The sequence below is a fragment of the Patella vulgata genome, chromosome 2 (assembly GCF_932274485.2).
Source record: "Patella vulgata chromosome 2, xgPatVulg1.2, whole genome shotgun sequence".
In the NCBI taxonomy this organism is placed as follows: domain Eukaryota; kingdom Metazoa; phylum Mollusca; class Gastropoda; family Patellidae; genus Patella; species Patella vulgata.
This window is the reverse complement of record NC_065880.2, coordinates 67,464,910-67,525,857: the sequence shown is the minus strand read 5'-3', so window position 1 is coordinate 67,525,857 and position 60,948 is coordinate 67,464,910. Positions and strand designations below refer to the sequence as shown.

The following is a 60,948-nucleotide window of genomic DNA, read 5'->3' as shown; positions in this document are numbered from 1 at the left end:
ACAAAAATGTGTATGGAAATGGATTCAGTTACCCCGAAAACGTATATTTTGATACCAAACTCGATCATATTGTGATAATTGGGTGGAAATTGGAATTTACAAGCCAAAAGTGGTGGCCATTTTGGATTTTGGCCAATTTGACCAGGGATTTCGGACTGGGACTTTTTTTTGGTCATAATATACGTCTAAACCAACCATAAACCGTGATCGGCATTTCTATTGCAGCAACTGCCCGCACTTTTGCTATCTTGCCTGGGCTACTACTCACTGCTGTAAACAAAGCAAATTCTTGTTCTAAATTATGACTGGTCAATAGTCCGATTAACAGCCAATAGCTTAATGTGTAACACTACCAAACAGAGCTCCAAATTGGACCAAATATGTTTACATAACGTTACGTCATGACTCACGATTTAATTATTCCCAATTAACCAGTGCATGGCAGAATATTGCAGAAAAACTAATTGTGTGACAAAAAAAGGCTATCAATTGTCAACACGACTTTTACTCTGTGGATATAATGTAAACAATATTGTTTTGAGACGAACAACACTTTCACCATTTTTAATACCTTAAATCAGTGTCAAGAGTTTTAGGGATGACCCCTGATTAAACGAAGGGCTGTCAGGTTGCTTTGCTTTTGGATAGATTTGATTGAACGGGAAGAATAGACACACTCCCTCAAAAGCTCAAGTATCAGAAGCTAATCCAGCATAGGGATTTCTCGGTCCATTGCTTCAGGAATATGGTGTAACACACACACAACTAAAATCCGGGAGTAGCAACATTGATCAAAGTAGTGATCTCGGGATATCAAGGGGAATAACTCCAGTATGAGTCAGCTCTTGAGGAATCAAAATGTTTCCTTTCAATTAAAATATGCCCAGTAGTGCCTTTATCAATACCCTGGTGTACAAAGTTAATTCCCATTACATTCTTCTTGATATTACAGATAAATCTTGTAATAACACTTTCAGATCCTTGAACCAATGACTAAAAAGAGGGATAAACAAGTCAACAGTGAGGCTGATGTCCCCCGCCGAAATCCCAAAATAAAAAGATGACACATTAATTAATCGCCCATTTATTTTTTTCAAAAGTATCGAGCAATCAAACCATACACTAAGTTTCACCAATCTCTATCAGATAGAATCAAGATTATCTTGTCCCAAACCATCGACAAATGAAATCAATTAGCTCTGCTTAGGGTCAGCTCGAAATGTTAATCATTGAACTCAGTCAAGACATTTACCTAATAAAGCCATACACCAAGTGTCCTCACTCTCACTTAATTAGAACTACAGTTATTGTGTCCCAAAGCATCAACCAATCAAACTGCTTATCTCTGCTTACCCTAAGCAGAAAATTCTCATCTTCGAACTCCATCAAGGCATTTACCTAATAGACACCTACGCCAAGTGTGAACATAACTCAATTAGAATGAGAGTTATTGTGTTCCAAAGTCTAGACTAATCAAATTGCTTATCACTCTGCTTACCCTAAGCAGAAAATGTTCATCTTCGAACTCCATCAAGGCAGTGACTTAATAAACACCTACACCAAGTTTGAACATTCTAGCTCCATAAGAAGAAGAATTATTGTGTTCCAAAGTCTCGGGCCAATCAAACTGCTTATCCTCTGCTTACCCCCGAGCAGAAAATGCTCATTATCGAACTTGGCCAAGGTACTGAGGTAATGAAACTATACACCAAGTTTCATCACTCTCAATTAGAACTAAAGTTATCGTGTCCCAAAGCATCAAGCAATCAAATTGCTTATCTCTGCTTACCCTAAACAGAAAATGCTCATCTTCTAACTCCATCAAGGCATTGACCTAATAAACACCTACACCAAGTTTGAATATTCTAGCTCAATTAGAAAGAGAGTTATTGTGTCCCAAAAAGTGTGACGGACAAACCCATTTTAATAGTCCCCTGCTTTCTTCAAAAGGCGGGGGACAAAAATCCTTTCTAAAACAAGAAAGGCAATGGTATTTTGTATTTTACTCCCAGGTTTGACTAGGTATACAAATAATTTCAAAACAATAAATAAGTTATTTTTTTTTATATTTTTTTTTTAAATAAGTTATCAAATTCATCAACATGAAACAAAACTGAATACAAACCAAAATATTAAATTATTCTTGAGGACATTTTTCAGTATATTTAGTTGATGATAACTGTTATTACAATAAATAATAGTATTTCTTTAAACATCAAATACATGGGACTAGAGTTATAGAAAGTCCTGATAATCAATTATATAAATGTACAGTAATTTCGTTTTGAATTTGGAAAAGTAATATTATTTAAGTTATATTTTAATTTGAAGTTTTTATAGTATTTATGATGAAAAACATTTAAATGTAGAAACAAACTAGTTGAAAATAACAATATTTTAAGTGCATTAAGCTATTTTGAAAAGTTAACAAATATAATTAACAAAAATAAAATATCCTTTATTTAACCAAAATGATATCTACTCAGAAGTGTATACAATAAGTTGTATAAAATGTTTTTAAGTATATGGAAGCTTTTTTCAAGACAAAAAGAAATTTGGAGTATTCAAGTTTATTCAAACAGTTTATCTTGTAGTCTTAAACATTTGTGTATTAACATTTCCTTCCAAATTCAAGGTTACAACCACAGCGTTAACTTCAAACTTTTTCCAGCCACTTTTGACGTTGCAAGATTTTTTTCGTTCAAAAATAAGAATTTTAGCATTTAAATGTATATTTATGTGCTTATATTTGTAGATACAAAAACTATAACTAAAATATTTTCATGCCAGTTCAGGTGTTTTTTGGCTTATATACAGCAAATCCAAACAAAATGAAGCAAGCACTGTCCTGAGTCAATAAGAGACCTCTGTTGATGGGCTGTCTAATGAGAGTACTACATAGTATTATGCTAACGTCACAGGCCAACAAAGCAATTTCATTTAACCTGTCCTTACATACTAATGAGAAACCAGTTGAAACAATACTATGGTTCTAAAACTATAGATTTGGCTTTAAAATGGTGTCCAGTTAATTTATTGACTATAGACTTAGTTCACCATTATATTGGCCTAAAGTGTGATAACTCTAGCTGGAGATAACATACATTACTGTTGAAGTGTAGTTTCCAATGCAAAAACTTGAATTGGTAGGTCATAGTTAACACAACACGAAGGTATACAATACTACTCAGCAGACACATAAGCAATACTACTCAGCAGACTACACATAAGCACAGTTTATAACTTTCAAGCTTGTCCTACTTTTTGAATACTTTCCACCATTTCTCACAAGAAGTAATGAACTGTTCAAACACGAACCGTGTGTAACAGGAGTTCAGATTGAAATTTGGTTTAAAACCAGAATAACATTACAAGATGGTTACCAAAATGTCATCCTGATGTCTTAACTACTAGTCAAGCCCTGGTATCAATGAACACTTAAAATAGTCTATACGGATACTTCCAAATAATCATGTGAAAAATAAATCCTTTTTGAAAAAAAGGCTTGGCTTAGAAGTTTGTGTGCTACTTGCCAATTTTGGCATATAGAATCTGATCCTATTAGCCAGCTGGTTTACAAATTTGACTGATTATAAATTACAAACTTATACATTCAACCCTTAGACAGAGAGCCAGAAAACTTACTTAATTATCCTACAAATATTTCATTTGTTTCAGATCCAATCAAAGTCTTAAAAATGCTTTCGGAATGTATTGTATCGGATTCTGAGTGAGTATAATTCGACTCTGAAAATTTTTCATGAACTATACAATATACATAAGATTTCACAAGTGAGCACATTAACATATACTTATCTAACCAATCTGTAACTGAAATAAATCTGAATATCAAAAGATGTGCTTATGACCTAATCATCAAACCAGGATATTTTGTAAAGAATACCATCAAGAAGTTTGAACTGAATAAATCGGACGAAAGATACAAGTTACACGACTATCTGTCCTCAATTTCACACAAAAATAGCACATGTAGAAAAAGTTACCCATAAGAAAAATAAGCACTAACATTTGAAATAAACAAAAAACGCGACAGGTAACTGTTTATAGATGCACAATTTGAAAACTTATCAGCTGCTAAAAGATTTTATCAAGATCTGGATTCTAGATTTAAGAGTTAGTACAATCAAATTGAAATTTATGAACCAGCTGGCAGATACAACAATCACATAAACATCACTCCCATTCATCCTATTCTATTAATTAGTGGGCAATTAATTTAAATTAATTTGACAATACTGAAAACTAAGCCATAAATTGTAAGTATAATTTAGCACTATTTTTAATTAGTAGAATACAGATAAATGCTAGAAAGTTTGATAATAAAACAAATCCTTTTTTTTTTTATAAATATTATTCAAGACAAGAAAATAAATCATAAAAAAAGAACATAATAAATTGAAACTATAAATTTTGAAATCGCATCTATGATATACAGTGTCATGAATATTAATACAACATTTTAAGCTTTGGCTAATACAGAACATTATAGCCGACAAAATTACTAGAGATTTTGAGATATGTATATGGTCCATCTAAATCCAGTGAGTTTTCTATGAATATTTGATCTACTGCAAGTAAACAACTCAAATGATTTCTTTGACACATATCTAAATGTCATTATCAAAATATATTAACTCAGTGAATGCATGTCATAAAATAATACCATTATGTAGGTGATTATTTGAAGAATACATTTATATTGTGTTATTGTAGATGTTGTAAGTCTCAAATCATTATTCAAACAAAAGGTGCATTCTGTGATTGAGACTTTAGATTAGTATTACTGGATAGTCCAGTCAATACCATCATATATTCTACATTTGAATACAAATATGGCTGTCAAAGTGAATATCCAGACACACACACACCATATTATCAACTTGTCTTCCATCACAAAGTTCAGAAGTTGAAGCCTTCTGTACCATCTCCAGTTCTTTTTTTCCTTCTTTCTATAACTTCTTTTGGAATCTTTCTCCTCTCTGTCACTTGACCAAAGTAGGCCCAAAAATCTATAAAGAATGTAGTAAGATTATAGTACCAACCATATTCGCTTGTTGAATAGTCATAAGGGAAGACATGATGATAATTGTGGAATCCCTCTCCAATAGCTCCAAGTGTCACACCAACATTCTGGGCAGGACTAATACGGCGATCATAAGGGTGGTTTCCAAAGATATGTGCAGCACTATTTACCAACCAGGTTACATTCAGTCCAATACATAATCTTAATATACTGGCAAGATAGAAGGCATTCCATAAGCTCTCTCCCCAACAGTAATATGGAATAACAGCAGGAAGTACAAAAGACAACAATATCACAGCAGGTCTGTATATTCTGTAAAAATACAAATCACATTTATTAAACAGATAAAAAAAAGACATATTGTCAATAGATAAAGATGGAAGCAACATTTTAACTCCCTATGAGAAGATGAAAATGAAATGGGGCTTAAAGTCCTACTTTTCAGCACTACATGTAACTAGCCTAATGGCGAACATGAACAAGTTTAGAAAGGAAATCTCTGGCAATCTAAAATTTTGCTGTAACCCCCAATAATTGTTACAATCCGAAACATTTCAGACAGTTTAACTCGAGACAAACACAAATAGCAAAGTCTCAATCCAATGGCTGAAGTTATGTAATTCTATGATTGCAATTTGTGATATCATTTTAGACATCCATGATGTTTTACCACACAAGTAGGGTGCCCCACCACAAATAAACATTTCCAAATATCTTGACAATTACACAATATTTATATATATATATACCAAGCCTTAAATCAGTTTCAGACATTTATAGTCACTAAATAAACGATCATGTTGTACTTAATAAGCTATGACCATTTAACCATCCTTAAATAGACTGAAAAATGGTTATGAGTGTCGGCCATAACATCCAGGCACTTGAGTAAAAAAATAAGTTACATGCCCTTGTTTTGAACTTAGTCTCGCTTAACCAGTCTACCGACCATTCTACGTCTGACAGACCGGGATAATCAAGACTACTTTTTTACGAAACATAACAGAAAGCTAGAACAAGAAATTGAATTTATAAACACGCACGTTAGGCAAGTCAACTATGGTTTTAAGAATCTTGAAAAGTAAACTGAAACTACTACTAGTACCATGTTCTTGCCTAACCCAAGTTTTTCAGAGATATTTGTACTAAACCAAAAGATGCCGCTCCTAACGATATAGTTAATGATAAAGCAATTTAAAAAATAAAACAAATGTTATTTCTAACGCTGCTGTAATAACCCACTAACACTATTTATGGAATAACAATTACTGGTTTATTAACATGCAACGTTTCGACGATGATACCCTCTACTTTATCAAAGCAAATGATAAAGAAGTGCTGTAATAACCAACAAGTGGTTGCCATGCAAGATATGCCCACATTTTGCAAGAGATGGACAGAACGAGCTAAAAAAAAAATAATGCGATTTTTTGTACAATCAGGGGCCATATTCCAGAAAGATATGGTCCGATATGCAAAAATATCGAAAGGAACTGAGATCTTTGGGTTATGAAATGAACATACATTTCAAGTTTCATCAAAATCGGATCAAAATTGTGACCTCCAGAGGGTCCACAACCTTGGTATTACATACTTTTACACTATTTGCGTACAAAGAGCAACCATTTTGTTGGCAGTTTCATTTCAATTTTCCCGGAATTTGAATTCAGCCTTCATTATGGTGGAATGGTGATACATTTAAACGTTTTTTAAAAACGTAAAAAAAATTGTGACCTCTAGAGAATCCGCAAGCTAAAAATGTGATTTTTCGAACAATCAGGGGCCATAATCCAGAAGTTACGTTCGGATATCAAAATGAATCAAGAACTTAGTGTGTAACAGTGATATATTTACACTTTTTTTTTTTTAAATCGGATAAAAATTGTGACCTCTAAATTTTATACAATCAAGGGCCACAATTCAGGAAGTTACAATCCGATATGCGCGAATATCGAAATGAACCAAGATCTTTGGGTTACAAACATTTATTTCCAGCTTCATTAAAATCGGATTAAAATTGTGACCTCTAGAGGGTCCACAACCTTGATATACCATGACCAATATTGCACTATTAGAGTGCCAGGGGCGGCCATTTTGTTTGGCAGTTTTGGTCCGATTTTCACGAAATTTGAACTCAAACATCACAGTGATATATTCACACATTTTTTTTTAAATCGGATAATAATTGTGATCTCAAGCTAAAAACGTGATTTTTCTTACAATCAGGGACCATAATTCAGGAAGTTACGATCCGATATGCGCAAATATCCAAAGGAAACAAGATCTTTGGGTTATAAACATGCATTTCAAGTTTCATCAAAATCAGATGAAAATTATGACCTCTAGAGTGTCCACAAGCCAAAACGTGATTTTTCGTACAATCAGGTGCCATAATCCATGAAGTTTTGATCCAACACATCTTTTGGAGATAAACCTATATTTCAAGTTTCGTCAAAATTGGATAAGAATTCTGACCATTATAGTGTCCACAAACAAATTGTGGACGGACTCACGGACGTCTGGATGGACAGGGACGACGACAATATACATCCACATAAAAATGTGGGCGCATAAAAAGCTAAATATTACTGCTATTCATAATCGTCAACAATAGTTTTTTTACGCCTGTAATAGTTGATAGATGTGTAGCTAATTTCACGTGCAATGGCTATTTATAGTATCTGTTATCGAACTGCATGATTAGCCAGAAATCACTTCGAGACAAGCCACTGAAGCATGCACATTCGGCGTGTCAAGTTCAACTGTCTGTAGGGAAATTTTCACTGCACAGGGCACCCTAACATAAGCAAAAACCCCAAAGTGGGGTTTCTAAGAAACCCCCATATGTGGTATTTCCATGGATTATATTTATCTGTGAAACTAATTAAGATGAACACAGAACTTCCATCATTTCAGAAGATAAATAATGCTTCTAAAGAAAACATGGATTAAATGGGATTAAACTTTAATTGTATTTTGATATTGACAAGCGAATTTACTCACTTTCTCTGAACGACACACACTGGATCAGCATACAAATCTGACAAATCAACAGTCTTCCCTTTATTTTTAACTTCTGGATGTTTACGCACCAAAAGCCAACCAATATGGGCGAAGAAAAACCCTCTCTTGGCATTATGGGGATCTGCATCAGTCTCGGAGGTTTTATGATGTAATCTATGATCTCGTGCCCATTCAATTATATCATTCTTTAAATATAAAAATAAAATATCCAAATTAAAACCGGCAACATAATAGGAATGAACAAAGAAAGGTTGCCAGGAATCAAAACCTACCCCCACATCAGCTAAGATGTACTAGCAGCTCAAGATTGTCACATTTTTATACTTTTGTGTGGGTAACAACTCACGAAGTCATCATCAAAATTTGATTAAAACTTCTAGTTCATCCTAGCGGTAACATGTACACAGACAATATTTAAATGCTGTGACCTACAAGCATGTTACATCAGTACCAGATTTTTCGGGGTATAAGTCGATATTCTTTTCTGCTGAAGTTCGTTCTTTATCTTGTACTCCGCTTCAAATTATATACGGATGAAGGTAAAAAATGCCATCTCTAAAAAAATTTTTTTCCCTATATAGTGTCGCCCCATGATGCCGCCCGCACAATCTCTAAAACTAAGGATGTAACGGTTCAAAAATTATTGAACTGGTTAACTGGTCTTTAAAAATCCAACCGCAACCGGTTAACAGATAAAAAATTTCTATTAAAATATTTGTTGTACCACAGGAAGACTTGATAATATATTTTTAAATTATTAGTATTACAGTTTTTCTGTAACAGTGTACAAATTCCATTCATTCATTCATTCATTTATCCATCTTTCACGTTATTTTGACGGGTCAGGTATAGACAGCATGGGGAGCTGATTGATAATATAAACAATTCTACTATTATATCCAGTCTATTTTAATATTTCCTCAGATCAAACTTGTTTCGTTTTGAGACTTTGTGATGAGGTTAATAAATACTGTAAAACAATTAATTTGTCAATCAGCAGAGTCTATTTAATGCTTGGCAGCGAGTTCCAATAACGTATAAAAACCTTTGAGTGGGAATTTAAAGACGTTAACTTCTGGTGATGTATTACAAATGACATGTGTTATTTGGAGTATTTATGTGGTCTCGAGTCATAGTGGAAGAAACAATATTGTGGCTACCATTCCTGGGTTTGTAGGTTGGTTAGTAATTTTTTGAACCGGTTCAACAGTGCAACCGAACCATGACTGGTTAACCGAGTGACCGTTTACATCCTTATCTAAAACAAAACTACTTAGAACACTATTTCAAACAAAATATTTGTAGAAATTCCTTAGCTTGTTTAATTCTTTATTTAAAAACATAACCCACCCACCCCCACCTCAAAATATTATCATCAACCCGAAAATATGCCATCTCGACAGGATTTTTTTCACAGACATTCGTCAAAATTGGCACGTTTCCTTTTCTCGTAATTTCACACATCTCGCGAGATTTCTACTTTTAGTTTTCAGCTAAATTAATCAATCATATTATACTGCGTTGTTTTCTTTTTTCTATTTTTAGTAACGTACATTATAACCAAGTTTGATTAGAAACAGAGCCTGCTTTGTCTTATATTTATTGTATACATTGGTTCAAATAAACCAAGAACACAACTTGGAATATTAATCAAGTTAGTCCTACATTTATGAACGGATTATTTTACATTAATTAATATTATGGGCCAATTTTTCTCGCCATACACCGGTGCAGTATTAGAGTTAGGTTAACAGTCCTGAAACTCAATAATAGATTGCTATCGTGGAGTTGAAAAACATTCGTCTTATATACCACTTCGACTTACATATGGAGGTCGGAAAAACGATAAAATATGCCAATTTGACCTATACTCTACATCGACCTATACCCCGTAAAATACAGTAATTGGGACAGTTTGTGCTTTAGTTACATGTAACTACTTGGTCAGTGAAAACATCAATTATAAGATACTGTAAGAATTAATTTTGTATATTCAGAATCCATGGAGTTATTGCAGTGAATAAATTTTAAAACTATCACTCATAAACATTTAGTATTACAGTTTTATTACATGAACACTGGGTACATCTATGACAAAATCAATTTGATTTGTCAAAGTGCCAATATTATAATATGACACCAAGTCTATCTTCTAATGGCCCTACTGATAATCGGCCAGTGAGGATCTCCTGATTATATAGAGTGAAATTGACTATCAGCACTCTAGGACGGATGTATATTGATCATTGGCTAGTTCACCTTTAAGGAAGCTAAATCGCTATTCTTTGGTACCTAGAAATGGACACAAATGGGTTGCAATGCATATAATAATGTAATATTACTGTATATAAACTGATTTACATTCAATTATTTGTTTTTACTCTAATTTTTAATCAGTTATGTTGGGCGAAATATGAGAAGGTCCGAATTGAATGGCAGTCTTTAGGGTCTGGTTATTTCAGTTTACACCAGTAGTATTCTCCTACATGGGTGTATGTTTAGCCTTGTTCATTGAGACACTTCATTACAAATGGCGCTCAAAAGGATTCTGGCTCACAATTCGTGTGCCAACTTTAAAATTTCCATTTAGTCTTAAATATTGGATATCAAAAGACCAACTTATCACGGTAAGATAACAAAAATGTTGATTTAAATTGACCAATAAGTCGTGTTTGCTATGTCGAAGACTGGATGATATTGACTTGCCTCCTTTAAAGTGAGACTATATAACAAATTACCTGTACAGCTATAGTTTGAAATATACCAAGAATAATTCTCAATAGAAGTTTAGCTTTATATGAACGATGAGACCATAGTCTGTGAGCACCAGCTGTAATACCTAATCCTCCCATCAGGTAGAATAAAAACACTAAAAACAGAAACAATAAAACATGTTTATTATTAAGGCAAACAACAAGACTGTCATCAACATCAAAAGCCTTTCAACAGGTTGTCAGAAGATACAGGGGCAGATGATTGTGTAATTGGTAATCAATATCCAGCTACTATTTACAAGTTAGCAAATAACATCCCAAGACCTAAATTGAGTTCAGTTACAAACTACCACGAGATGATGAAGGCGCTGGCTCACCAATCACAAGGCCCAGAGTCAGAGTTCAATATTGATGTTGGTCGAGAAAGTTGCCCTGGATTTTCCAGCAAAGTTTCCCTTTGTCAGTGGCGCAGGACAAAGAGTCGGGCAAGGAACAGTGTCTAATCATTTGGATGATATGAAAAACCGTTGCCTATTGGGTTTGTTTTTCACATTTTTCATTAGCAGTTAACACACTAAGCTACCATAATAACATTATGTAAAAGACTAGATCCATAGATTTGCAATAATTTTGCCAATATTTTTGCACTTTTAAAGGGAGCAATTATCATCTGATTTTTGTGAAATTTTCCCTGGAAACAAGATCTTGGGAGTCTGAAAGTAAATGGACCATTAACTCTTGAGATATGCATATATGGATCCATGATGAACTTGTGAGGTAAACCATGTTACTATATGTAGCTTAATTAATAATAAGGCAAGAAAACAAGCGTTGCCATGCAAGATACGCCCACATTTTGCAAGAGATAGACAGAACAATCTTAAACACGATTTTTCGTACAATCAGGTTACATTATGCAGGATATAACAGTCCAATATGCATTAATATCGAAAGGCACCAAGATCTTTGGGTTGTAAATGTGACCTCTGGATAACCCACAACCTTGGTATTGCATACTTTTACACTATTTATGTACAAGGAGTGTCCATTTCGTCAGGCAGTTTCGGACCAATTTTCACAAAATTCGAAGTCAACCATCATTATGGTGATATATTTAAACAATTTATAAAATCGAATAAAAATTGTGACTGCTAGAAGGTCCGCAAGCTAAAATCGCAATTTTTTCCTACAGTCAAGGGCCATAATCCAGTAAGTTACAGACTGATATGCGCAAATACCAAAAAGAACTGAGATGTTTGGGATAGGCCTATAAACATCTATTTTATGTTTCATCAAAATCAGATTAAAATTTTGACCTCTAGAGTGTCCACAACCTGATGCATTGGGAATTTTTTGCCGCAATTTTGTTTATCAAAAATTACAGAAATAGCATTAGTATTTTGGATAGAAACATAAATTTCCCTAACATTATCATAAGGCCTATTATAGAAATGTTGATTTATTTGAATAAATTTATTTCCACAATATTCTTCTGTTATTTATTAAGACATTAATATCGTCCGATTTACTTCAATTGACACCCATTAGCCATTGTTCAAATTTGTTGTGAAGGCGTGAGGGCTGTGTGTGTGAGGTAGTTACAAGAGACAATTTGCATTATTCATAGTTATACGGATCGTATCAAAGCCTGTCTATAGGGATTTATGAAGTACATTTTCTATTGCCCGTGACAGAAAATAAGACTGAATCGTTTTAAAACTAGCTTTAAAGATAGGTTGCCAGGCAACGAAACATACGCCCACAGCAGCTATATCGTCCGGGCAGTCAAGAGTTTTTACTTTTTTCAGTAATGAAACATTTATAATACATTAAAATCTGATTAAGAGTAACAACTCATTAAGTAATTATCAGAAAATTCATTAGAATTTGTTTGGTTTTTATAAAGTTCTACCCCATGCTAACGTTAAGTAAACAAAACATTTGATATGAATTTAGCTGTTCAAGTTATCAACATTCATTGAGAATCAATATACTTGTTCATCTCAAGACCTTAAACTCTGTGTGTATCAATCTGAAGTCGATCAGATGATAACTTTAGCCTCTAGAGCGTCACAAGTTTTTTCAAAGTGATCAAGGGCCATAACTCTGGCAGTAATTATTGGAAATCGCTGAAAATCAACAGGCTTCTTCTTCTCATGACCTTAAACACTGTGTATAAATTTAAAATCAATCAAATATTAACTTTAGCCTCTAGAGCGTCCACAAGATTTTTCAAAGTGATCAAGGGCCATAACTCTGGCAGTAATTATCGGAAATCGCTGAAAATCAATAGGCTTTTTTGTCTCGTGACCTTAAACACTATGTATAAATTTAAAGTCAATCGGATATTAACTTTAGCCTCTAGAGCGTCCAAGATTTTTCAAAGTGATCAAGGGCCATAACTCTGGCAGTAATTATCGGAAATCGCTGAAAATCAATAGGCTTCTTCGTCTTATGACCTTAAACACTGAGTATAAACTTAAAGTCAACCGGATATTAACTTTAGCCTATAGAGCGTCCACAAGCAATTGTGGACGCCGGCCGGCCGGACAGGGGCGACAACAATATATGACCACATTTCAATGTGGGCGTATAAAAGCCGGCCGGGAAATATTATCCTCCTGACAGTTTGTTTGGCCATTTAAATGAACCGTGAAATTGACCTTGGGGTTAAAGGACACGATAGCCAGGGGACGTAACCAGCAAACGCAATCTTTGTAGTCACTGGAAAATGGAGACCATCATAACGGAAGCGTAGGGGGTGTGTGAGTTAGTTGTATTTTACGTCCGCTTCCACCGGGTAAACAGGTCAAGCCTAATACACCGTGTGGGATTCATTGAATTGTTCCGTTACATATATATTGTTTTATTTTGAATTATAAAAAACACAGAAAAATGTATTGAAAGGGTGTTATTTATTCTAGTGGACGAATTTGTGAACTCCTCGGACACAAAGCTAATTAATAGTATTTTTTGCCGATGCATCGATAATACAAAAAAAAGAACAGAATCGAATCGGCGATGCATCGATACTTGATATCAGCACTAATCGAAAGGATCCAAGATCTTTAGGTTATAAACAAACATTTCAAGTTTCATCAAAATCTGATAAAAATTTTGACATTTAGAATGTCCACAAGCTAAAAACATGATTTTTCGACAATCGGGGGCCATAATCAAAGAGGATACAGTCCGATATGTGCGAATATCGTAAGGAATGGAGATCTATGGGTTATAAACATGCATTTGAAGTTCCATCAAAGTTGGATAAAAATTGTGACCTCTTAGAATGTCCACAAGCTAAAAACCTGATTTTTCGTACAATCAGTGGCCACCATCCATGAAGTCCAATTATCATGGCCACCATCCATGAAGTCCAATTATCGAAAGGAACCAAGATCTTTTGGAGATCAACCTTATTTCAAGTTTCGTCAAAATCGGAAAAAATTTTTGACCTGTAGAGTGTCCACAAACAAATTGTGGACGGACAAGACGGACAGGTGCAGTTATGGGATTTCAAAATTTTTCTTGTCAGACATTTTTACCGAAAATAAAGGGACATAACTCTTATCGTTATTTAAAATGGCAGTTTTTAGACCACACACAAAAATCACGTGTAAAACAAAATATTCAAATTCGTCCGTAATATAAAAATAGGTGCACCTCGTTATTTTTCATATTTAATTCCTGTACGGTATTCAAATTTATGTCAGTAATATTCCTACAAAATTTGTAATACAATAGAATGAAAGCGTGCCGACAGCTGCCACTCTGTATTGTTTCAAATTCCTTCAAAATTACTGTATTTTCGGGTCATAAGTCGCTACATTTTTCAGCAGAAGTCCGGCATTCGTCTTAATTCCGTTACGACTTATGTACAGAGGGTAAGAATATGATATCCCGAAGAATGACACCATCCGCTAAATAATCGCTAGCACGCGCTATCGTCTAAAACAATTAAGTACTTACACTATTTCAATTGACATATTCGTCAACATTGCCTAGATTACTTATTTCTTTATTTAAAAACATAAACCCCTTTCAAAATATGATCGTAAATCCGAGAATATGCCATCAAAATAGAATCTTTTCTTCGACATTAGAAGCGTGAATTTAGTCACGTATTCATTTCATAATTTCACGCGTCTCGCGAGATTTCTAATACCGGTATAGCACTCGGCAAACCTCGGCAGATTCCATTACTCTACAAACAGCCCCGCTGTATGACGGTAAGTGATATGTACCTAATCAGATTTTCTTCAAACAAGGACAACTTTGCTCTGAAAATTCTAACACGCTTCGAACGATGCAATTTTGATAACTTCTTTCTAAAACCGACAAGTTCGTAGGTACATATCACTTACCGTCATGCAGCCGAAGCTAGATGTAGAGTAACGGAATCTGCCGAGGTTTCCCGAGTGCTGTAACCGCGTGCTAGAAATGTCTAATATTTTTCGGATATATATGTGTGTGAAATAGCTTTATTTAACGCTCCCTTCCACCGAAGTGATATAGCAGACGAATTATAATGACTGTCTATTGATCTGGGCGTTATATACTCTTACAATATGTGACTTCTATGACTAGTTTATACATATTGTCGGCTCACATCAATGTGATTAAAATGTCCGTCAATGCAGAAACCACAAGGTTAACAAACGAAGATTAAAATTATAATGGATTGAGGAATAGTCCGACAAAATGGAAACAATGGCTTCCGTTTAAGATTAGATTGATGAATTGTCCGACAAAGGATTAAGTCAGTCAATCAAGGCAGATTAAGTAGTTAATCAAGGTACGTTAACACGATAAATACGTTGATCACTTAATTACCTAATCAATCCATGCGTATTATCGACGATAATCTGGTTGAGTGGTAATTATACACTCAGTAAACTATATTAATTTCGGAATTTTGAATATTATTCACCATGTCTTGATGTCCGATTGGGCATATTCCCGGTCGGACAATTTTGGCCGTTTGGAAAAAAGATTCGGACAAGTCCGGAATATACGGGCAAAATCCCATCACTGGACAGGAAAGATGACAATATAGGTCCACATAAAAATGTGGGTATATAAAAATAATCAAATAACTTACCCCAAATCAAGGTATAATAATGCGCCTTTGGAATCAGAAAAAGGGAATAGAAAGAAGCCAGGTGAAGCAAACTAAAGATAACAACATTTTTCCACACAACTTTCATTGGAGGACGTTTGGCACTATGGGTTTCTTCTGTAATAACTGGCTCAACTTCAGCCTCTGCTGATAGAACATCTCCATCTGGATCAGTCAACTCGGCTACAATATTACGGGGTGGCATTGTAGATAATTCTGAAAAGAAAAACAAAGCAGATAAAATGTGTTTATAAGGATTCACTGTATTAAACTGGCAATCACTATGCAATTATCCAGGAAGGTATTTCCAAGTTTTTATCAACGCAAAGTTCCCAGCACCTGGATTCGAGTAGAAGTTTGTGGATTGAATGAGCAAAGGATAGGTCCACTCTTCAAATACCACCAAGACCAGCTTTGGTGGCAAAATACTAATATCAGATAGTCATGGAATTAATAAACTGCAAGACAGCAAAATGTTTAATTAAGAACTTCCTATGTTGCATTTTTGAGACATACATGTACATGTACCATTAAAATCTAAAGACTGTTTGAGTTAAGAGGATTTCAAATGAAATGAAATTTAACATCCTACTGATCTGCTCCGACTGGGCTATTGGATACGGGCATACACCATCATGCAGTGTTTTATTAGAGAAATTTTGCCCAGACAGCAGCGCTTTGGCAAGCGAACCTGCGACCTCAGGACTAGCGAGCCAGCACCTTACTCAATTAGCCTCTGTGGCACCCGATTTCAAAGGGTAACTCTCTGGTATACAGGGCTGTGACAACCAGTATCACAGCTTAATTTGTGATATATATTTTGTCAGTCGCTAATCAAAAATTAAAATGTTTTTGATTCGCAGTAACTGCGAAACATTAATACGCCTGTCACTTTGGATATTGACACGAAGATTTTATCCACATTTTGAAGACTAGAAGGCTTTCTTAACACTTTCAACGTGTATAAAATATGTCAAATAAAATTTCTCGAACTACCCAGACACAATTCATTATACTATATAATACAGGGATATAACTATGATAGTGACTATTAAATCGGAAATGGGGAATCAAGAAGTACCACTCATGCTGCGACATATGTCAATTTTGAGTAATTATACCAGTATTCAATTTGAAAAAAAAAAAAAAAAAAATCGAGTGTATCCATAAAAAAGTAAACGTATATTGTAAAATGAGAAATCAAACTAAGAATTCCCGTAAAATATTATTGTTTATATCACGTCAGTCTAGTTAATCGAGTTATTTTGTTAATCCCGCATGTGTCTGATTGAACAAAAATAGTAGCACACGATAAAAAGCAATCGGTAATGAAACATTTATATACACTAAAATCTGATTAAGAGTAACAACTCATTAAGTAATTATCAGAAAACCATTAGAATTTGTTTGGTTTTTATAAAGTTCTGCCCCATGCTAACATTTAGTATACAAAACTTTTAATATCATTGATTTAGATGTTCAAGTCTTAAACTCTGTGTATCATACTATCAATCTGAAGTCAATCGGATGATAACTTTAGCCTCTAGAGCCTCACAAGATTTTTCAAAGTGATCAAGGGCTATAACTTTGGCAGTAATTATCGGAAATCTTTGAAAATCAATATGCTTCTTTGTCTCATGACCTTAAACACTGTGTATAAATTTAAAGTCAATCGGATATTGACTTTGGCCTCTAGAGTGTCCACAAGATTTTTTAAAATGATCAAGGGCCATAACTATCGGAAATCTTTGAAAATCAATAGGCTTCTTCATCTCATGACCTTAAACACTCTGTATAAATTTAAAGTCAATCGGATATTAACTTTAGTCTCTAGAGCATCCACAAGATTCAAGGGCCATAACTTTGGCAGTAATTATCGGAAATCATTGAAAATCAATAAGATTCTTCGTCCAATGACCTCAAACACTGTGTATAAGTTTAAAGTCAATCGGATATTAACTTTAGCCTCTAGAGCGTCAACAAGATTTTTTGAAGTGATCAAGGAACATAACTCTGGCAGTAATTATCGAAAAATCACTGAAAATCAATAGGCTTCTTCGTCTCATGACTTAAACACTGTGTATAAATTTAAAGTCAATCGGATATTAACTTTAGCCTCTAGAGCGTCAACAAGATTTTTTGAAGTGATCAAGGAACATAACTCTGGCAGTAATTATCGAAAAATCACTGAAAATCAATAGGCTTCTTTGTCACATGACCTTAAACACTGTGTATAAATTTAAAGTCAATTGGATATTAACTTTACCCTCTAGAGCGTCCACAAGATTTTTTGAAGTGATCAAGGGCCATAACTCTGGCAGTAATTACCGGAAATTGCTGAAAATCAATAGGCTTCTTTGTCACATGACCTTAAACACTGTGTATAAATTTAAAGTCAATCGGATATTAACTTTAGCCTTAGAGCGTCCACAAGAATTTTTGAAGTGATCAAGGGCCATAACTCTGGCAGTAATTATCGGAAATCGCTGAAAATCAATAGGCTTCTTCGTCTCATGGCCGAGACGATTGTGGATGCCGGACGGACGGACGGGGGCGACGACAATATACAACCACATTTCAATGTGGGCGTATAAAAATGATATTAAATTCCATTTGAGAATTGTTTTTGTTATTTTTCTTAAACCAGCGGCTACCAGGCAGGATACGCCCACATAATTTTCAAGAGATGGAAAGAGAACAAGCTAAACAACAATATACGACCATGAGATGTACAATGTAACGGTGATATATTCAAACGATTTTTTCAATTGGATAAAAATTGTGACCTCTAGAGGGTCCACAAGCTAAAAACGCATTTTTTCGTACAATCAGGGGCCATAATCCATGAAGTTACGGTCCGATACATGCCAATATTGAAAGGAACCGAGGTCATAGGAAGATAAACCTATATTTCAAGTTTCGTTGAAATATGATAAAAATTGTGACCTGTAGAGTGTCCACAAACAATTGTGGACGGATGTCCAGACGGACAGGGGTGATGACAATATACGTCCACATGAAAATGTGGGCGTGTAAAAAGACAGATTAAATCGAAGAAATTTGTCTCTAGATTTTTAGTGCATAAAATCATAAGTGAAAAACAATTTTACAGTGAAGCCGATGTCCCCCACGGCAATCCCAAAATAAATGACACATCAATTAATTACAAATTTATAATCTTTTTTTTAGAGCACCAATCTATACTGTGCAGAAAATACTCATAATATAACTTAGTCACAGACTTTACTCTTTTCTAAATGGGTGACTTAAAGCTAGAAACCATTATTTTTTTTTTTAACTACCAGTGGATAATGACATGAGTGTTATATGGTGTGTGTTATCAATGATATATGAATCTTTGACGAGTGTTAATAACATTGATTTATGAGCTAAGTAACTACCCTACTTTATATAAGATAGGTTGCCAGGCAATGAAACATACGCCCACAGCAGCTAAATCGTCCGGGCAGTCAACAAGAGTTGTCGCATATTTTTACTTTTTTCGGTAATGAAACATTTATAATACACTAAAATCTGATTAAGAGCAACAACTCAGAAAACCATTAGAATTTGTTTGGTTTTTATAAAGTTCTGCCCCATGCTAACGTTTTGTATACAAAACTTTTAATACTGTATCATGGATTTAGCTGTTCCAAGTCATAAAAATTCATTGAAAATCAATATACTTGTTCGCCTCAAGATCTTAAACTCTGTATCAATCTGAAGTCAATCGGATATTAACTTTAGACTCTAGAGCGGCCACAAGATTTTTCAAAGTGATCAAGGGCCATAACTCTGGCAGTAATTATCGTAAATTGCTGAAAATCAATAGTCTTCTTCGTCTCATGGCCTTAAACTAAACACTGTATATAAAGTCAATCTGATATTAACTTTAGCCTCTAGAGCGTCCACAAGCAATTGTGGACGCCGGACCGCCGGACGGGGGCGACAACAATATACGACCACATTTCAATGTGGGCATATAAAAACCCAACACAGTGACAACTCTACACATGAATTACCACAGAGAGAGAGAAAAGGGTACTGAAATTAATTTAGGTGGAAAATAATTGCAAACAAACGAATCAGTATTTGGTATAAATAGAGAATCTCCTACAAGTGTTTTTTGGTATCAAAAAATATTGACACAAGTCGATAATGTAACAAAGAACAAGGCTGATTTTTTTTTTGATGTAAAAAAAAAACAAGAGCACCGCTCTCGCTGGAATATACATCCACATTCCTGCTTTGGTACTTTTTAAAATAAAGTGTGTGTGACACCTCTCCTGGGGGTCGGGACATGCACCAAAATAAATATTTGCTGTTCTTGCAGTATAAGAAAGCCAGATTCAGAATTCCAGTCTGTAGACAAAATAACGTAACAATTTAGCATGACTCTGTCCCTGGGGGTTGGACATGGAACAGTATAAATAGGTACAGCCCTATGATGGATCATACTGAATTGAATCCAAATATGTTAATAATTGCAACCTGTAGATTATTTACAGACAAAATATTAACAAAAAGTGGGTGTGTCACTGTCACCGCCCAAAGGGGGGGTTCATCCCGTACCTTGTTTGGAGACCGCTCTTTCATGGTTGCTGGTCCTTACTTGTGGAACCGGCTCCCCCTGGAGCTTAGAGCTTTGGACAAAATTGATTATCTTCAAATCGAGACTGAAGATACATTTTTTCCGTGAAGCCTTCTGTGATAAGACTCCGTTTGACTAGTGTTTCATCTTTTTGTCATTGATAAATTTTCCCATGCGCGGTTGAGCAGTTTTCTGGAAATGGCGCTTTATAAGTATTTTTTTTTTTTTCATTCATTCATGTACCAAAATCAATAGTTACCGCCCTTGGGGTATAAGGAATAAGTACACTAAGTTCCAAGATAATCCATTCAGAATTGTGGCCTTCATACGCTTAACACAAAAATTGGCCGTGGCTCTGGCCCTAGGAGCTGGGACATGCACCAAAATCAATAGTTTCTGTCCTTAGGCCATAAGGAATACTTATATCAAATTCCAAGACGATCAATTAAAAATTGTGGCCTGTAAGCAACACACAGACAAACAAATCAAAGATAGGTTGCCAGGCAATGAAACATACGCCCACAGTGGCTAAATCGTCCGAGCGGTCGACAAGGGGTGTCACATATTTATTCCTTTGTAGGTAATTGGGGGCCTTTACAAGACAGTTCCATACAGATCAGTTTATAATTCTTGCCGTTTGAGGGTTCACAAGATTCTACAAATTGAAACAAGGGTCTCAACCCTGGAAGTAATCTACAGAAATTGTTGAAATTTGACAGGCTTTTTAGTTTCACAAATTTAAATGATGCATATAAATTTCATACATATCGGATGATAACTTTCATCAATCGAGCATTAACAAGGTTGAACAAAGTTAAGCAAGGGCAATAACTCTAGAAGTTACAAACGGAAATTTCTGAAAATAAATAGGATTCTTCTCTTTACTAATTTAAATGACGCATATAAATTTCATACAGATCGGCAGATAACTTTTGATGTTAGAGCATTCACAAAGTTCAATAAAGTGAAACAAGGGCCATAACTCTTGGCATAATAAACAGAAATTGCTGAAATTCAATAAGCTTCTTCGTTTCACTTATTTAAATAATGCATATAAATTTCAGAAAGATCGGATGATAACTTTTGGTGTTAGAGCGTTCACAAGGTACAATAAAGTGAAACAAGGGCCATAACTCTAGACGTAATACACAGAAATTGCTGAAATTCAATAGGCTTCTTTGTTTCACAAATTTAAATAATGCATATAAATTTCAGAAAGATAGGATGATAATTTTTGGGGTTAGAGCATTCACAAGGTTAAACAAAGTGAAACAAGGGCCAAAACTCTAAAAGTAATAAACGGAAATTGCTGAAATTCAAAAGGCTTCTTCGTTTCCCCAAATTAAATATTGCACATAAATTTCACAAAGATCGGATGTTAACTTTTGGCATTAGAGCGTTCACAAGGTTCAACAAAGTGAAACAAGGGCCATAACTCTAGACCTTATAAACGGAAATTTTTGAAATTAAATAGCCTTCTTTGTTTCACTAATTTAAATAATGCATATAAATATCAGAAAGATAGGATGATAACTTTTGGGGTTAGACTTAGAGCGTTCACAAGGTTAAACAAAGTGAAACAAGGGCCATAATTAAAGAAGTAATAAACGGAAATTGCTGAAATTCAATAGGCTTCATCGTTTCCCTAATTTAAATATTGCATATAAATTTCACAAAGATCGGATGTTAACTTTTGAAATTAGAGCGTTCACAAGGTTCAACAAAGTGAAACAAGGACCATAACTCTAGACGTTATAAACGGAAATTATTGAAATTAAATAGGCTTTTTCATCTCACTAATGTAAACAACATATATCAATTTTAAAACAATTGGATAATAATTTCTATGTGGGCGTATAAAAATGGGCCTGGCTCTGCCTTTAGGGGTCGGGCACACACCAAAAATAATAGGGATCATCCTTATGGTATAAGGAATAAGTATGCAAAGTTTCAAGACAATCCTTAAAGAATTCAGCCCTGTAGGTGACACACAGACACACACACAGGGGCAACAGCATAATACGTCCACAATGTATAACCAGCGGCTGCCAGGCAGGATACGCTCACATTTTCGAGAGATGGATAGAGAACAGGCTAAAAAGAAAGTGATTTTTCGTACAATCAGGGGCTATAATTCAGGAAGTTACAGTCCGATATGCGCCAATATCGAAAGGAACCGAGATCTTTGGGTTATAAACCTACATTTCAAGTTTCAACAAAATCGGATAAAAATTGTGACCTCTATAGAGTCCACAACCTTGATATACCATATTTTTACGCTATTTGAGAACGAACAGCGGCCATTTTGTCTGTCAGTTTTGGGTCGATTTTCACGAAATTCGAACTCAACCGTCATTAGGGTTTAATGGTGATATAATAAAACGTTTTTTTAAATCGGATAAAAATTATGACCTCTATAGGGTCCACAAGCCAAAAAACGTGTTTTTACGTACAATCAGGGGCCATAATTCAGGAAGTTACGGTCCGATATGCGCGAATATCGCAAGGAACCAAGATCTTTGGGTTATAAACGTACATTTCAAGTTTCAACAAAATCGGATAACAAGAGCATTGCTAACGCTGCAATATACGTCCACATTCCTGCTATGAATGATATGGTACTTTTTAAAATGAAGAAAATGAAATATGAAATGGCTGTAATATGACAACAGGCAAAGAAGGCTTGACGATGGGTTTGTTTTGCCAAATTTACAGACAAAATATTAACAAAAAGATAGGTTGCCAGGCAACGAAACATACGCCCACAGCAGCTAAATCGTCCGGGCAGTCAACAAGAGTTGTCGCATATTTTTACTTTTTTGGGTAATAAATCATTTATAATACACTAAAATCTGATTAAGAGCAACAACTCAGAAAACCATTAAAATTTGTTTGGTTTTTATAAAGTTCTGGCCCATGCTAACGTTTTGGTTACAAAACTTTTAATACTTGTTCGTCTCAAGGTCATAAACTCTGTGTATCAATCTAAAGTCAATAGGATATTAACTTTGGCCTCTAGAGAGTCCACAAGATTTTTTTGAAGTGATCAAGAGTCCGAACTCTGGCAGTAATTATCAGAAATCGCTGAAAATCAATAGGCTTCCTCGTCTCATGACCTTAAACACTGTGTATAAATTTAAAGTCAATCGGATATTAACTTTCGCCTCTAGAGCGTCCACAAGATTTTTTGAAGTGATCAAGGGCCATAACTCTGGCAGTAATTATCGGAAATCGCTGAAAATCAATAGGCTTCTTTGTCTCATGACCTTAATCACTGTGTATAAATTTAAAGTCAATCGGATATTAACTTTGGCCTCTAGAGCATCACAAGATTTTTCAAAGTCATCAAGGGCCATAACTTTGGCAGTAATTATCAGAAATCACTGAAAATCAATATGATTTTTCGTCTCATGACCTCAAACACTGTGTATCAATTTAAAGTCAATCGGATATTAACTTTAACCTCTAGAGCGTCCACAAGGGCCATAACAATGGCAGTAATTATCGGAAATCGCTGAAAATCAAAAGGCTTCTTCGTCTCATGACCTTAGACGAGCGTCCACAAGATTTTTCAAAGTGATCAAGGGAAATAATGCTGGCAGTAATTATCAGACATCGCTGAAAATCAATAGGCTTCTTCGTCTCATGACCTTAAACACTGTGTATAAATTTAAAGTAAATCGGATATTAACTTTGGCCTCGAGAGCGTCCACAAGATTTTTTGAAGTGATCAAGGGCCATAACTCTGGCAGTAATTATTGAAAATTGCTGAAAATCAATAGGCTTCTTCGTCTCATGACCTTAAACACTGTGTATAAATTTAAAGTCAATCGGATATTAACTTTAGCCTATAGAGCGTCCACAAGCAATTGTGGAGTGGACGCCGGACCGGCGGACGGGGGCGACAACAATATACAACCACATTTCAATGTGGGCGTATAAAAACTAGATAATGTAAAGGGAAATTGCTGAAATTTTAGCAATTGAATTTTTGGCCTACCCTTGATCATCAATACTAAAAAACATGGTCTCGCTAATCGATTTCATGATTAAATCATAGATGGAAGTCGAGCAGCAAATCAAAACCTAATCCATTAAACATTACAGGCTAGCGATGACATCGAGAGTTGATTATGGTCTGGGTAAGTTAATTGATGTCTAATTCATAATTTAGATAACATTTCAGGACTAAAGACAGACCTGCAATAGGCAGATCTAGCTCTTGCATAATTCTGTTCACTATTTATAAAAATTTGTCAACATTCCACATCTGCTGCGGATGCTATAAATGGGATATGGTCAAAATATTGAGCCTTTTTCTAAAAGCAGTACTATATAAAACCATAACCCATTCCTTTATCTGTAATTGGTAAGCCACCAGAAAAAAATAAGTTGAACAAAGGCTCTCAGAAACCACTCACAAAAACCCGAATGTTACATGGGTGACAACTATTTAAAGCATATCACGTCAGTTTGACATTGTTAAATGGAGTTTGACATTGTTAAATGGAGTTATCTCCCCAAAATCGGGCATGCACCCAAAAGAAAAGGGACCAACCTCAGGGTATAAGGAATATGTATTTTAAGTTTCAAGATGATCGATTTAGAATTGTGGCCTGTAGGCGACACACAAAAAGAAAATTGGCATGGCTCTGCCCCTGGGGGTTGGGCATGTAGGGCCTACTCCAAATGATAAGGATGTTCCAAATGATAGGAATGTTCCTTAGGGTACAAAGAATAAGTATATAAAGTGTGGCTCTGCCCCTGGGGGTTGGGCATGTACCCCAAACGATAGGGATGTTCCTTAGGGTACAAAGAATGTGTATGCAAGATTATAAGTTAAGAAATGTGGCCTGTAGACGACAAACAAACAAATACTAGAAATGGGCGTGGCTCTGCCCCTGGGGGTCGGGCATGCACCAAAAACAATAGGGATCTTCCTTGGGGTATAAGGAATAAGTATACCAAGTTTGAAGAAAATCCAGTAAGAATTGCGCCCTGTAGGCGACACAAAGACACACGAAAAGAAAATGGGAAATGGGCGTGGCTCTGCCCCTGGGGGTTGGGCATGTACCCCAAACGATAGGGATGTTCCTTAGGGTACAAAGAATGTGTATGCAAGATTATAAGTTAAGAAATGTGGCCTGTAGACGACAAACAAACAAATACTAGAAATGGGCGTGGCTCTGCCCCTGGGGGTCGGGCATGCACCAAAAACAATAGGGATCTTCCTTGGGGTATAAGGAATAAGTATACCAAGTTTGAAGAAAATCCAGTAAGAATTGCGCCCTGTAGGCGACACAAAGACACACGAAAAGAAAATGGGCGTGGCTCTGCCCCTGGGGGTTGGGCATGCACCCCAAACGATAGGGATGTTCCTTAGGGTACAAAGAATGTGTATGCAAAGTTTCAAGATTATTAGTTAAGAAATGTGGCCTGTAGACGACAAACAAACAAATACTAGAAATGGGCGTGGCTCTGCCCCGGGGGGTCGGGCATGCACCAAAAACAATAGGGATCTTCCTTGGGGTATAAGGAATAAGTATACCAAGTTTGAAGAAAATCCATGAAGAATTGCGCCCTGTAGGCGAACCACAGACACACACACACACACACACACACACACACACATACATACACACACACACACACACACACAGACAGGGGCGACGGCATAATACGTTCACATTATGAATGTGGACGTATAAAAATTGTGACCTCTACAGTGTTCACAAGCCAAAAACGTGATTTTTCGTGCAATCAGGGGCCATAATCCATGAACTTACGGTCCGATAGATGCCAATATCGAAAGGAACCGAGATCTTAGGGTGATAAACCTATATTTCAAGTTTCATTGAAATCGGATAAAAATTGTGACCTGTAGACTGTTCACAAACAATTGTGGACGGACGGACGGACAGGGGCGATGACAATATACGTCCACATGAAAATGTGGGCGTATAAAAATGTGATTTTTTGTGCAATCAGGGGCCATAATTCAGGAAGTTACGGTTCGATATGCGCGAATATCAAAAGGAACCGAGATCTTTGGGTTATAAACTTACATTTCAAGTTTCAACAAAATCGGATAAAAATTGTGTCCTCTATAGGGTCCACAACCTTGATATACCATATTCTTACGCTATTTGGGAACGAACGGCGGCCATTTTGTCTGTCAATTTTGGGCCGATTTTCACAAAATTCGAGCTCAGCCATCCTTAGGGTGTAACGGTGATATAATAATACAGTTTTTTAAATCGGATAAAAATTATGACCTCTATAGGGTCCACATAAAAACGCGATTTTTCGTACAATCAGGGGCCATAATCCAGGAAGTAACGGTCCGATGTGAGCGAATATCGAAAGGAACCGAGATCGTTGGGTTATCAACTTACATTTCAAGTTTCAACAAAATCGGATAAAAATTGTGACCTCTATAGGGTCCACAAGCTAAAAATGTGATTTTTCGTACAAACAGGGGCCATAATCCATGAAGTTTTGGTCCAATACATGCCAATATCGAAAGCAGCCGAGATCTTTTGGAGATAAACCTATATTTCAAGTTTCGTCAAAATCGGATAAGAATTGTGACCTGTAGAGTGTCCAAAAACAAATTGTGGACGGACGGACAGGGGCGACGACAATATACGTCAAAAGAAAATGTGGGCATATAAAAATTCAAACTCACCTATCAGGGGCCATAATCCAGGAAGTTATGGTTTGAAATGCACAAAATTCGAAAGGGACTTAGATATTTGGGATGTAAAGAAATTTTTTAAATTTCATCAAAATCGGATAAAAAAATTTGACTTCTAGAGGGTCCATAACCTTAGTAATACATACTTTTACACTATTTGCATACAAGGAGTTTGGAGAAGATTTTTATGAATTCAAGGGTCATTATACAGGCAGTAACAATATGATATGTGCTAATATCGAAAGGAACTAAGATTTTTTGGTAAAAAACATGCATTTCACGTTTCATCAAAATCGGATCAAAAATGTGACCTCTAGTGTGTCCACAACCATCATATACCATATTTTTTACATCATATGCGTATGAGCGGCGGACATTTTGCCCAGCAGCTTAGGTCCAATTTTCAAAAAATTCGAACTTACCTATCATTATAGTGTAATTGTGGCCTCTATAGAGGGTCCACAAGCTAAAAATGTGATTTTTCGTCCAATCGGGGGCTATAATCCAAGATGTTATGGTCCAATATGTGCGAATATTGAAAGGAACCAAGATCTTTGGGTATTAAACCTATATTTCAAGTTTTGTCAAAATTGGATAAAAATTGGGACCTGTTTAGTGACTGCAAACAAATTGTGGATGAACGAACGGAAAGAGGCAACGACAATATACGACCACATAAAAAACTCTCCTGGAATCGGAAAAAAAATTAAAAATCCTGGAATGACATGCCTAATCACATCATCACATGTTATGTTATCTGTTTGAAGAATAAAACACTGTAGGCCCTATTGCTACTAACAGTGTATGTTTAGGTAGATAGAGATTGGCGATTTCACCGGTTATCCGTTTTAGCAGTGACTAGTTTCGTTCAGAATTGAACGCTTCAGACTGATTTATCTCACTTAGTGAGGTTCTATATATACTGTGTGGAAACCCCGGTGAGATTTCACCGGGGTTTGTTAGTTTTAGTAGTTTTACCGGGTTTTCCAATACCGGGGTTTCGGAATTTACCGGGGTTATTTTGAGATTATTTTTGGCGGGGTTTACCGGGGTTGATAATTTATACCGGGGTTGGACGGAAAAAATACCAGGGTTGGTGTATGACCGGGGTCTACAGATATAAGTATGCCCAGAAAAACTGAGTAGAGTAGGGGGCAAGAAAAAACCGCATGCAAAAATAAAAAGGGTGTGTGTATGGGGAGAGACGGGAAAGGGAGACCACAAAGGGGGGTGGTAGGACTAGGAAAGACAACAAGAAAGTAAGGCTTTATGAAAAGTTTAAATAAAGCCCAAGCCAGATAAAAATTGAGAATTGAACAAATCACTGGCGGAAGGCTTGGTTGGATCGGGATCCGGAAGCGGGAATCTAGGTACTGGTTACGATTGTTCCAGATGTCGCTCCTGCTTGTTGTTAAGGTGGTCCAGGATTCCCCTCCGATTTGGTTTCGGGATATGAGGAAATCCCAGTGGCTGAAGACTGGGAACGGAGCGCCGTTGATGTCCGTTGAGCTGTTGCTTCGGCTAGGAGTATAAGATTCTTTCTGGTGGGAATCCTGTGGCGACGACTGTGGCAGTCGAAAAGGAAGTACTCGGTGGCCCTTGGGCGGCGACTGTGGCAGTCGAAAAAGAAGTACTCGGTGGCCCTTGGGCGAGCTCCCCAATGGTTTCTTGAATGGCTGTCTGGAGGGTATCTGTCTTGGTGGGCTGGTTTTCCTCATCATTAGGAAGGTTGCCTTTGCATTTGTGTTTGGTTCGGTATATTATGTTTATGATTAGAATAAAAAGAAAAGTAGATGCCAGATGCGGCTTGATATTTTCATTTCATTTTCTGAGTTTAATTCACATACCAGGTCATGCCATTAGTATTCCTCAATAATTACCTGCCTTTATTTACGCCAATGTCCCGGTACATGAAGTTCATGATGTCTAAACATTGTTTATCTTCTTTATAAAGAATAAAAGAGTATTTCAAAATTACATCGATAATCACTAGTCAAAATGCATGACAGACATCCACGTATTATCAGGTTCTGTTTTGTATTCACGCCGGTATCAAGCGTGGAGGTTTTAGTGCTAAAATTGGCCGTTTACGTTTTCGCGCCAAAACTAACCATTTTACGATTTGGTATTATGAAATTCCTTATATGGCAGGCCAGTGGTGCCGTATAGGGTAACAGAGTGCAAAGCGAAGATGTACACGCGAGGTTGTGGAATAATGCCGCAATCATCGAGAATTTCAAAATGAAGCCTTAAAAGTTAAATCTGCGCCCAACCTAAAGAGTAGGTTAATCTATTGACATGTGTAATGAGAAGACTCTTGTGGTGCAATACAAGTCAACTTGCATGACATCTGTCAAATCTTTAAAATAATTCATGATAAATAGAAGTATTGATTTCCACATGGTGATTCGATACAGTTTGTGGAAAGGTGAATTTTGATACATTGATTCAACTTTTGTGAAAATGATAAAGATAGCTAAATCGTCCGGGCAGTCAACAAGAGTTTATACTTTTTTCAGTAATGAAACATTTATAATACAGTAAAATCTGATTAAGAGTAACAACTCATTAAGTAATGATCAGAAAATCATTAGAATTTGTTTGGGTTTTATAAAAGTTCCGCCCCATGCTAACGTTTAGTATACAAAAATTTAATATCATGGATTTTCTGTTTAGTTATCAAAATTAATTGAAAATCAATATACCTTAACTCTGTATCAATCTGAAGTCAATCGGATCATAACTATAGCCTCTAGAATGTCACAAGATTTTTCAAAGTGATCAACGGCCATAATATTGGCAGTAATTATCGGAAATTGTTGAAAATCAATAGGATTCTTCTGTCTCATGATCTCAAACACTGCGTATAAGTTTAAAGTCAATTGGATATTAACTTTAGCCTCTAGAGCGTCCACAAGATTTTTTTTAAGTGATCCAGGGCTATATCTCTGGCAGTAATTATCAGAAAATGCTGAAAATCAAAATGCTTCTTTGTCTCACTGTGTATAAATTTAAAGTCAATCAGATATTAACTTTAGCCTCTAGAGCGTCCACAAGATTTTTTAAAGTGATCAAGGGCCATAACTCTGGCAGTAATAATTTGAAATCACCGAAAATCAATAGGCTTTTTCGTCTCATGACATTAAACACTGTAAATTTAAAGTCAATCGGATATTAACTTTAGCCTCTAGAGCGTCACAAGATTTTTCAAAGTGATCAAGGGCCATAACTCTGGCAGTAATTTTGGAAATCGCTGAAAATCAATTGACTTCTTCGTCTCATGACCTTAAACACTGTTTAAATTCAAATTCTAGAGATCCAGAAGATTTTTTCAAATTGATAAAGGGCCATAGACCTTAAACACTGTATAAATTAAAGTCAATCGGATATTAACTTTTGCCTCTAGAGCGACAACAATATACGACCACATTTCAATATCGGCGTATAAAAACTAGACTCAACAGTAACATATATCAATATGATCTATTCTATCATGCCATGGTCATAATAGTCATATCCGTTACACCATCTTTTTGTGAAATTTTATTCAAATTCTGGCGAAAAAGTTGAAAATGAAAAAAAACCTGTATGTAATTACGAAGTGGATATTCAACCGTATACAGCAAAGTATCTACTTCCGCTATTTTACCGTACATCCTTTCTGATTCAAAATGGCGGAAAGTACAGATATATTCCACCATTTTGGCAACTCACCTTTCAAGTTCGGCGCAGAAGCACGATTTTACGGGAAAAACATAAACCACTGACAGCTTAGTACTTAAATTAAAAACCAAAATCCGCAGAAATGCACCCTCGACCAAAATAGAATAATATTCTAAATGCTTTTCTACAATTTACATTTATTATCTTATTTTCTTTTAAAAATAATTCTCCAGTTTCTACCATAGAAATTCAAGTATGGCTATTTCGTTCCTTTATAAGAAACGGAAAAAGAAGCAATGTTAGACAAAGAACGAATAGAACTGTTGGGTTAGGGTTAGACCCCAAAGCGAAAACTGCTAAGTCCAGGTATCACAGAACTGTGCATGTTAAAAGGACGGTGTAGGGCAAAATATAAAGTAAAGTGCCATATATACGGTTAAATATCCAATGCCTTGTAATTATCAAAGACAACATGTAGTATAGACATACCCCCAGACAGAAGAAAGACAACATGTAGTCTATCCAATGCCTTGTAATTATCAAAGACAACATGTAGTATAGACATACCCCCAGACAGAAGAAAGACAACATGTAGTATAGACATACCCCCAGACAGAAGTGAGTCGACATTTTTAAACTTCATTTGACAGGCTACAAAAATAGTCCTAGAAGAACTATATAAATTACATACCGGTAGGCCTATCTACCTATTTAATCCAGAGCTAAACAGATCAAAAATCTAATTAAGTGTACAACAATGTATATATTGCTATTGCATACAGAAGCATGTATGGCAGACTATACAAACAAATAACAATACACATTACAACTTTAAAAAACACGACAGAATTTTTTAACAGGATCAGGCGATAGCCTTGGATCAGGCGATAGCCTTAGTTAGATACATGTATTATTACCTGATAAACATACGAGGTTGACACCATAAAAAAGGAATAATAATTGTCATTGTGTTAATATAGTTACGTAATCAAACGTGTTGGTTTGTACATGTAGCTCTATTATTAAGTCATCGACATGGGTCGATTATCTCGCATCATCATACGATTCTCCTCGCTCACCTACATACATGTTACTCAACTGACTACTGGGATCGTCGTAATACTAATAATGGCCGTTTCGTAATGGAAGAAGTGAAATAAGGATTCACGGCTATGTTTCTAAATTTGTTTCATTTGTTGAGACAATCGTTGTAGTCGTCATCGACTTGAATAAAAATAAATACTCACTACTGCCAAACCTGGTATCCCAATCTCACTTAGTACTGAATAAGCTAGATACTGCTGTAGCCTTTGCCGAGTGTCAGTCAGTGTATGGCGTGATCGCCTGATATTCACTGAGGAGGACACGTGGAGACTCGAAGGGAAGCGTCACTTACTGTCAGTGCGCATCTTATTTCGGCCAAAACTTGCATCATGTTTTCGTCTGGATAAAATCATGGAACAGAAAGGTTGCATTCACGATAACTTGAATCAAATATTTATCTATTATGGTGTAACTACCAGATATACATAGATTCAAATTAATCTGGGCTTCCCTGTGTCCTCTTCAACCTCATCCTAATTCAAAATTCAGTATTCGATTTGTTTAGAGATACGGATAAACAATCCTCGACAGCCAGAAATAGGCATAGACATAGGCTACGTCATTTCAACCAGAAAGCGTCAACATTAAAGAAATTCATAATTTATCGTAAACTTAATTACCGGTTTATAACCCTCCTCGACTTCTTCTGAAACAATCTTGATTAAATATTCTGTTCCGCTGTGACAAGGTTTAATAACCCAGTGCTATCCGGTTCGGTTCAGCCAAAATTTCTAGCTTGCTTAGAAACACAATTCCGCTACGACACGTGACTCCCTTTTAAACAAACTATACATTTTTAGAAAGATTATAGCACCAGCAACACAAATCCAGAGAGTTTCAAGCAAATTGTTTGCAATAACTCGATTTAGGGTCAGATTGAAATTGTGATAAATGCTATATTTATACTAACAATAATAATTGTGAAGTTGACATAAAATTTAATGTTAGCGAAAACACCCAATGGCTTCATCCTCGGTAAAGAATATGCTATTGGTTAAATTTTGATTTAAAACAAAATGCAGAAAACATCATGGACAATGGAACATACAGAATTTTGAAAATCCATTAACGGTAATTTAATAGAGAGTTATCTCCCTTTCCGCCAAATGTCTGATGCTGACTGCCGATGCTGCATGACGCACAAGACAATATGTGTGACTGTGAGCACACAAGCTCAATATTTATAAATATCGTTAATGGGGCCCCAGGGGCATGCAAGGGTTGGTGAGCGAATGTTTACCCAGAAATTATGGGCGGAGCGCCTAGTCTGATGAGCAAGGATATATGTTTGACATTGTTTGAGCCATATGGTTATGAAGTAATGGAGACCATTTTTGTAAATCGCACTGAAACCACGTGATTTTTTCTACTAAACTATATGCCCACACCCACATATCCTTTCAGTTAGACACTACATTATTTTCACTAGTTCAGATATTTAAGGCCAAATTACAAACATTTAAACTGAAACCGTGTCTTGTGTAATTTGCTAACAAATATTGATAGCCTATAAGACAACAACAATTATTTATTGAAGTAAAACAATCATTGAAAATCAAAGTTACGCAATTAATCTTCGCTTTAAATGTCATCAAAGTTGGTTGTTTCATCATCGCTGGTCACTATATGTATAAACATCAAATTCGGTTTCTTTAACTGTTTCTTTATTTCATTTTCACATTTACTACACTTACACAGATTAGACATGTACATGTACAAGACAACCCAGGTGCGGTTTCCCCCTGTACAGAATGGGGGGGGGGGGAGGAAGGACAATGCCCAGTCGTTCGGATGAGAGGGAAAACAATAGTTTAAACAATATTTGATTCGGCTGCTGAGCCTATTTGCCTGAAAAATTTCTTTGTAACCCGAGAATTTTCTGAATGAATCAATCATAAACTAAAACGAATTTTTTAATTAATTACACAATTATATTTCCATGATATATGGTCGCATTCTCCAATCTCTGACGTTTGTGCCCGAAAAAAAACTGAATACTTAGCCCGAAAAATGGACGGTTAACCGAATCTGGGAGGGGGGGGGGCATATAGGTTCTGCTAAAACAGTTTTTCTATTAATATATCTGTAAACCTTAAGTTCATATTAGATATGAGGCTAAATTCCTAAAAGGACCCTCATACAGGGGAGGGCTGGGGGAGGGCTGGGGGGGGGGGCATATGCCCGGGGGAGGGGCGACACTTCTTGGGGTGCGGCAAATTATCTAAGTGCATACCAGAAATTATATTGAAAAGGGGACCCTTCTAATATTTAATTTAATGAACTAGCCTCCCTGGAGACCGAGAGAGCAAATCACCGAACGTCGCTTCCCCTAACCCTGTGTAAACCAGTTCATATTTCAGCAGGGCTAGAATTATGATTTTTCCAAGATATATTATAGGTTTTTGTCGATCAAATGGAGAGCTGAAGGGGAAATAAACATAACATTTTTACATATAAGTTGATTTAATAAATAGTTATTTAGATAACGTGTTAAAAGTATAAAAGTATAGGTTGCCACTTGCCAGACAACGAAACATACCCCTACAGCTGTTAAGTCGTCTGAGGAGTCAACCATGGTTATCGCATAATGTTTTCTTTTGTCAGAAATGAAAACATTTACAACACACTAAAATCTGATTACGAGTAACAGCCCATTTGGCTTCTAGTTCTGTCCTATTTTAACATGTAGCATACAAAACATTGCCATAATCGTTGGAAATCGTTGAAAATCGATAGGCTTCTTAGCCTGTAGAACGCCCACAAGATTTTTCCACAGAGGGACCAAGGGCCACAATTCTAGCAGTAATTATCGGACCTTAATTATCGGACTCATGACCTTAAACACTGTGTATAAATGTAAAGTCAATCGGACATTAACTTTAGCCTCCAGAACGTCTACGTTATCGGAAATCGTTAAAAATCAATAGGCATAGGCTTCTTCGTCTCATGACTGTGTAAAAATTTAAAGTCAATCGGATATCAACTTTAGTCTCTAGAGCGTCCACAAGCAATGTGGACATATAAAAATTGTATTTTAAAATTTCTTTAATCATAAAACATCAACTGAGCGCAGGCACCGAACAAAGCATTTACAGTATTCAAAAGGGCGGAGGGGCGTCACTGAAACTTTTACCCTGGAGCGCCACATAGGCCTGTGAGGGCCCTGATTTTTTAACAATTATTTGAATTGAAACAAAGCATCTATAAATATGCAATTTTCTCACTAAAATAGATATATGGCAAAACTTAAATAATACTGTAAGGGAGTGACAATTGTAATGAAGAGAAAAAAAACACCAAATGTAGTTTAATGCCAAACGCCATACATTATGCTATGGGGGGAATTTGGTCCAAACAGCGACGTTACGGACTATTCTTTATTTCGAATCTCGAGTTCTTTTACGTGCGCACCAACTTGTGCACGGGACCTCAGTTTTATATTCCATCTGAATAACCAGACGCTGCCCAAAATAGCCCCCCCCCCCCCCCCCTGCGCCACTGTTAATGGGAAACAACGCTGGAAAGTTTGGGGAACTGTCTAGGCAACACGGGGATCAAACCCCTGACCTCTTGACTAGTGAGCCACGGACAAGGGGGACCATATGCCGGGCCAGGATCAAACCCGGTAAGTGAGCCAGGCCCTTACTGAGTCACCGCGACTCCCTTGTACACTGATGTTGCATGGAAAGCAGGAATACTAGCTGTACACGTACAGTGCCCCACCCCACGGAACTAAAATGTATGCCGTATTATTATTATTATTATTATTATTATTACAACATATTTATAGTGCGCCCTTTCATATAACACGTTCAGGGGCACTTTACAAAGTGACAATATAATCATAAATAAACAACAAGATTATGGAGATGTTAACGATTGTTAAAAGCCTGATTAAATAAATGTGTTTTAAGTTGTTTTTTTTTAAAGAATATAGAGATGTGCATCATCTTAAACTAAATGGTAGATTATTCTATAAAACAGGTGCTTGATACTAAAAGAGCGCTGACCATAAGAGACTATAGTTGAACAGTTTGGGGCTAAATTATTTAAACAATTAAAAGGAAGTAATAAAATCTTAAAATCAATTCGATATTTAATAGGTAACCAGTGTAAATTATATAAAACAGGAGTCACGTGGTCGCATTTCTTAGTTAAAGTAACAAGTCTAGCTGCAGTATTCTGTACTTTTTGTAATTTATCTATATGCTTTAAAGGTAAACCAACTAAAAGTGAATTAAAGTTATCTAATCGAGAAGTGACGAGAGAATTAACAAGTGGCTTAATGGCCTCTACAGTTACAAATTTTACCTATATTTCTGATATTAAAATAGCACAATTTACAAATATTATTTACTTGAGCTCCAATAAGCATAAAACTATCAAAGATTGCGACATTATTACGAGCAGAATAAGATGGAAATATATCACAATTACCAATTACAACAGAGGGGTTATCATGTGTAAATTTACTTGATGCCTTGAACCTAATAACAGATATTCGGTTTTATCATCATTCAATTTTAGAAAGTTCTTTGACACCCATTCTCTAATTTCACTAATACAGTTCTCAAGGTGCAATTTTGATAAATTGAAAGAAGATGCAGACAAATAGGTGTAAATGAAATATATAATTGAGAATCATCGGCATACAAATGAAAGCTGAGACCATATTTTCTGACAATATCACCTAATGGTGACGTATAAAGGGTAAATAAAATCGGACCAAGAACGGAACCTTGAGGAACCCCAGATTCAGACGACGATTTACAATTAACTAAAATACACTGTTTTCTACCCACATGACAGCTTTCTAAAAGATTTAATGCAGAGTCACAAATACCGAATTTAAAATGAAGTCTACATAAAAGAATAGAATGACCCACCGTGTCGAAAGCAGCAGATAAATCTAATAAAATTAAAAATGTACATTTTCTATTATCAATTTCCATTAAAATATCATTTGAAACCCCATGGTTAAAGATGTTTCGGTACTGTGAAATTTCTTATAAGCACTTTGATATGGGCCTTTATCTGAGAAGCAATAGGCCCACATGTCTCCAATATTTTAGAAATAAAACTTAAGTTAGAGAGAGGTCTGTAATTTTATAAACTTTAGGATCCAGTGTAGACTTTTTAATTAAAGGGGTAACATAAGCTTGTTTGAAAACGTTGGGAATAGTAGAGGATAATATACAAGAATTAATAATATTGGTAAAAGCTGGAATAACTTCGTCTAGACAGTCCTTAAGAACAGGAGTCAGAATATGATCTAATGAACAAGATTTAGGAGCAGACGATTTGATTAGCTTTAAAACAAAAGATTCACTAACCAAGTTAAAATTTTCTAAATAAAAAGAATTTTCTAACTTATCAAAATCATGAGCGTTAAAGTCAATAGTTTTATTTAAATCATCAAGTTCAGTTCGTATTTTCTGTATTTTTATTTGAAAGAAATCAGAGTATAAATTCGTGAGTTCAGTGTCATTATCATTGTCCGGGAGAATAGTCCACTCAGCATTATGATCCAAAAGGGAATTCACAACTTTATACAGGTCTTTTTGTCTGTTTTAGTTATCACCAGATCGAGAATATGTCCACCGTTATGAGTGGAAGAAGAAACAGTATTATTTCGTTTTGGTCATATTATCTCTTTTAGTGAGACAACTACATGTCTGTAGAGGCTATGTTTCATTTTAAATATTTGTTAGATCTTTAGCCTCATGTCTCATCTGAAAAAAAGAAGGTTAAACTTATATAGGCCCTTGTCTGTAGCTAAATCCTATTCAGTTTATTGAATAAATGCTTTAAAAAAATACTGTTATCAATAATTATTGATATTTTCCATAGATGGAAAATGGATTTCCCAAATTCCGTATGTTCCCTTGTTCATTACGTTTTCTGTATTTTGCAGAGTATAAAGGCATTCTGGCGCGCGATTCGTATGCCAAATTTAAAATTTTCATTGTGTCTTCAATATTGGATGCCAGAAGCCCACCTATCCAGGGTAAGATAACAACATCAGTGACGACTTAAATTGATCAGTAATTCGTGCTTGCAATGTCGAAGACTGTGGATGATACTGACTTAAAGACTTAGCTACTTTAAGTTCTTGTCTGTTTGTGCAGAAAGAGTGCTCGCGTGGTCTAAGGTAGATTTTTTAAATTTTTATACGCCATGGTTTGATTAGTTAGCATGATCTGGTGTTTCTTTCCAAATAAATTTAATAGTGTGCTGTGTTTGACTTTAAGGATCTTGGGTTTGGCTAAGGTGTAGGCCTACAGGTTTCTGAACATTATACGTAATCCGACTGTTGACCAAAGTGTCAGGAAGAAAATTTGGTTATTTTATAATTCTGTAGTCAGAAAGCTCAATATTGGGGCTAGGAATAGACATCCAGCGATTTAGATTTGCTAAAGTATCTCGATCGATCGACTTATTATCTCGATCTGTCGACTTTATATCTCGATCTGTCGACTTTATATCTTGATCTATCAACTTTATATCTCGATCCCTGCATTGGCCGAGTAAGTTCATCGTGATTTTCCAGCGTGATTTCCCCTTGTCAGTGGTACAGGACAGAGAGAGGGTCTGGCAAGGGTCAACGTATAGTAGTCGTTTGGATGGGACGAAAAACCGAGGACCCGTGTACGCATTGGCTTGAGTGTAAAAGATATCTTGGCATTTGGCAGTTGGAATTCGATATAAGAGTATGCCATAGTGCCTAATTTCCCTCATAGCACACTGCACGGTGTATGTCCGTCATCATTAGCCCAGTCAAACCCCATTTCATTTCATTTTATTTTTTTTTATCCCGACCGATTTTCTATAACGAGGCTAAACAGGAAATGTTCCCCCAGCTTGTCTCCCTCCACCGTCTCCATCGAATCTAAATTACACCCCCCCCCTCCCAGCCGAAACCCTCCCCGACCGCTTCCCTCCTTCGACCCCCCCCCCCCCCCCCCCGACAGCTAGGTCCGGATTCCGACCTGGGTCTAACATGGAAATGTGCCTTTTCGGCCGAAATAGTACGAAAAACTGAAGTTCATTTAAAGGAACCTCTGGCAGTTGGATATCAACGAAGTGTGGGCGGAACCGCCACTGTCCAGACAAAATTGTCTCTCACAATACACGCAATGGCAATACCATATTATCTGATTCTCAAGATGACCTATATATAAGTATTGTTTTGTCGAGACCTTAAACAAGTTCTGGTTTATTTTGCTAATATTCCTAGTAATATGGCTTATTAACAGCCAAAAGGGCAAGTGATTGTAGCGTGGCATGTATCCACTACTCATCTTGTCCGTCAGTCAAATAAATCCTGTTACGTCCACTTTCGAACTATTTTACCACTGTCATAACTCTACAGAATTTACGACATTTCCTTCATCGACGTTTTAGCCATAAAGATGTTATACCAAACCCTGTTTGAAAAGAAACAGATACACGTCAACTACTCATCAAGAGCTCTTTACGTTCTCGGACATAATAAAATCTCAAATCATAAATATCCGACTACTTTGGAAACAAAATATCTGGCGCGATTTCCAATCTTACGCCAACTTTCTTGCAGTTATTGTTTTAATTTCCCGTTGAAAATGTGTCAAGCAGCATGTATGAGAAAACAAAAACACGCTTTGGAAAATAATTAACGGGCACCGCCCAGCCATAAAAACCAGAAAAAAAGCCAAACGCCTTTCAAATTACATAACCAAACAAATAATGAATCCTATTGTTGCGCCAGCAGAAACATATATAAAGGGACAAAACTTTAGGCAAACAATTAATATGTTTAACTCTGTTTAGAGCAGAAAAATGCAGTTCGTCTAATTCACTCGGAACCTCACTTAATTAACATTTAAACCAAGTTTGGACATTCTATACCGCAATTAGAAGCAGGAGCATGGTTGTCGCGTCCCTTGGAATAGCTGGGAACAAAAAACATGCAACAGTCCATCTTAACGATAAAGTTGCCAAAATTATCCTTGCCCCCCCCCCCCCCCCTTTTTAACACTGATAATTTAACCATCAAGTAAGCGATCAACGAACATCTACCCCGAGGCTAAATATAAGTTTGAACATCCATACCCAAATTATTGTGTTGCAAAAAATGCGACGGGCATTTTGCCTAGCTTCAGAAAATGACAATCACCAAACCCAGTCAAGGAATTCACCGAACAATATATACAAATTTGAATGAACAGTCTACCACAATATTTTCGACATGTTGATTTGTTCTGGAACTAAGTTTTGTTTGTGATCACTAATTGAAATAATACACCAAGTCAATCCAATCTTACACTTCTATTTTTGATCTACAGTATACATGTATTATAGTCGCCGTTTAGTTAAAGAAATTACTTGATTGTTGTTCATTATAATGTTTTTCTTATTGAACCATACATGTTGATATTTTTGCTTTTGCAACCTTGAAAGGCCTCTAGCTGTTGTGGCTAAGTGAGTAAGGCGCTGGCCTTAGTGATTTGTTACAAAGTCGGAGTAATACAAAGATTCGATACAAGACAAAGGATCGTGCTGTAAAGAAATTAGTAGTTTTAAAACAAATATAATTACATACCCTTTCTGTAAGCCATGGTTGATCAAGGCTTTGAAATAATGAATTATCTGAAGATAAAAAACGTTGCTTTTTTATTATTCAATCACGTGGTTAGTGATAATTTGAATTCAGTACATGCATGGTGAAACACACGTACAATGACCACTAATCCGTTTTCATATATATATATCATTCCTGGATTAACTCCTTACTAATACTGCTACTACTACTAAGGACAAACCAATTTTGCGAAATCACCTCGATGGCAGCGGACGTTAAATTCACATACAAACAAACAAATCCAATTGATCTAGTTGTCATTGGATTAATTTAACCGCAAAATGAATATTGATAAAAAGTGAAAGATCACTTAACACCGTCTACCGAAAATAATAATAATCGACAAATTTAGAAATAAAATGATATTTTTTATAATATTCAAAATAACTATATTTTGAAAATGTCAGAGTTGGCAGGATAAAGTAGTGTAAATGATAACGATATCTAAGTAAGGTATTCTATACACCTGATAAGGCCGATGTATTATGTAATTATGAAAATGACACCGAATTAAAAAGTCATAGATTTAGGCAAGCGCAGACTTCAGCGTCGCAATTTTGACAGGAAATTAGCTAGGTCCTCCAGTTATTTATTCAATTTAAGTAATACAGTGATAATCTTCATTTGGATTTTCGGTCACTGTTTAATTTTTCATGGCTTATTCCGCGCTAAAATGTACTCAAATTGATTATTTAACATTTAATTAAGAAACGAAAACAAAAACAAAAAATCAAAGGTAGATAATCTCCAGGCTTGAATTCATTCAGATTAAGAAAGGAGGCCCATAAAAAGATTTTGCCCAACACATTAAATAGGTGACACTTGACAATGTATATCGTCTGTACACGATGCTAAATGTTGCGACATTTTCAGTTCATATCTTTGTAAAATTTGCGAAATTGAACCATTGTTGGACTGATATTCTTTTTAGAGATTTAACGTTCACAATTTCAAAACTTCCAAAGTCCCCCAAATGCGTGTGGCCATCATCAGCTATTTTAACAATGTCACTGTCCGCCAGATTAAGTAGGGTAGTTGATAGCGATATCTGTAAAGTAAGGTATGTTATTATCTATTTTAAAAGATATATTTATATTGTTTGGGGTGTTTGTAAAGAAATAGATAAAAACCGACAATACGAGTTGCAAACAAAAAGGAAGATGCGCAACGATTATACTTAAACTGAACTCTGACTCTTGTTCGGGAGCCAGGTGCAAATAAGTAGGACATTAAAACCCCATTCATTTTATTTTGTTAAGTTTCAGTATGTCCGTGTTCATTAACCCAGTTGCTGCAGATAAAAATGACGTTAAACCTCTAACCATTGTCGTGAAGTTGTTTGACTAGTATTTAAGTACTTCTCGGATCAAGCAAACCCGAGAGAGGAAGGGGGTGGGGTGGGAGTAGGGGCCGGTAGGGAATGGTGAAGACAACAACTAAACAGTAAGGACACCATTACTTACATTTACCCACAAGAGGCTAAATGGCAAACTGATCAGCAGTGAATATTAAAGGGATGACACCAGTGCGAGTTAATTAGCTCACAATGTCAACTTTTTTCCTTCTGCCAATTAAATACTAAAACCTTTTTTTGAAGTATTATAAAAATAAATAAAGGTGTTGAAAGTATATCTCGATAAAATATATTTCCTATTTAGTATAAAAAAAAAAAGTACATACAAGAGTATGTAAAATGAGTAGAAGGAATCATTCTGCTCGGAACAGTTAACGTTACTACGTCCATAAACCATGCACGCGCTATCAACGCCAATGGCGGTCGCCGTGTGATGTGACATCACACATAGAATGCACGTGAAGTTATAAAGGTCAGTCATCTTACACAGAGTTAGAAGAAGGTCGTCGCGTTACCTCTATGAAACATATTGGCAAATGGATTATCAAACGTCGGAATGCTACGGTGGCCTTTTAGTGCCATACGTTGATTTTGACCTTTTCTTGTAATTTACCTCATATTATGAGAAATCGCAGTGAAAACTGTGATAAAAAATAATAATAAAAGAAAAAATAATAAAAAAACAAAACAAAAAAAACCTTCCTCCGCGGTGCAAACCTTTTTGTCTGCGGTATAAAGACTTCTCTGCGGTGTAAACCTTTTTTCTGCGGTGGTAAATCACATGATTCCTTCGCGGAGAAAAGGAGTCCACCGCGGACAAAACTTTACACCACCGAGAAAAAGTTTACCCCGCCGAGAAAAGGTTTTTCATGTTTGTTTTTTTTTATTTATCACAGTTTTCACTGCGATATCTCATATGAGGTAAATTACAAGAAAAGGGTATAAATCAACGTATGGCAACTAACAGGCCACCGTAGAATGCTGACTGTTGCTTTCGAAAGATTTACATCCCAAAGCATAATAAATTTTCTTATTGACAACGCCATATTTGAGATTGGGGATTAGTTAATACAGCAAATGATTGGCTTACCAATGGGAACTGATCCTGCCCCATCCATGGCCAATGCACATTTATATAGATATGAATTCTTTCAGGAACATAAAAGACAAAAATGATTATAAAGTAGCTAAAACAAGTATAAAAGTGAAATATATCTTCCTGAATTAGTATTAAATAAAGAAAATTTTGGCACAATAGCTTCATCTGTTCTGGACTTGGATACAAATATAACTAACAGTAAATATAATGTTGGTATTTTCGACAGAATGGACAAATTTGGCTTTGGAGTTGTAAAATACCCGTCACTTTATAGCATTAAAGCAGATGTTAGTCTATATAATGTATTCTATTCACGGGCATTACGATTTTTAATAGTATGTATAACGATAAAGAACTGTTTCTTTCTAGAATAAGATCTCTTTATTTGAAATAGTATGTATAACGATAAAGAACTGTTTCTTTCTAAAATAAGATCTCTTTATTTGAAATGTACTGCTAAGAAATTTTGAAACTTCCATTTCTTCAATATACCAAGTTTGACATTTCACAATTATATTGTTGATTATATTTTGCGCAAAGATAGAATTGAATAATACATATTTATTCCCAAATTGTTAATTGTAACCATTTTAGCGTTTTCCTAATCCTATCTGGATTATCGCCTGTATACGTTTTTAAAAAATATATTTCGAAAGTTCCATTTCTTTAACGTATCCAGTTGACATTTCTTACTGCAAGTATAGCTTATTATATTTTGTACAATAATATTAATATAGTTGAATAATACCTATTTGTTTCTAAATTGTTAATTTTAACCGTTTTAGCGCTTTCTTATCTAGATTATTGCCGTTTCAACTTATGACGTCAAGTGGCAAACTTACCGTCTTGGTAACGTCTTACAGCAGACAACTATGGTGGCTGATAGTGGCCATGTTAAATCTCGCCCTTTTCATAACGCGACAACACGACATCACGACAGTATTGACGCAATCATACGACACTTTATTCTGTCGTATCATCGTGTTATTTTTATCGTAACGTCGAGATGTCGACTTATTGTCCTAGTCTCTTTCTACAAGTCACAAAAATACAGCTGTACTCATTACATCATATATAGGCCTAAGTAGTAGATTTGATAAATATAAAAGAGATAGTAGGAAAATGTTGATTAATTATTTGTTTTCTCAAAATAATGAAACATTTTGTGTCCACAATTGAATTATATTTGGTATTATATTTAAAAAATCTAGAATTACAATAGCAGGACCAAAGTGAGTTAGCTAAGTTAATTCCTTGAAGAAAAAGTGGTGTCGGGAGGTATCGAACAAGTAAGCATTCATTGCCATGTGTACGACACCCACCAATATTTATAGATGACTGGAGCGATAGTTTAAAAATGATTTCAGAAGACAGGGTGGGAAGGGGATTGTAAAAAAACCAAATCGGGTCACATTCTTTAAAATCACAGCATTATCATAGTGCAGCACGTCACCCCAATAGTTGCAGGAGTTTTTTTGAATGAGGTGGAGAAAACGATTCGCAGCATGTCATTGAGTCAACTAGCGTGGTTTTGAATACCCGGTTGTACGTGACAAGGTGTAGGGTCGCCTGTCAAACCTCGTGGGTTTTCTCCGGGTCCTCCGGTTTCCTCCCACTGCTAAAGACCCCTACGCGCAAACGATTTATTGAAATAAAATTAAACCATATGTTAGTCCCGAAATGACCTAATTTGTGTCGAGTGGACGTTAAACCCTCTCTCTCTCTCTCGCTCTCTCTCTCTCTCTCTCTCTCTCTCTCTCTCTCTCTCTCTCTCTCCATTTGACATCACTAATGGGATTGAGGCCTAGATGAGTAAAAATAGGCCCAGTAATATCTTCAACTATGAACACACTCTAAAAGCCTCATCCCCCCCCCCCCCACGTCACCCAAATAGATGCAGGAGTTTTTTTATGAGGTGGAGAAAACGATTCGCAGCCGTTATTGACCTTATCGCATATAGGCTTGCATCCGTTTGACATCACTGATGGGATTGGGGCCTAGATGAGTAAAAATAGGCCCAGTAATATCTTCAACTACGAACACACTCTAAAAGCCTCATACCCCCCACCCCCACCCCCACGTCTCTTATTTAGTTTTACAAATAATTCCAGAATCAATAAAATGGTATCAATGATGTTTGATACAACTGGAAAATAATATGTCAAAAATTGATTAAATATGAGAAATATTATTACATATTGAATCCGTATCAGTGATAACGTACATTTACTCAATATGTTCCTTCCAATGGATCATCATTTAACATGAAACAAGGAAAGCAGCGATCGAAGAAAAAGATTTAAAAACACACACATTTCAATATGACAGTAGTGATTCGGTCATGCATTTACATTCGAGAGTGTCATGCTTTCTTTGAAAGTAATGATTGTGCCAAATTTGAACAAAGTCAGTTTACATTCGCGGCCTATAGGTAGAGTGTTGACAGATCAAACGTAAAAAAAAAACAAAGAAGAAACCAGACCTATAAAAATATATTTCTAAAACTCTTTTAATTTTGAAATAATATTGTTTTCGCGTGTGCTAAGTGTTTCAGCGAATACATGTAGTTACAGAAAGGGTCTTGTAGATTAAGACTATAGCGCATGTGCAGTTTCAAACTTCCGAGACGACAAGTCGACAAGTCGATGATACGACAAAACCAAACTGTCGTATCATCGACTTGTCGACTTGTCGTCTCGGAAGTTTAAAACTGCACATGCGCTATAGTCTTAATCTACAAGACCCTTTCTACAACTATTCGCTAAAACACTTATCACACGTGAAAACAATATAATTTCAAAATTAAAAAAGGTTTAGAAAATATATTTTCATAGATCTGGTTTTTTTTAAGGTGTTATCTGTCAACCCTCTGGTATAACTACAGACTGCGGAACTAGATGTTCAAATTTGGCATAATCATTACTTTCAAAGACAGGATGGCATGAAATGAAATGAAATGGGGTTTAACGTCCTACTGTTCTCTCCTAAGCTGGGATAAAGACGACGGGCATACGCCATACAGTGTGCTATGAGGGAATTTTGCCCGGGAAGCGGCGCTACGGCCCGCTCTTATATCGAAATCCAACTGCCAAGGGATCTTTTACGTGCACGCCAATGTGTACACGGGACCTCGGTGTTTCGTCCCATCCGAACGACTAGACAGCTGTCATTGTCAGGCCCTCCGTCCTGCATCACTGACAAGGGGGAACCACGCCGGTAAATCTTGATGAATTTTGTCGGCCAATGCAGGGATCGAACCAATCTGTGAAAAAAGTCGTCTAATATCTCTGTAAAAGATGACTGTTTTCAACACATGCAATCACGTCACGCGGTGTCAATCATTGGACCAATGGCGCGTGCATTGTTTATATAAGACGTAACTGCTTCGGGTAGAATGATGCCTTTTACTCATTTTAATACCCATTTACGCTACATAGGAAATATTTTTTACCTACAAATACTTCAAATGTCTTTATTTATTTTTCTAATACATAAAAAAAAAATGTTTTAGAATTAAATTTGTCGGAGGAATAATGTTAATATTGGGGACTCATTAAGTCGCATCGATGTCATCCTTATCAGAGGCCTAGCGAATATTCACTTCTGATCAGTGTGGGATCGAACACCCGACCTCCAGGCTAGCTAGCCAGCGTCTTGCCCACGTAGCCACGCGATCCTCTGAACGGATGATACTCTCGGGTGTAAATACATGACCGAACCACTACTGTCATATTGAAGACGGGCATACGCCATACTATGAGCGAAATTTTGCCAGGACAGCGCACTATGGCCTACCATTATATCGAATTCCAACTACCAAGGGATATTTTACGTGCCAGGCCCTCTGTCCAGCACAACTGACAAGACCTCGTCGGGAAATCTGGATGAACTTTCTCGTCCAATGAAGGGATCGAACACCCAGCTTTCGGGTTACCGAACCAACGTCTTACCTGCCTAGACACTGCGACTCCCCCGCAAAATATCAAGCACCAAAAACAATGGATCGAGGCCTAGATGATTACACACTATGAAAGCCTCATACGCCCCCCCCCTCCCCCACGTCTCTTATTTTGTTTTACAAATAATTTCAGAATCAATAAAATGATATCAATGATGTTTGATACGACTGAAAAATAACATGTATAACATTGATTAAACAACATAGGTAGTAATGAGAAATATTACATATTGAATCCGTATTAGTGATAGCGTAGATTTACTCAATACGTTCTTTCCAATAGGTCATCATTTAACTTGAAACAAGGGAAACAGTCGATCGAAGAAAACAGATTTAAAAAAAAACAAAACTGGTTTCAATGTGACAGTAGTGCTTCGGTCATGCATTTACCTTCGAGAGTGCCACCCTTTCTTTGAAAGTAATGATTGTGCCAAATTTGAACAAATTCCATCTAGATTCGCGGCCTGTAGGTAGAGTGTTGACAGATCAAATGTAAAAAAAAAAACAAAAAAAAACCCCCAAAACCCCAGACCTATAAAAATATATTTTCTTAAACTCTTTTAATTTTGAAATTATATTGTTTTCACATGTGCTAAGTGTTTTAGCGAATATTTATAGAAGGTAATAAAATCCTTTAGTGGCATTTAGCAATTGGAAACATAACAAAACTGACACAGTTATATGGGACAACAATCACTGTTTTATTATACACAAGCACAACGTTTCGATAAGTATTCTCTTATCGTTATCATTGTGCTTGTGTATAATAAAACAGTGATTGTTGTCCCATATAACTGTGTCAGTTTTGTTTTTTTATTTATAGAAGGGTCTTGTAGATAAAGACTATAGCGCATGTGCAGTTTTAAACTTCCGAGACGACAAGTCGACAAGTCGATGATACGACAGTTTAGTGTTTTGTCGTACCGTCGTATCATCGACTTGTCGTGGCGATAAGTCGATGATACGACAGCACGACAAAATAAGGTCGATGATACGACAAAATCAGACGATCTTACGACAGTTTGTTCTGTCGTAAGATCGCCCGATTTTATCGTAAGATCGTGTGATTTTGTCGTGCCGTCGTATCATCGACTTATCGCCACTGTAAGTCGCGTGATTTTGTCGTGTCATCGACCCAATTTTGTCGTGCCGTCGTATCATCGACTTATCGCCACAACAAGTCGATGATACGACGGCACGACAAAAAGCGAAACTGTCGTATCATCGACTTGTCGACTTGTCGTCTCGGAAGTTTAAAACTGCACATTGCACATGCGCTATAGTCTTAATCGACAAGACCCTTTCTATAACTATTCGCTAAAACACTTGGCAAATGTGAAAATAATATAATTTCAAAATTAAAATAGTTTTAGAAAATATATTTTTATAGGTCTGTTTTTTTTACGTTTTATCTGTCAACACTTTACCTACAGGCCGTGAATCTAGATGTACTTTGTTCAAATTTGGCACAATCATTACTTTCAAAGAAAGGATGACCCCCACGGATGTAAATGCATGACCGAACCACGACTGTCATATTGAAACTTGTTTTTTAAAATCTTTTTTTCTTCGATCGGCTGCTTCCCTTGTTTTCAAGTTAAATGGTGATCCATTAGAAGGAACATTTTGAGTAAATGTATCATTGATACGGGTTCGAAATGTAATATTTACTACCCTATGTTGTTTAATCAATTTTAGACACATTAATTTCCAGTCGTATCAAACATCATTGATAGGGACCTGATATTTTATTGATTCCGAAATTATTTGTTAAACAAAATAAGAGGGGGGGGGGTGCGTAGGGGACTTTCGGAGTGTGTTCATAGCTGAAGGCAATACTGGGCCTATTTTTAATCATCTAGGCCCCGATCCCATTAGTGATGCCAAACGGATGAATACGCGATAAGGTCAATAACAATCGCTTTCTTCACCTCATAAAAAAACCTCCCCTACACCAATGCAGTGATTTTCTGTGATCTGATTTGAGGTTTTATATAATCCCCTTCCCACTCTAATAAAATAAATTGGAAATCTTCTGAAATCGCTTCTAAACTATCGCTTCAGTAATCTATAAGTATTGGTGGGTGTCGTATGCTTGTTCGATACCTACCGACACCACTTCTTATTCAAGGAATTAACATAGCTGACTCGCTTTTGTCCTGCTATTATAATTCTAGATTTTTTGAATATAATACCAATAATTCAATTTCGGGCGCAAAATGTTTCATTATTTTGAGAAAACGAATAATTAATCAACACTTTCCTATTATCTCTTTTGACGAGTCTTATTGTATCTAATCTGATGTAATGAGTGTAATGAGTACAGCTGTATTTTTGTGACTTGTAGAAAGAGACTATGCCAATAAGTCGACATCTCGACGTTAGGATAAAAATAACACGATGATACGACAGAGTTAAGTGTCGTATGATTGTGCCAATACTGTCGTGATGTCGTGTTGTCGCGTTATGAAAAGGGCGAGATTTAACATGGCCACTATCAGCCACCATAATGATACGACAAAATCAGACGATCTTACGACAGTTTGTTCTGTCGTAAGATCGCCCGATTTTATCGTAAGATCGTGTGATTTTGTCGTGCCGTCGTATCATCGACTTATCGCCACTGTAAGTCGATGATACGACGACACGACAAAATCACACGATTTTGTCGTGCCTTCGTATCATCGACTTATCGCCACTGTAAGTCGATGATACGACGACACGACAAAATCACACGATCTTACGACAAAATCACGCGATCTTACGACAGAACAAACTGTCGTAAGATCGCGTGATTTTGTCGTGTCATCGACCCAATTTTGTCGTGTCGTCGTATCATCGACTTATCGCCACAACAAGTCGATGATACGACGGCACGACAAAAAGCGAAACTGTCGTATCATCGACTTGTCGACTTGTCGTCTCGGAAGTTTAAAACTGCACATTGCACATGCGCTATAGTCTTAATCGAGAAGACCCTTTCTATAACTATTCGCTAAAACACTTGGCAAATGTGAAAATAATATAATTTCAAAATTAAAATAGTTTTAGAAAATATATTTTTATAGGTCTGTTTTTTTTTTTTTCGTTTTATCTGTCAACACTTTACCTACAGGCCGCGAATCTAGATGGACTTTGTTCAAATTTGGCACAATCATTACTTTCAAAGAAAGGATGACACCCACGGATGTAAATGCATGACCGAACCACGACTGTCATATTGAAACTTGTTTTTTAAAATCTTTTTTTCTTCGATCGGCTGCTTGTTTTCCTTGTTTTCAAGTTAAATGGTGATCCATTAGAAGGAACATTTTGAGTAAATGTATCATTGATACGGATTCGAAATGTAATATTTACTACCCTATATTGTTTAATCAATTTTAGACACATTAATTTCCAGGCGTATCAAACATCATTGATAGGGACCTGCCATTTTATTGATTCCGAAATTATTTGTTAAACAAAATAAGAGGGGGGGGGGGGGTGCGTAGGGGACTTTCGGAGTGTGTTCATAGCTGAAGGCAATACTGGGCCTATTTTTAATCATCTAGGCCCCGATCCCATTAGTGATGCCAAACGGATGAATACGCGATAAGGTCAATAACAGCTGCAAATCGCTTTCTTCACCTCATAAAAAAACCTCCCCTGCACTTATTGGGATGGCGTGCTACACCAATGCAGTGATTTTTTGTGATCTGATTTGAGGTTTTATATAATTCCCTTCCCACTCTAATAAAATAAATTGGAAATCTTCTGAAATCGCTTCTAAACTATCGCTTCAGTAATCTATAAGTATTGGTGGGTGTCGTACACGAGGCAATGCATGCTTGTTCGATACCTACCGACACCACTTCTTATTCAAGGAATTAACATAGCTGACTCACTTTTGTCCTGCTATTATAATTCTAGATTTTTTGAATATAATACCAATAATTCAATTTTGGGCGCAAAATGTTTCATTATTTTGAGAAAACGAATAATTAATCAACACTTTCCTATTATCTCTTTTGACGAGTCTTATTGTATCTAATCTGATGTAATGAGTGTAATGAGTACAGCTGTATTTTTGTGACTTGTAGAAAGAGACTATGCCAATAAGTCGACATCTCGACGTTAGGATAAAAATAACACGATGATACGACAGAGTTAAGTGTCGTATGATTGCGCCAATACTGTCGTGATGTCGTGTTGTCGCGTTATGAAAAGGGCGAGATTTAACATGGCCACTATCAGCCACCATAGGACAACCGACGTCAGGACTAGTCTCATTATTTTTTTTATTTTTTTTTGGGGGGGGGGGGATTGCTTTCCTGTATTCAGTATTAGATTTTCTCAGTTTTATAGAAATAAGGACTTATGTTCTAACTTGAATTTTTGCACACGCTTATAAATGTTTTGATCCCTAGCTACCTATGCCATTTAATTTTATTTGACTTTTTAGGCCGTATTCTCGAAAACGGTTATTATAGAGGTTTTTTTCCTTCAATGTTCATGCATTGAGATTTCACTTAGTACATTACGAACATGAAATATTCACTTTTTCTTGGGTAGTTGCTTCCCTTGTTTTTTCATTTTGAGTGAAGTCTGTATCACGTGTCACTACATTCCCGGGACTGTACTGTGCGGGGGTTGGACGCTTATGGCTAGCACCCGGATCCATTCACTTGATCTGATATGTGCATTAATATGTCACTTACTATTAAATCTGATATGTGCATTAATATGTCACTTACTATTAAATGACAACAGGACGAATGGGCATATTTTAAAAATGTCAAAAGTACCCCCCCCCCCCCCACACACGCACAACATGCTAATATGAACAGTGTTGTGAAAATATTGTGTTTTTACTCGTCAGAGACAACCCTTATTCTTTTTGGTTTGTGGAATGTATCAAGGTGCCCAAGAACGATATAATTTAATGTACTTTTATTAAAATATTCATTTTTTTTATATTTTTTAATAAAATATTTTTTTATTGCCAACTGCAGTGAAACAGGAGAGATCTATTCGTTTCATCTCTGCCCGTCTGTCCATATGTCATTTTTGTCTCCCAGATCTTTGAAAAGTTTTACCAAGGGTGATATCGCAGACTGGTGATCTTATTTTGGCATATATTCAGCGCAATCGTAGGAGTCTTCCATCAGGGGTCGAAAGGGCAGTTAGAGCTCGAGGCGTGACACTCTAGACCAATAGCCACGCCCGTCCCCTCAAAATCGGTACCCAATCATGCATATTTATCTACATTCGCATATTTTGGTTCGAATTTGACAAAGCATTGTCTTCCATCATTTGTTTTCTGTACAAAATGTATTTTAAAAAAAACCCAATAGTCTAACCATGACCCGGGTAAGCGAGGTATAAAAGACACGCTTGATTGTCCAGATCTATGAATCGTAATACGTACTACATGCCATCAGGCCATATTTAGGTAGATTCTTTCTATCCAGTGTAGAATAATTTGATGATAAGTCCGGTCTAATAACCCTTGCTGATGGTTACGACGGGATCTTGGTTTTTCGAAATGTCAGAACGATTAGTACCTGGTGAAGAATTACAAATCAAGTTCGGGTTTTATGAAATTCCGTTAATATTTTACCGAATTTTGGTCCTTTGTTGACGTAACTTTTATCGTGCATGTATTTAGGCTAAAGTTTTAGGTATTTGATTGAATGTTGGCACACAGTTTAGCCTAAATACATGCACGATAAAAGTAAATAGCAGAGTTACAGGCCAAATTAGCGTTTGGAGGGAATCCTAAAGGCTTAATCTAATGATTTTTAATGATGTTTAATTTGAATGTTTATGAGCCTCGCGGCACACCAGTGCCATTGAAATACGAGATATTGATGTTGTCCATGGATTTCAGACTGAATAATCAACCTCTGATAGCTTCGGTTCATTAATATGGTTCCACCAGAGTTTGAAGTCAGTAATGTTGGCCAATTTGGACGCACACGAAAAATAAATGTTTGTACCATTAATATCCATTAATAAATCGTTTACATATTGTGCCCACCTCGTTTCAAAGCGAAAAAGCAATTAAGAATAATATAGCAGGAAAACGCATCGAAGCCGTCTAACTTCCATATGCCTTGCTGTCGTACTTTGCGCATTCAGTGCTATAGCGGGTGTTGGGTACAGCTTCGCGGACTGTAAATCACATTGTTTGGGCATTTTATTGTCTCTGCCCACAAAACCACACGAAGCAATATTTTGAACCACATTCTATATTGTAACTAAAAAAATTAACCGCGACATCGGATGCTTTAGTTTAAATGTCGATAGATATATTTTACTCGTCGAAATGTCAGCTTGACAGTCTAAAACAACCGACCGACAAATATATATATGTGCAATCACAGGGCCGGTTGTAGAAAATCCGGGGCGTGGTGTATGTGGTGTTATCTTATCACTCATATGCTTCTAAGTCCAGAAATATATAGTTTGTCTCTAGATATGTGTGGTTTGGTGAAATAATTCCCCCTCAAAACCGATATCGAGTTAAAGGGCTAAATTGTTTGGCATTTTGGATTTTACTATCATCTAATCACCCCACAACATAATGAACGACTTCAGTGTACTCCTCGGGCCCAGAAACATACGGTTAGACACCAAAATTAGCATCCTAGACTAAATACTATGGGGGTTATTTGAAATGTCGGCCGTCTTGGACGTCATCTTGAATTTCTCAAAACACCCAAGGATGAGCGAGGTCCACCCGACAGATTCTGAAAGAGGACACCCTAGGCTATTAAAATCAATCATAAAATACATTGTATACGCTTTCCATGTTCAGCAATAGTTCTGCCGGACTATAGACATTGTGGTAGTGGATACACACGATGATTGTCTGGGGCCGGTTCCTCCAAACAAAGTTATTTTAACGATCCGTTAAACTCTAACGGATCGTTATCTTGCGCACGTGTCGTTTGTTAACGTTCCGTTAAATTTCTGTTGCTGGAAAGTCAATTTCATTATAGGTTAATGCCAGAAAACACTGTTCGGTCATTGGCTGAATTTTAAATTTTTAAATTCAATGTACATGTATAACAACTTTACAGAAGTTAGTTTAAACAAGAAACTGAAGACAGTGGAACAACATCACTGTGCGATTAAAGATAAAAAGATACCTATAGAATTTACTACAGAAAACACTATAACACCCCCCCCCCCCCAAAAAAAAAAAACAAAACAAAAAAAACCCCCAAAACAAACAAACTATACAATACTTTATTTTTTCCTATAGAAATTTTAGCATAAATCTGTAGGACAAATTATGGGTTTGGCACTACAGAAATTGTATAATATTTGGGGGCATTTTTTCCAACAGGCCCCCCAAATTCTGTAGAATACTATAGAATTTCATCCTATAGAAAATGGAGTAGCCCCCCCCCCCCCATCGCCCAACCCACTAGAATGTTCTATAGAAAATTACACTGGTAATCTATGACTTTTTGCTAAGGGTATACTTCGACTGACAGCCGACTAATGCCATCGTTAAGCAGATATCAGAATCCAACATCTCCATACTACAGCATTCTCAGGGTTGGGGCTAAATGATAAGGCCAGCTAAATTTTTCGTCATAGGTCCCGAGATGTAAACAGGGCTAGCGCTAGCACACAATTCCCTATATTAGACCAACTTTCATTCAGTAGTTCAAACATAATTTATCTAATTTCATGTAGACAATGTGACAAACAATACGTAGGGGAGACTCAAAATGCACCCAGGGGAAGAATTAACGGTCACCGGTCAGAAATAGTCACCAAAAAAGACAAACCGGTCTCAATTCATTTCAACCAACCAAATCATGATATTTCTGATCTCATTGTCACGCCAATAGGAAAGACCAAGCGCGACTTTGAAACTACAAAAGAAATTAAAAAGTTTAGGCTAACAAGAGAAAAATTCTGGATTGACAAATTGAAAACAACAGCCCCCCTAGGTTTGAATATTCATACGGCTAGCGCAATAGCCCCTTTTGTAGTTCCATTTAGCGCAACAGCAGCAAGTGCATCCAAAATCATCAGAAACACTATACTGATCTCCAAGAAAATCACCCGAAAATCTTCACACAGAAACTTATAATTGCATATTCTAAAAATTAAAATCTGAACGACATCCTAGTGCACAGTAAATTAGACTAAATAACACCAGTCCTCACCCTAACCCAAAGCAAAGAATATATCAAACCCTAGCCCTAACACTTTAGCCCTAGCCCCGGGATAGTGGAAAAGACTCATTTTTCGAAAATCCAATCCTTACACAAAGTGGTTCTCACCCGAGAGCCTCAAATTTATTCGGGGATCACGTGGCTAAGTGGGTAAGGTGCTGGCTCGCTATAGCCTGGAGGTCGGGTGTTCGATCCCTGCATTGGCCGAGAAAGTTCATCCAGATTTTCCGGCGTGGTTTCCCCTTGTCAGTGATGCAGGACGGGTGCCTGACAAGGACAGCTGTCTAGTCCTTCGGATGAGACGAAAAACCGAGGTCCCGTGTATATATTGGAATGCACGTAAAAGATCCCCATGCAGTTGGAATTCGATATAAGAGTAGGCGATAGTGCCGCTGCCCGGGCAAAATTTACTTCATAGCACACTGTATGGCGTATGTCCGTCTTCATTAGCCCAGTATAGGAGCAGAACAGTAGGACGTTAAACCCCATTTCATTTCATTGCTCAAATTTATTCTTTTTTCTTCAGAAACCAAAATACCAGAATACCACAAGTGACACCGAAGGAAGACCATCAGCGCCACCAACACCAAAAGAACAGCGAAACCAACCATGTATATTAATCTATGTATTGCATGTATTTTTAATAATACTAGGAAATATCACGAACCAAATTTTCATATCCTAGGCAGGGGCGGATTGGGCCATCGGGCGATCGGCCCGAAGGGCCGTTCGGACAAAAAATGAAAAAATAATTTTGTCCAATTCGTCCCAAAAAACTTTTTCTGCTGAACATTATATGGGGTGGGGGTATTGGACTGTCCATGGAGCGATGGTGATCATGTTGTATGTGGCCGGTGGCTTTAACGGGCCGCCACGCCAGCACTGGAGTCTGGAATGGGCTGGTATAATAGACTTCATGAATTTCACTTTCGTCACTCTGTACCAATGTATGGTGGCCCGTGGCCTTCCATCACAGTAGGAATCAATTAGCGCTCCCGGCAACAAAAGTGGGACATTTTTCAATGAAAATATTCCTACTTATTCAATATTCCTAAATGGTTAATCAAATGGTCCCATTTTTTAACCAGTTAAATTCTCTTGACTCTTGACGATACAATGATAATACGTTAATTAATAATATGACGATATGATAATTTCACGGGTTGATGGTTGTAAATTACTTGCGGGTCGGGGTTTCGGCCTAAATTAATCGATTTATGAGATATATTATATGACAGCGATTATAATCAGATATGCCACCAAATCGCATATTTGGGGTTCATTTTTCAAAATTTTCCCGGGGGAGATCTCCCGGACCTCCCGCCCGGACTCCGCGGTCAGTAAAAGGGGCCGCTTCGACACGGGAGCCCGGGCCGGTTCCCGGCCCCAATCCGCCCCTGATCCTATGTGGAGACTTAACCTGTCCCCCATATTCTTAAACCTAACCCTGGACCTATTCCCATGCTCACCCTAACCCTAACCTTCAATTTCGCCAACAATCAAATGCCCTAACATTATTTACATCTCAACGACCTTGTCAAAAATTGAGCTGGCCTTAACAAATAGATTTACATGTAGCCCATTCACAGTACAAATATTATGTAATTAAGGTCAAAGATATATAAATTGGCGCGTTGCCAGTTGTCTTTAATGTAGTTCATATCAGACAATTAACCGGATACAGGTCGACTATAACCCATTCGACAAACCTATTTTTGTGATTTATTTCATAAATCGAGCGTGTTCCGTATTACTAAAGTCAAAGTGCGTTGATCAAAGTTCAACTTTTCACGGTGTTCATGTGACAGTCTTTGTCAATAGTACGTGCGGGCGAATCGACATATAAATTTGTCCCATGATTAGGACCAATCATTTATTTTAAAAGGTCCGAACTGCTAAAGAGTAAAGACATTAATTTATAATTTATAGGACAACTTCGTTGTCCACTGATATAGGCTATATTCGAATAGGTTGGTCAGATTCCAAGTATAATTTTAAATAAAGATAGATGTTTGCTATGGTTATCTGTAACCCTTATGGAAAAAGTCATATTAATAGAAAAGATAATATAGGTTTCTGTCAATGGTGGATTACAAATGGTGCATCTGCGCCAGGACCACAAAGGTTTAGGGGTCCCCTAGAAAGTTAGAATACAGATTTTTTTTTAAAACTATATATCGAACTATATTATTTTTTTTATTTTATTTAAGTTATATTTTGAAAATTGTAATTGTATTTCGGATTTTGAAACGTACTAATCGCTATGTTTCGATTCCCCGGTTGTACGTGACAAGGAGTAGGGTCGCCTGTCCAACCTCGTGGATTTTCTCCGGGTCCCCCTGTTTCCTCTCACTGCTAAATTAAGACCCCTACGCGGAAGCGAATTATTGAAATAAAACTGAACCATGAGTTAGTCCCGAAATGACCTATAGTAGTTTGTGTCGAGTGGCGTTACACCCCCCCCCCCCACCCCCACCCCCTCTCTCTCCTCTCTCTCTGATATTCTATAGAACACTATACATTATTTTGTTCTATGTAGATTAAACATAAACAGATGGGAATTCTATATACGTGTATATATTTCTTACAAATACGACAGTTTCTTACCGAATGTCACAGGATAAATATTCTATACAATACAGATTTCATAGTTCAGAGATCCGCTTGGAGATTTTGTTATTGTATGTGCACAAATTCAAGTAGCTATTCTTTCCATATTTATTTCCCTTGTGATATCCGACTGGTACCAACCACAGAATTCAAATAAATCTACAGAGAGAAAAATTAAGCTTATCTATATTGAACATCATGGGATTGAATTCAGTAGTAACCAATCTGATTAAAATACAGATCTATATTTCGTTTCGTTTATACTTTCGATGGCCTACACTACACTACATAGGTCACGTCAGGGGTCAAAATACCGACTTATGACCCTATGAAATCAAACATTTGATTAACCAATCAGCATTTATGTTACTAGTGGATTTACCCACAGTTCCGCGCAAAAAAGGTCAAACGCTCGATTCGACAGACCATTTGATTGGCTGACCCCTCATTTCAAGCAGAACACGAGTTAAATAACAACGCTTCCAGATCCAAGTGTAGTAAAGACAAGTATGTAAAACGAAATTTTGAACTATAAAAAGGAAACGAAATAGGATCTGTGTTTTAACCGGATTGAGTAGTAACCATTCCGACAGAAAACTATATAGTAACCCAAATCCAAAATGCATGAAAGGCTATTGTATTTGCGCTATGTAGGATGCTTGACGTTTGCCCGTCATCATTTTGTCCGGTTGGTGTAAAACAGTAGAGCGTTAATTGCCGTAAATAATTAATTATCTTCATTTCATTTCATTTCACAAAATTCTCTCCCTAGACCCCGAATGATGCTTCTGTTAGTAGCTCTGGATCAGTTTACAACGATCCCCATTACTCACGATTTCTCAAATTTTCTCACAGCTCATAAAACATACTGGCAAAGATGTGCTTTACTCCGTCGTCCAAGGTGGTGCCTCTAGGGGAGCACAATTTGTTTCCAAGCAGGAATCGACATCGAAAACTTTTCATCAGTGAGTGTGAAATTTTTTATTTTTATTTTTTTTTGGGGGGGGGGGGGAGTATAAAATCCACGTATAATTTTTTTGTTACAAAATAGCTGTTATATATATATATATAACCCTCGGCGTAATAACAGAATTCCCTCAAAGGAACGACGTGATGGCCAAGCGAATATTGCTGATCAGTTTGGTAAGCTAGATGCTATGCGTGCACCCTGGCAATGCAAGGTGAATGCAATCTCTATAGATTTTGGAAAGAAACACCTGGGCGACCTACGGTTGCACGGATTTTCGTACTTAGTCGAACCATCTGCATGCGAATGGCATTTAATTCAACCGGTGGTCGTGACCACCCGTATACCATGCGATAAAGCACGGTCGGAATAGTTTAAATATGGCTGACAAAACTGACAGTTGAGAAGATTTTCTAAAAAATATAATAAAATTGCCGATTGCCGTTGCGTTATTTACACCTTGGTCGGTATTATAGGGCCCATGTTAACACCTGAAAGTTAGTGAATGGACATTGTAGTATAGATGTTAAATTTGATTATTTTTTTTTCGTCTTTTTTTGATGAATTTGACAGATTAGGATCTTCTTATTCGAATATATCAGACACACGACAAAAAACTGTACGTGTGAAATGATCTTGGTTGGTTGGGTGACATAAATCCAATGAAAAATATTCTGATATTGACTAATCCTATTTATAACCTATTTTAAGCTTGCTTTCACATCACGGTATGGAAAATTAATCAGTTTTTAAAAATACATGTGTAAATAGGAGAAAATATAGCAGGCGGAACAACTGACATGGTCGCCACCATATTGAATAGTCAATGGCTAGGGCCATTTGCGTTTGGGTGCTGGTTCAGACAGTAGTCGCGACCATAGTCTACATCCGAGGTCGCCCTGGCGACCAAGACTATGGACGATAACTGTGGATAATCAAGGCTATTCAAAATGGCTGGGATCATGAACTCCTTTCTGAGAACATCTCGAATTCTTACAGTAAAATCCAGCTTAGAAGGAAGTGTCAGTTCATTGGTGTTTGGCAGAAAATTTTCAGCAGGTATATAATTTGTCATAGAATCTTTAGACTTGCATTAAGTCAAACGATAAAGTCAGATTCGCAAACGTTCTTCGCTGGTATGATTCTATGAACCTAGTAGTAGTAGTATAAGGGAGATAATTATCATCACACGGAATTACACCACAAAATATTTTTAAAATTTTTTACAATCGTTTATCATTTCTAAATTTGATAAGTCATGTTCTTCAGTATTGTTTGCCCATTTATGGCTATATTGTTTTCCTATTAATCGATGAATGGGGTTTTAAACATGGTCCATGGATGGCATGGCTCCAGATAGTTACTATCTATACTTGTAACGTTAAACTGTGTGTTTAACGTTACAATTGATACAGTCTAAGATTCCTTACACAAGTTCAAATAGGTTCAAACGCACAATTGTCAACACATATCATTACAGTTTGTATTGGAATAAGTAATTCTATGACAAATGGTGAAGACTGGACCACTAAAATAGCTACGGTACCGAACAGTTTATATATACGCCCACATGTTCATGTGGACGTATATTGTCGTCGCCCCTATCCGTCCGTCTGGACGTCTGTCAGGACGTCCGTCCACAATTATTTGTGAACAGTCAACAGGTCACAATTTTTACCCGATTTCAATGAAACTTGAAATATAGGCTTATCACCCTAAGATCTCGGTTCCTTTCGATATTGGCATGTATCGGACTGTAACTTCATGGATTATGGCCCCTGATTGTACGAAAAATCACGTTTTTAGCTTGTGAACACTGTAGAGGTCACAATTTTTATCCGATTTAGTTTAAACTTGAAATGTATGATTATAACCCAAAGATCTTGGTTCCTTTCGATATTCGCGCATATCGGAACGTAACTTCCTGAATTATGGCCCCTAAGGACGGCTGAGTTCGAATTTCGTGAATATCGGCCTAAAACTGACAGGCAAAATGGCCGCCCCTCGTTCTCAAATAGCGTAAAATTATGGTATATCAAGGTTGTGGACCCTATAGAGGTCACAATTTTAATCCGATTTTATTGAAACTTGAAATGTAAGTTTATAACCCAAAGTTCGTGGTTCCTTTCGATATTTGCGCATATCGGACAGTAACTTCCTGAATTATGGCCCCTGATTGTACGAAAAATCGCGTTTTTAGCTTGTGG

The 60,948-nt window shown here is 36.5% G+C and overlaps 2 protein-coding genes across 5 annotated transcripts in view; one reads left to right on the top strand and one right to left on the bottom strand.

Moving 5' to 3' along the window:
• Positions 1-2,049: 2,049 nt before the first annotated feature.
• On the bottom strand, positions 2,050-40,568 carry LOC126811222 (stearoyl-CoA desaturase 5). Of its 3 annotated transcripts, none has more exons than XM_050536796.2 (5): positions 40,538-40,568; positions 15,884-16,117; positions 10,807-10,937; positions 8,048-8,253; positions 2,050-5,356 (listed from the first exon to the last, which is right to left on the bottom strand). In XM_050536796.2, the coding sequence occupies exons 1-5, from the start codon at positions 40,551-40,553 to the stop codon at positions 4,921-4,923; spliced, it is 1,023 nt and encodes a 340-aa protein (XP_050392753.1). In that variant the 5' UTR covers positions 40,554-40,568; the 3' UTR covers positions 2,050-4,920. The 3 variants fall into 3 exon arrangements, with proteins under 3 accessions (XP_050392753.1, XP_050392755.1, XP_050392754.1); XM_050536798.2 differs by lacking the exon at positions 40,538-40,568 and adding an exon at positions 32,577-32,700; XM_050536797.2 differs by lacking the exon at positions 40,538-40,568 and adding an exon at positions 32,100-32,242.
• Positions 40,569-59,642: 19,074 nt separating this feature from the next.
• LOC126811238 (enoyl-CoA hydratase, mitochondrial) overlaps positions 59,643-60,948 on the top strand; it is a 20,629-nt gene continuing 19,323 nt past the window's right edge. The window contains exon 1 of one of the 2 annotated variants that reach the window (XM_050536815.2): positions 59,643-59,800. In XM_050536815.2, the coding sequence (XP_050392772.1) occupies positions 59,692-59,800 (109 nt within the window). In that variant the 5' untranslated portion in view covers positions 59,643-59,691. The remainder of the gene's footprint in view (positions 59,801-60,948) is intronic. The other variant, XM_050536816.2, reaches the window with a different exon arrangement.

Coding starts and splice junctions, on each gene's coding strand:
- LOC126811222 (XM_050536796.2), bottom strand. Junction 10,938..15,883: donor TTATTATACCTTGATTTGGG/GTAAGTTATTTG, acceptor TTCTGTTTTTAG/TGTTTTTATTCTACCTGATG. Junction 8,254..10,806: donor TTCAAACTATAGCTGTACAG/GTAATTTGTTAT, acceptor TTATATTTAAAG/AATGATATAATTGAATGGGC.